Source organism: Sparus aurata, chromosome 22 (assembly GCF_900880675.1).
Source record: "Sparus aurata chromosome 22, fSpaAur1.1, whole genome shotgun sequence".
NCBI classification, from domain to species: domain Eukaryota; kingdom Metazoa; phylum Chordata; class Actinopteri; order Spariformes; family Sparidae; genus Sparus; species Sparus aurata.
Window position 1 is genome coordinate 20,342,464 of NC_044208.1, and position 62,597 is coordinate 20,405,060.

Sequence of the window (62,597 nt, forward strand, 5' to 3'; positions counted from 1 at the left end):
AGACGAGGACATCCCGCAACCCTCCACGCACGAAGAGGAAACACTTTGGACAGTTGCTGAGCTCGTCAGGCCTCTGGAACGTCTGTTGTTCTTTGCAGCCATCTGGCAGCTACGCTGTTGCTGCTCCGAAGGTTGATGCTCAAACTCGAAACCGAACGAACAGCCCGCAGCGCTAGAAGTGGGAGCGAGCCGACCCTCCTCACCGGTTGTTCAGAAAAAAAATAGAAAAGAACAGCAAGGGAGATGTTGAGTGTAGAGGCTGCTGTGCTTTCTGTTAAGCAAACTTTTACTGCATTTTGAATCCAAAGGTGCTGAGAAGATCACACTCCTACTGGACTACTGTGCTGCTCTTTGTGCCAGTATCAGTCAGAGCGCCTTCGACCAAGCAGAGCGCTGCTGCCTGAATTTCAAGAGACACCAGTCCGACTTCTGTCTTGGTCCGTATTGATTTTCAAATCCTTTTCTTCACTTTAAAAAGGGCCTCGCTCTAAATTACATAACTTTTTCAGTGACACCCTACGAGCATTGGTCATTGGTGGCCGGGCCCACAGACTGTCGAGCCGTCTGCCTCCATCATTTCTGCTTCAAATCCCCTTTTTTCTTCATTTCTATCACACGGTAGCGTTTATGATTTTCTTTGAAATATGGTTACAATTTTGCTCTACCTCTCGCTAATTCAATTTTGTCTTCTCATAAAGGTACAACTCAAGACCCAATCCCAATCTCCTGCTGCACGTGCGCATCTGTTTCCTGTCCTTCCTCGCAAAACATCTGTTCTCAGCTTTTTTGAGCCACTGTCTGGAGCTGTTGGAGACGTGATGAAACCACATGCTATGATTGCACCATTTAAGATCGCCCCGCCCGTACTCGGAGGCGGATGTGATTGCCTTTTTTTTCCCACCCTGCTCGCCACAAAGACGCTGACTCACAACCTTTGGATTATTCATGTTTTTAACCCCATTCAAGATAACACAAGGGGTCCGCGATAAGATCAGTTTCCCGGAGCCTCTCTGTCGTTTTCTTTCACCGCGCGTGGAGTTGTGACATGAATATACGCTTGAATAATCCCCACTTTATTTGCCTAATGTATGGTTTCTAGTTTTACTGAAATTCCTCTTATCTATGGACACACATTTTCAAAGTGAATGTCGTTGAGTGTCACAAAAAAAAACCAACAACATCCCCTTGCATATAAATCCTATAGATTAAATTCCACAAACTGCTGTGATAATGTTTCTCTGATTCTGGCCTGCTCCCCCTTGGATTAGTTTTCCTGTTCCGACCGGCTTCTCCAGATTCGACCTTTGCCTCTCTCAGCATCCTGTAAGCCTCTGTACCTTTTTGTGTGAAATAAATCACTGAAATGCACAAGCTTTCCCCTCAGGCATTCTCATTTGGGTCCTATTCCCCCACCCCTTGTTTCTTGTTACCCTGCTTGCACAGCTGTGACAGATATTCACCGGTGCTTATGAGTGTAACCGGATTGCCCGCGGCTACAGTCGTCACTGAAACTCATCATTTTCTAGAGACAAACGTGTCCTGGATTCCGACAGGTCGTGCAGGTGCAACATGTGAGCGGTCACCTCATAGAGAGCTATGACCACACACTCCGAGCGGCGGATAAAACGCCACATCAGTCAGCGATGTAGTGACAGTTCATTTACAGCTCAGCGCCTTAGAGTTTGCTCTTTGACCATATCTTCAAAGGCTTTCGCCAATTAATCAGCGTTATTGGACAAGCACTGTATTTCTTACAACGTTTGCAGCAAGAAATGTGTGGCTTCACAACGTAGAAGTAAACTGCACTATAATAAATAACTGGCACATGATTTAATTTAAATTTCAAAAGCTGAAATCTTCACTGTAGCTGAAGTGACAGGCACAAGCTGAAGCTTCGAGATTGTAAATAGTGTCTTTTCAAATTTATTTGGGATGTCGGGGCCTCTGGAGACTTGGATTACGTTGGACTGTAGGTGTATGAAGCCATTTTATTAGTTTAGGAGAACATTGCAACAATATTTTGGTGTAAAGTTCCAGAAATGATTTGAAAACAACTTTCCGTTTGCATGGGAGGGTGGCTGATTTTTCATTTTTGAGTGAACTTATCCTTTAATAACTTTTATCTTATTCTATGAAGTCTTCACAACACACACGGACATGGGTGTGTACAACCTGGCCGTTGCATGGAGACATACAACTGCATTTATTCTAGCCTGTTGTGTTTTTATCTGTTTATCTGTTTTCTCTGCACCTTGTGACCTTGTTGAAGAGAAGTTCTATTTCGATAAAGGGTATAATTATTCACCAAGTATCGAATCTGAATCTTTTGAACCCCACTCGGCCTCGGTGAAAATAATTTCTGTTTTGGTTCCGCATACAACAAGTCTGGCAGTTCCACTCACAGCTGGTTTTTGTAAAAAAAAAAAAAAAAAAGGCTCAGGGTCGTTAGTCTTCCCTCTCCTCCTGTAGGTAGATAATACCATGAGACAAAGAGAAGGAAATAGCTTTTGAAGTGTGCATACGGAATACATTGTGGAGGGTTCATCTACAATATGTAACTAGTACCGGCGTGTGCGCATTATGAAAGCAGGACGCTTTCAGTTGCCCAGAAACACAAGCTGCAGTTATTGCTTAGCTGCGTGTGTCACGAGCGTCAGGGAGCAAATGCAGGTCAGTCAGCCAGAGTTCAAGGCACCTTTGTTTGTTCGCGGCCTTTGAATCGGCATGCGAAAAAAAACACTGAGACTTCAGCTTCCTACCTCGGCTGTTGTTTTTCACTTCTCACAATCACATTTATGCATTCTTAAAAGAAATGTACTGCTCGCCGTTGCCAAATAACGACAGCTCACTTTTTTTTTTTTCCCCAAACTCGGCGTTGTGGTATTGCAGACGGCGGTGCTGCCAAATGTCGCAGTGCCAGAAATATCACACCTACTGGCGCGAATAAACAGCCCAGAAACAGTGGTCCCCATTTTCAGCAAAAGATCTATTCTTCTTTAATTTTTCCCGTCGGGCTGAGCGTGGTTCTCAAAGCGTTCTCTTCTGGTCCGTTCGCGCACTTACATATGATGACTTCAGTTTCACTGTCTCACTTTGAGATTCAGCGGCACACAAGACAGATTACAGTGACGCCATGTGAGCGGGGGGACACGTGGACTCGCAAGGGTGCAACAGAAAGCAATTAATTTCCAGGTTGTAGAAGACGGAAAATGATCTGCTCGACAGGATTGATGAGCTTTGAGGAGATAAATAGAGACTGGGATATGGAGACCACTTTTATGTGATAGTACCTATATCACGAATGGAGGCTAAAGGACACAATGTATTAAAGAAAATGTCTGGTAACAGTAAGATAAATGTGGATCCTTGTATGTTTTATTGCAAATTCTACAAGGGATTCAGCAGAACGGCCCGATGCACTGTTCAACTCACTCGCTAGGACAAATGATGCCAATGTACCTCCCTGCAAACGATGTATATGTTGAAACTTTACTGTTCTTTATTAGCGAACTTTACACTGGGCTAATGGCTTATTTGTGATTTACGTAAACGCAAAGTGCCAGCAATTCATCCTGATGACTGTCGATCTGTCGACCGGAATGTGCCGATATTTTGACGTCTTCTTCGTAAAACGTCTTCAGCTCCAAGTGCAACGCGTTGCCTGAGTTACATATCAATTTTTGTAGGTTAGTACAGTTTGGTGGGAAGTCATTGCCCAGAAACATCTTTAACAGTAAATCTATAATTGTGTAGCAAGGGCTTGGGTGATATTTCCTCATGTGTCTGTGGCTCTCAACCCAAGGCCAATTCATTCTTATTGTTAACAGGTTGCAGATAAAAAATTTAAATGAATTCCCTTAAATAGCTGTACTGTGAGCTGTATATTTTTTAACGAAATGTTTCTCGAACGAGAAAAAGCAGATTAATCTGAGACTACTTTCAGCTGCAGATGTACAGTAGCGCACAAGCAAGTATGAAGAGCATCAGGACGGTGTGTGTGCGCGGGATTTACTCTGTGTTCATTGTAAGGAAGAGAAATGTGAACGAGTGCAAAAGCTCACTGCCGTATTTTGGTTTCTTTTTTGGATATTATTGCAGGTCTGAGGAATAAGCTGCGCCAGGCTCGGCTTCACTGTACTTGCCAGTAGGATTATTCCGGTCACGGTTTGGGTGTTTTCATGAGATTTGTTGACAATGAATAAATACAGTATCACCAGACATATTCCTTTCAGTTCTGTTATGGGCAGCTGTCAGCAAAACAGTGTCAAGCATGTCAGATAGAAACCTACTCGTCGACTAATTAGATACAGTGAATGGCTGCAGGTAAACACACGGCAGTGGATTATCATTCCCCAATTTCCTCACAGATGGCACCTGGTGTCTCTCAAGATAGTAGACGGTGCACAATAAAACGAGGCAACATCGAGCCGAGCCAATTTCCCTATTCCTGTTTATTATGTGCAGGAGCGACGGGGCACGCTGTATCTGCTGTGACATACATGGCAGGAGAGCGCTGTGATCTAACACCCACGCGTTTCATCTAACTGATGTGTGGCACAGTGACTGTTTGAAGAGAGTGCTTAAAAAAGGCAGCAATAAAAAAAAAGAAAAAAAAAACTGCCTGATGTGCTGCAGCCCGAGTTGAGAATGTGAGGCCCTCTCACGACCTTTTTTGTTTTCGTCTATCTAGTTTTACAGACAACGACGCAAAAAAGAATCACCAGAGTGAATGTTTCTGCAGCCCACAGATGTGATGCAACACTGTGCTTATGGTCTGGCCCCTTTCATGCAAGTTTGTTTTTTTCCAATATATGTTATTTTGAAGGAGTTGTGTAAATGCCCACTGCAGCAAACATCAGGCGTCAATGGTATCATTCTGACTTCTTCGGTATGATTAAGAAATAACTCTTAAATCCTCCTTTTCTCAGAAAACCAGACAGGTAAAAACAATATTTGTCAACTAAATAAGATGCACTAGATGTATGTTTCGCCAGATTTTTTGTGTGCCAAATTGTTGATTTGTGTTGATGTAGGACCCAAAAGCGACACTAACACATGGGGAAAGGATAAAAAGGAATTTATCGAATTGCTCAGGTGAGAAGGTTGCTGATGGTGGCGAGGCTGGTGGTGCAGCTGGGGCTCACGGCACTGGTGGATCCACTGAGGTGTGTCGTCTTGAGGCGGAGGTGGAGGAGGCTGGGCAGCAGCGTGGCTGTGGAGCTGGAGCTCAAAGGTGGCGCTGGCTCTGGAAACGAAGAGGAGGGTTCAGGTGCAAGACAGACGGTTCAAACACAATAACACTGGAGCTAGAAAAGTGGTTTTGCCATAGATACCGCAGCAGAAACAATCCGGCAGCGAGTGGAGAGAAGACCGGTTTTCTTAAGCCGGATCTGATGAGTAGATGAGCTGCAGATGTTAGAGGAACAGGAGCTCCAGTCAAAAACCCTTTATTCCCCTCCAGGCCTCTGTGTCTTCCTGTCTTTTTAGGAATTATTTTATTAGAAACTCTGAGATTACAAATAGCCTGGGCCTACCGCCAGTTCTGACGAAGTAGTTTCACCTGTCTAGTGTTCTAAGAATAAGAGGATTTAACAGTTATTCCAGAGGTACTCTGTGCATCTCACTGTTTTTTCGAATGTATGATGCCAAATCTCAAACTGACAGAGATAATAATCCACTGGAATTGGGCACAAGGCTTTGCAGGTCACAGCTCGGCGGTCGGGACATGGTGTTCAAACTTAAAGCGTCTCTCCTCTCTACGGTCACAGCACATACACAAGTCCTTTCTTTTTCTGAGTCAGCTCTTTTGTCATCCCTTTTCTTTTCTTTGAGTGTTTTTCACAGCTTGGTCTATTTGGTAGTATAAACCTTCATTGGGAGCGCTGGAACTGGTAGCTTCCCCTTGTTGTGTCATTGCCAGTATACAGGGGGATCCTCCACTCTGGGCTTTCCCTGAGCAGACAGAACCGCCTCTTTATGGGGTTCTGTTTCCTGATTGGATGAAGTGGGCGTGCGTGAGCGGTGGAGAGGAGAAACATGGGTTGCTAACCAAACACACAGGGATTACTGTTGGAATAAAGAGCTATTTAACACATATTCCAATAACAAAAAATGATCACTTAAAGCAGCCTGAAATGGTTAGCACAAAAACCACTCACGAAGGGGTGAGGAACGTTTTAGGTTGCCTGGTTCTGACGCCACAAACACAGCTGTGAAATATCCTGACATCCTCTCAGAAACGTAGCTTACAAATGTTCTAACCTCGATTCAATAATGCAACCGCCATGCCTTCCACCTCCTGACATGAAAGTCAGCTTATAAACACGCACAGTGATGTGAACCTGAAATGAGACGTATCGTAGAAATGTGAATATGAAATGTATCACAGGAGCGAAGTCAAACGTATCCGTCGTTTGTTTGCAGAAACATGAAATGAAAACATTTTATTCTGGAGACTTGGCTGCAGAACATCGTGCGACTCTCATTTCCATACAGTGTTTTAACATGCAGATGTGGTGTTTTGTAATCGCAGGCGCGTATGATCTGCACACACACAGGCATACAAAAGCCGTGATCAGAGTGTAGTATGCGTGTCACTGAGACGAGTGTGTTATCCAGCAGATAATGAGCTGTTGGGCCGCTGAGTGCTGAAGGCTCCAAGGGGGAAATGGGTAACCATAAAGTCAACGTGACGGGAGGACAGGGAGGATTTCTATGGGGGCTCTCTTATCAAAGCCCGCCACATAATGATAATGTCTCACGGCAAGAGGTTGTTATGCAAAGTGCAAAACCACAGTCGTACACGCTCAACAATTTCCCCTAAAACACATGATTCTGTCACAATTAAACATTTGCTTTCTGTCTCTGCAGCAGTTTTTCGTCGGAAAAACCAAAAGATATTTTTGTGGTTTGCTGATGTCTTGTTTGAGGTCGTGTCTGCAGGGGGAGGACGTGGTGGGAGTTGGATACGAGAGACAAATTCACACGTATGGATCTCCTCAGTTCGGCTCTCAGACGCATATTGATTGGTCCGTCATTGTCCCTGACCACAGTGTGTCACTGGCCTGTGAAGACAATGGAAGAGCTCAGGCTGGTGTTGAGATAAGCAAAGTGGAGATTCCTTTGTGTGAACGTAAGAGCCGTGTGTGTGTGTCTGTGTGTATGTGTGTGTATAGCCAACCTAAATGATTAACCCAGTGTGGCAGTAGCTACAAAATCTGGAGTAAAAAAAAAATAAAATTATTAAATCCATTCATTCTCTGTCCCAAAGACGCCTTCCTAATTTATGCATCAATCTGCTGCCAAGAGCTGAATTCAAACTGCTAGGAAGGAAGATGTCACTCACAGTCTCACTACACACAGCGCCATCATTCAAAAAATCTCCCCTCATGCGTTGTTTGTGGCTGCTGCCATCCTTCAGTGTGCATGTGTGTGTGTGTGTGTGTGTGTGTGTGTGTGTGTGTGTGTATGTGCGCTCCGTCCCATATGCCTGCGCTTTGCAAACCGCCCTGTCAAACAAACAACCCCCTCGGAGAAGTTCTTTATTTTCTCGGTGACAGGATGTGGCGCTGATCCCATAATAATCTCAGATCCTGCCGAAGGAAGAAAAGAAAGGGCTGGAAAAGAGCAGAGCCACTGGTTACAAAAGGAAGAGTCTATACCGTCTATTATCACCAGGAATAGAACAGCAAATTGATATGGCCGTTCTAGTCATCGTAGAGCTGCGTTTGTGCCTCTTTCTGCAAAAAAAGGTGAAACATGTGGTGCATTCTCAACGAGCTGCACTCTCGCATCTTCATGCTGAGAGAGGTGCAACCCCAACACATACTCCCTGCACCTCACTGAAGCTCAGCGTCTTGTTCATCATAACCCTTTTCACTAAAGAAGCCAAAGTCAGGAATGAATGTGTCCTACTCTGGCCTGTCCACATTGCTTCATTTTGTACATGGTCAGAGAGGACAGTTCCTTCTAGTTAAAGCTGCTGTGAGCGTTTGAGCTGACTTCCTGCCCACTACCCCCTCCCTCCTACTCTACATCATGACAACTGACAGAAGCAAACAGGAGGACCCTCATCATTGGGAAATTCACAAGCAGACAGAATCCTGATTGGATAAAGTGGAAGGGGATACCAGGAAATGTATTTTCTCTTTAACTACACGAGCAGGGGGAGGAGAGACGTGGGTTTCTGACCAAATACTGTTGGAATATAGAGCTATTTAATGTTTATTTTAGTAAGAAAAACCTCACTTACTGCCGCTTTAAAAGTAGTCGCAACTGGTTGATGGTTGGGTGGTATGTATGGAGACAAATGGGGACCAAATGTTTTTGTCATTTTTGGTATTTGGAAGACAGAATCATAAATCTAAAAGCCAACATTAAAATCTGAGAGCTGAAGTTTTGATCTTAAACCCCAACAAATGACAACTAAACCAAACTCCAAACCAAAGGGACATAAACATATTATCTTTCATTATAGTTATTAACAGAGGCGTTCATGGAGACAGGGCAGCCAAGCCGTTTCGGGACAACTGTCAGCCGTGTTTGTGGGGAAAGACCTCATCTATTTTAAGCCAAAACATCTTTTCCTAACCCTAACCAAGTGGTAATTGTGACTTAACCTAACCAAACCATAAGCACAGCCTTGCCGCAATATAAAAGTAAAACAAAAAAACTGAACCAAAAGAAAATAATGCAAGTGAGGGTAGCTGTTAACTCTGGCCGACTTGTCCAGGGTTTATCCCACCCCTGGGATTGCCTCCAGCCCCCTCGACCCTGTAAAAGGATCAGCGGTTACGGATCATGAATGAATAATTCCTTTTTTTCCTTTCATATGAACATCTCCCAGTTTTCTCCAACCAACTTTTTGCCCTCGTGTGGTTGGAGATCAGTTGCGGGGCTTATTGCGTCATGAGTTACTGCAGAACAAGGAAGGCTTGAAGCCTTTATATCCGTCGAGAGCCTGTTCGACTGCTGTGGAAGCCTCGGTGTCATAAAGGACCATATTCCTCAGAACATTAAACATTTGAAGAATATATAAAGACAGACATCTTCTTCGCCATACAATAAACCTTATTATGTTGATTCTGACCTCGTAATGTCTCCACCTCCCACCGCTTCGCTAGTTTGATGAGCAACAGCGATAAAACTTGGAGGCATTACCACAAGCAGCACAGCCGTGGTAACATGTGACACAGCTGAAAGAAATCACGATCCGGAAGTCATTTTCAAGCGACCTCTCAGAATAGGGATTGATTTACAAACACTGTACAGTAGTTTACGAGCCTGGAGCGTGTTCCCCTGTGAGAACAAACACTTATCCTTTTTGGCAGATGAAATGAGATCGTCTGATTTGTTACACTTGAGGAAGCCGGCATCAGTATGATAGCCTCATAACCACATCGTTGCTGCGTGGGATTACACTCATATATCACTTTATTCTGCATGGACTCACCCCAGCGGTTATCTCCTCTCACCAGCTTGCACAGTAAAGTGTGCGTATCAGCTCATTCAGCGTGACCCCTCCATTAATCTTAATTAACCCCCCGCTGGCTGTGGTGCACCTGTGCGACGGAGCGTTATGGGATAGGTGACACCGCCGTCTCAGCGGGTGGTGGAGAATGAAAGGGGACAGAAACACGCGCCAAAGTCTGGATTCTGATGTGACGGAAGGAGGGGAGAGAAAACTTTGAGGGTCACCGGCAAGACAGCCTCCGAACATGTTTCCAGACAATAGGAACCTATCGTACAGGGTGAGAGTAGAATTATCTACATGAGGGAGGTCGGCTTTTTTGTAAAACTCACAACCAGACTAATTTTCCATTCCTCTTGAGGCTCCCAACCAACCAACAGAGTGATCGTGTTGTGCAGGTTTTTTTCCCGAAGAGGCTCGAGATGTTTGTCAGTGAGTGAAAGTGCGTCCTTGACAAACACAGTGCATAGACGGAACAGGAAGTGTCATTGTGGATGTGAAGAGATCGCAGACATTCTCTGCCTGAAGTTTTCTTTAGTGCCTCTTCAACGTCGATGGAGTAACTGAAATTCTTTACTCTGGTAAAAGCACAATTACTGGCATATAAAACGACTGGAGTAAAAGGGAAAATTTAAATTTGAGAATCCAACTCAAGTAAACAAAATGTAATAACTTTTAATCAATAGCGATCATGAAACTAAGGTTGACGTTGAAGCATGCCAATTTAAAAATCGAGATACGAGATAAGATCATGTCACCAGTACAGCGTCTATAGATGAAACATGAAAAATTAAGTAGAAAACAACATTTTTACCCATCCACAGTGATTCCCAAGTGTTGCTCAATCCCTGCCTTTAGAACAGACTAGCTCAAAGTAAATTCGAATAGAGCAGTTCAGTTTTTTAAGAAGGAACATAAAAATGTTCTCTTTCCTTACAGAAACATTCTCACTCGTGTTCTTACAGGCTTTTTCATCCCAGTTTCTCTTTTTATCTTGGCTTTTATTATGTTGCCTGTCTCCCAGTTTAAGAAGTAATTAGTCGGAATCCACATGTACCGAACAAATCCATGTGTGAATGCCCATGTGCATGACTGGGTGTCTTTTTAAAGCTTTTTTAAACCCTTTTCCTGCACACCCATCCCATTTAATTCTATTTCTCAGTTTTTCTCTAACACTGATTCATCCTCATCTACATCCATTTAGACATGACATGAAACTCCCATCCACCTGTACATGTGTATGTGCAGCAGGGAAAGGTAAAAGCCGTCATTTCTAAAATAAAATATTTGATAGAATTACGTGTAATACCATTGACCTTAACCACTTTAACTCGTTCATCTTCTTTGGTAGGCTATTATGTGTGAAAAGGTTTCCCCCCTGATGAATACCAATTCAAGACTGTAATTATTGTTGCAGCGCGAGCCGCTTCAAAAGTGATTTTCCTCCCCTCCTCTTTATACTTCAAAGCACCACGGGCACCAGAGTGAGTTATTCCGTGTGAATTTAACAGGCCTGGCGGAGTTTGCATTTACAGGTGCACGTCACAGTTTATTTTGCTCAGCTGTTCATGATGATTGATTTTTCGCAGGGCTCACTTAAAAGAAAGCAGGCGATGAAAGACCTTCATCCCGTGTGTACTGGATTTCTCTTCTGTCCTTTATCAAGAACCAGCGGCTGGAACAGCCGGACCTCACATTCAACATGCAACACCATGAGGAACCTTCGTAACATCAGTTATTGTTTCCACACCAGTGCTAACTGCGTATGAAACGATGTATCATCTGCACAAACTCCAATCAAAATCCATGAGCTTTGCGACTATAAAAATCGCTCTGGCAAAAAGGCTGCAGTTAACTGGACTTTATTGCATTTGCCTCTGAAACAAGGGTGTGAAACAGCCGAACAGCAGAATAAAATGTTGGCATCAAACTATTCTGCAAATCCCGGATATGTAAAATTTGTAAGTTTTACACATATATCAATATTTCTTACAATGCATGTCAAATAACACTCAGATTACTTGCACACGAGCTGACAGTCATGTTAGTGGGAGGAGGAAGGGAAGGATAGTTGGTCGGCAAGACAGCCGACAAGCGAGACACCGCTGTTTGAGATGGTGTTGGTGGTGAAACCGCTGGATATTTTCACAAGATGACAAGACAGTTTCCAACCACGCATGTGGTGACAGAACCAGGTAAACCACAACATACCAAGAAAGAGAGACCGCTGTTCGAGGTGGCATTCCAACCTTTATCAGCCTGAAACCACTGGATATTTTGACGGGATGACGGAACATTTGAAAGCAACGGTTTTGGGGACAGAACCAGGTAAGGCAAGACTTGCCATGCAGGAGATGACTGTTCGAGATAGTATTTCAACATTTGTAAGCGTGAAACCACTAAATATTTCAACGCATCGTCAGGACATTTTCCAGCCATATTTGCAGGAACAGAACCATCCATCCATCCATTTTTATCCGCTTATCCGGGGCCGGGTCGCGGGGGCAGCTGCCTGAGCAGGGACACCCAGACTTCCCTCTCCCCAGATACTGCCTCCAGCTCTTCGGGGAGGACCCCAAGGCGTTCCCAGGCCAGCTGGGCGACATAGTCACACCAGCGTGTCCTGGGTCTTCCTCGGGGTCTCCTCCCGGAGGGACATGCCAGGAACACCTCCCGAGGGAGGCGTCCCGGGGGCATCCGAAACAGATGCCCGAGCCACCTCAGCTGGCTCCTCTCGATGTGGAGGAGCAGCGGCTCTACTCTGAGCTCCTCCCGGGTGACAGAGCTCTTCACCCTATCTCTAAGGGAGCGCCCTGCCACCCTGCGGAGGAAACTCATTTCGGCCGCTTGTATCCGGGATCTTATTCTTTCGGTCATGACCCAAAGTTCATGGCCATAGGTGAGGGTCAGAACGTAGATTGACTGGTAAATCAAGAGCTTCGCCTTTCGGCTCAGCTCTCTCTTCACCACGACGGACCGATACAAAGACCGCATTACTGCGGCCGCTGCACCGATCCGTCTGTCAATCTCACGCTCCATCCTTCCCTCACTCGTGAACAAGACCCCAAGATACTTAAACTCCTCCACTTGAGGCAGGAACTCTCCTCCCACCTGGAGGGAGCAGGCCACCTTTTTCCGGTCGAGAACCATGGCCTCGGATTTGGAGGTGCTGATTCTCATCCCAGCTGCTTCGCACTCGGCTGCAAACCGCCCCAGGACATGCTGGAGGTCCCGGCTCGAAGGAGCCAACAAGACCACATCATCCGCGAAAAGCAGAGATGAGATCCATTGGCTCCCGAACCAGATCCCCTCCGGCCCGTGGCCATAAAAGTAATGAACAGAACCGGTGACAAAGGGCAGCCCTGCCGGAGTCCAACATGTACTGGGAACAGGTCTGACTTACTGCCGGCAATGCGAACCAAGCTCCTGCTCCGGCAGTACAGGGAGCGTACGGCCCTTAACAGAGGGCCCCCGACCCCGTACTCCCGGAGCACCCCCCACAGTATGCCACGAGGGACACGGTCGAATGCCTTCTCCAAGTCCACAAAACACATGTGGACTGGTTGGGCAAACTCCCATGAACCGTCGAGCACCCTGCGGAGGGTATAGAGCTGGTCCAGTGTTCCACGGCCAGGACGAAAACCGCATTGTTCCTCCTGGATCCGAGGTTCGACTATCGGCCGAATTCTATTCCAGTACCCTGGAATAGACTTTCCCGGGGAGGCTGAGGAGTGTGATCCCCCGATAGTTGGAACACACCCTCCGGTCCCCCTTTTTAAATAGGGGGACCACCACCCCGGTCTGCCAGTCCAGAGGCACTGTCCCCGACTGCCACACGATGCTGCAGAGACGTGTCAGCCAAAACAGCCCCACAACATCCAGAGACTTGAGGTACTCAGGGCGGATCTCATCCACCCCCGGTGCTTTGCCACTGAGGAGCTTACGGACTACATCAGTGACTTCGGCTTGGGTGATGGATGGGTCAACCTCTGAGTCCCCAGCCTCTGCTTCCTCTATGGAAGGCGTGTCAGCGGGATTGAGGAGATCCTCGAAGTATTCCTTCCACCGCCCGACGATGTCCCCAGTTGAGGTCAACAGCTCCCCACCTCCACTGTAAACAGTGTTGGTGGAGGACTGCTTCCCCCTCCTGAGGCGCCGGATGGTTTGCCAGAATTTCTTCGAGGCCGACCGGTAGTCCTCCTCCATGGCCTCCCCGAACTCGTCCCAGACCCGAGTTTTTGCTTCCGAGACTGCCCGTGCTGCCGCACGCTTGGCCTGCCGGTACCCGTCAGCTGCCTCAGGAGTCCCCCGGGCCAGCCAGGCCCGGTAGGACTCCTTCTTCAGCTTGACAGCAACCCTTACTTCCGGGGTCCACCACCGGGTTCGGGGATTGCCGCCGCGACAGGCACCGGAGACCTTACAGCCACAGCTCCGGACAGCCACGTCAACAATGGAGGTGGAGAACATGGTCCATTCGGACTCAATGTCCCCAGCCTCCCTTGGGATCTGGTCAAAGCTCTCCCGGAGGTGGGAGTTAAAGATCTCCCTGGCAGAGGGTTCTGCCAGATGTTCCCAGCAGACCCTCACGATACGTTTGGGTCTGCCAGGTCTGTCCAGCTTCCTCCCCCGCCAGCGGATCCAACTCACCACCAGGTGGTGATCAGTTGACAGCTCAGCCCCTCTCTTCACCCGAGTGTCCAAGACATACGGCCGGAGGTCAGATGACACGACCACAAAGTCGATCATTGATCTCCGGCCTAGGGTGTCCTGGTGCCACGTGCACATATGGACACCCTTATGCTTGAACATGGTGTTTGTTATGGACAAACTGTGACTAGCACAGAAGTCCAGTAACAAAACACCACTCGGGTTCAGATCGGGGAGGCCGTTCCTCCCAACCACACCCCTCCAGGTAACACTGTCATCGCCCACGTGGGCGTTGAAGTCCCCCAGGAGAACGACGGAGTCCCCGGTTGGAGCACTCTCCAGTACCCCTCCCAGGGACTCCAAGAAGGCCGGATACTCTGCACCGCTGTTCGGCCCATAAGCCGAGACAACGGTGAGAGTCCTATCCCCGACCCGAAGGCGCAGGGAAACGACCCTCTCATTCACCGGGGAGAACTCCAACACATGGCGGCTGAGCTGGGGGGCTATAAGCAAGCCCACACCAGCTCGCCGCCTCTCGCCGCGGGCAACTCCAGAGTAGAAGAGAGTCTAGCCTCTCTCAAGGAGTTGGGTTCCAGAGCCCAGGCTGTGCGTGGAGGTGAGCCTGACTATTTCTAGCCGGTACCGCTCAACCTCCCGCACCAGCTCAGGCTCTTTCCCCCCCAGTGAGGTGACATTCCATGTCCCCATGGCTAGAGTCACCATCCGGGGATTGGGCCGCCGGGGCCCCCGCCCACGACCGCCACCCATATCCCTCTGCACCGGCCCCTTCTGAACCCTCCCGCGAGTGGTGAGCCCACGGGAGGGCGGGCCCACGTTGCTCGTTCGGGCTGCGCCCGGCCGGGTCCCGTGGGCAGAGACCCGGCCACCAGGCGCTCGCCTGCGAGCCCCAACCCCAGGCCTGGCTCCAGGGTGGGGCCCCGGTGACGCCGATCCGGGCGACGTGCACGTCCTTGGTCTTCTTGTATTCATCAGGGGCGAGTGAACCGATCTTAGTCTGACCCGTCACCTAGGACCTGTTTGCCTTGGGAGACCCTACCAGGGGCATTAAGCCCCGGACAACATAGCTCCTAGGATCATTCGGGTGCTCAAACCCCTCCACCACGATAAGGTGCCGGTTCAAGGAGGAGGAACAGAACCATGTAAGCCAAAAACAAGTCAAGCTAGAGACCAGTGTTAGAGATGATGTTTCAATATTTTGTAAGTGTGAAACCAAAAGATATGTTGTCACACAGCATTCGGACATTATCAATAATGTTTCTGGTAAGCCAAAACATGTCAAGCAAACATCTCTAAGCCTTTAACCACTCAATTTTTGTATCAATATGATGGGAGATTTTCCATCCATGTTTTGGCAACAGAATGAAGACAAACCAAGCGAGAGACCACTGTTTGAGGTGGCATTTTAACATTAGTTATGATGGTTTGCATTAGCATGAAACCACTGGATATTTTTAACAAGACATTATAACATTTTTCAGCAATGTTTGTGCCGACAGAACCGAGTAAGCCAAAACATGATCTCTTGGGCGCTAGGGAGTTTTGTGCCTGAACGTAAACAGTCCATAAGCACAGTGTTGAAATGTACGTAATTGCAGGAATGTACATTGCTGACATTTTTTTTTCTGTTGACTGGATTGTGTACAATTCTCTGTGTTCTAAGATGTTTTAAAAAGTTTACTGTCTCATTCATGAACCTTGCATTCAATAGGCTGGCCTCTGTAGCTAGCTTTTCATACTTATTCAGAGAAGCTTCCCTTTTTCCTTTTACAAGATTATACGATGAGTGTCAAATCATGCATCAACAATTCATCTGCTTTTTTTTAATCATTTTTAGGTCAATACCTGTTTGGGATACACAGTATCTGTTCATTTGCTCGCAGATGACTCAGATCAATCTAAAGGCAATCGTTATATGTTCAGTTATGGCCCCTGCTGTCGAAACAACTGATGACACACCTCTGCAGTGTGAGGAAAACTGCAACCTCAGTCGAAATGATTCAGGTAGATTCAGCAGGATTTGCTGTAAAGATGTGATTTAGTTGCCTCACCTTGAACGTTCTAATAGTCTACATTGCAAGCGTGCAGGCAGGGTTGTGAAATACACACAGTATGTTTAAACATTAATAAACCCCTTGATAGCTGATGTTGCCGATTGTCTGTTTTCTGTGCATTTTTCCAGCTATTGCTGTTGAAGTTTGACCCCGAATATTGCACTTTTTTTGTATGACTCTGCATTTATAAAAAAGGAGGAAAGGCCCGAGGGCTGGATTGAGAATTAAGGCCTTCATATAGCCTTCTGATCTCCAACCATCTGTTCTTATGATACCTTAAACGTGTTGTAATTTTGTATCACCACCTCATGGAAGGACCCTGATTATCCGCAGTCATTTGGTGCAAAACATTTAAACTGGAGGGTTTCTTTAAGTTAATATGGAAATGTTGCATTCATGGATAAGGGTAAAACCCACAAAGTGTAGAATTTAAATGCTAATTAACACCAGATTCCAGTAAGAAGCTACTTTCTCAGCACCTTTTTTTTTTTCCAAAGGTCACATGTCACTGCAAAACAGCTCACTACACTAGTGTCTGGCATTTTGCTGTAACACAAGGAGAGATTTCTATGGTAATAAGGTTTCATTAATGCAACAATGTCACCCGTAATAAGATTACTGTCATATAACAAAAGCCACATGCCTCCTAATGTCACGGGTGCTGTCCTGTTCGAGGGAAACAATTAGGACGAGAGATGCTGGAGCAGGATGTTATGAGGAGACTATTAATGAGATGACAAAGACACAAATGCACTCATTAAGCCGTTACCTAAATACATAAATGCAGGAAAGATTACTTCACATAAAGCCAGAGACCCATCAGTGTAACTGTGTCGTCTGAATGAGTTAGAACGTCCTGGGACAGCCTCCGTCAGGCTTCATCCCTCATTTCTTCAGAGCAATCATGCTGAGTGACTCTAATTCAATGATGCACTGCTACATTATATCCATTGATAAAAATGCTTTCAAAGTCAATGGAAATTCAGATCATCTACCATAAATTATAGCTATGTATGCACATTACGCTGCAAACATAGCATTCACTCTATTGTGTGTGACAAGGCAGACAAACTTCAGCTGGCAGGCAATTTAGAGATAAGCCTCCTGCGTTGTTATATATCGTATACGACTCGGGCTGTAATAGCTTCTTTAATGGAAGTGGAGGCTTTTGAATAGATTCTTTCCTCCTTTGAATTTGAGAGGTATAATTGTGTTGTCTGACTGCAAATTCCATCAAAGCTCATCAAGAGCAAGAAGAAGAAGAAATGGGAAATGCTTCAAACTTGCGATAGATAACTTTTTTCGCTTTCGCTTGTCATCTTGCACAGTGTAAAGACTGTGGAAAGATGATGTGTACAGGTTGGATTCTTTGAAACCTAGCATTCACAATGCAACTCGGCCAGCTCGACTCTTCCTAGAAAAGTGAAGGTCAAATTCGACACAATCTGCAAATGCGCAACCGAAACGGGAAGAGACATTGTTTTCCCAGGTAGCAATCCTCAGGTGACTTTGGATGACTGGAATAACAGTAGAAACCCTACAGTGAAAACTAAAAAGACGAAGAAGGAGCGTAATAGAAACTGAGGTTAAAAAAAAATAATAAAAGAGAGAGAGAATGGAGTTTGGTGGTGTGACAAAGTTTGTTACCCCGTTGATATGCGTTTCCCCTTACAACTGGGATTTGAGATTCAAAACCGGCACTTTATCGCCTAACAACAAAACCTGCTCACTAATTAATCCAACCGGATATTTTACTTTACCGACTTGTCATCGCACTGAGATTGAGGTTTAAAGTTCAGATTGGGATTCTTATTGTTGTTTTTTTTGCTTTGGACAGTAGCCAGGCTGCTAGCGAAAGCCATATTGCTAATGCTGTCTTTGCGACGGCAGCGGCCGCCAACAGTTATACCACAGGGAACTCTGGGCTATAAAGTTATGGTGCGAGAAAAAGAAATTGCAAAGAGAACATTTCATAATTCAGAATGCTCAGCATCTTTATCTACGGGACTGGTCTAAAAAAAGACTTGACACTCTGAGTGCCAAAAGAAATAGATGAAAACTGCAAAGGAAAAGTTACAAAACAGCCCCAAGGCCACACCGACAAAGTCAGCAAGATTCACAGCCTGTCACATTCTCACACCACGGGCATCACTGAATTGTTGTAGTTCTGCTGGCAGAGCAAAGACAGCAATGGTGGCAGGAGGCCATTTTAAATATATCCCCGCAGCAGAATTTATATTAAATGTATTCTGTATATTCACCTAGCTTGAGCGGTAATGAACCCTACTGTTCCCCGGCCAAGCCGACCTCTTACCCCTTTCGGGAAGCATCAAGAAAATGAACCCTCAGTGGATTAACGGGAGCTCGTAACACTTCTTGCCTGCAGTATTAGAACAATTAGTACGAACTCAAGCCCTGTTCTGCTTTAATGTTTTCGTCTGCTGCTCTCAGACACTTTCCCTTGCTCTCCATCTGGTTGCTTGCACTGTGGCTCACTGCACCAATAACACGCTGCCCTGCAAAGAGAGACGCACGGCTATCTGCTTATTGATGCAAAATGAGCCCCGAACGCGTGTGGAGTTCCCTGCGTTACATCCTGCTGCCAGGGAATCCATCACGACACGATACACTGAAATAATCGAGCTGACACCAGAAGGCTTTGAACGGCTGCAACCAAGAAGTTTATACGCGTATGAAGCCACAGTTTCCACTGCTACACTTAAGAGCAGAACTGTAACGTTAGCAACATAAGCAAATCCAGCGCTCCAACCATTAATCCTCTGAGTCTTTGGCTCATTGAACGAAATGAAAGTTAATATCGGGACAAATTTGCAGCATCCATACACAGGAACTTGAACGTGACTCAGAGACGTTGGATCAGATCTGAAGATTCACTTATATTTCTTACACATGCACAGGTAAAGAATGAAGGAGCACGGACAGAATAAATCAAAGACTTACAAACAGAAATAATTAAGCATTGTTATGTCACGATTGCATCGCACGGCCAACATGAAAAGCCCCCGACACTTTGTGATATTTCAGGCAGGAATGCGTTGTCCACCTCTTGAGCGATGGAGGAAACACTCTAACTAATGAGCCCCAACCATCAAACAGACCGGGAGCATCTGAGACCTTCACTGTCAACACCTCCAACACCAGCAGAGGAGGATGATGATGGAAGACGAGAACATGGCTGACACATATGTTCGACTTCCTATTAATATTAATCTGCTGTTCTTTGAGCTTGTGAGCGCAGTTCGGATACTTCACCAAGAAGAAATATGGGAAAATGAAAACTGCAGCTGGCGATTTTTGTCGGAATGAGCAATTATCTGGACACAACCCACTGGAAGCCTTTTAAGAGTTGGAGCACAATGCATGTGTGAGACCATTTATGGTTTTATTGCTGTCATCCTGCAGACTGCGATATATTTATCTTCCGTTTTCTTTGGCAGGAGAGGCTTTTCTTTTTTCTTTGCAGACTGAGAAGCCAACCAATTATGAGTTACTCTCGCTATAATCTAAGATGAAAACTACTTTTTTGCAGCCCCATTAACACGAAGAGAGGAGCTTTCAGAGTGTGACTGTGTTTGTGTGTGTGTGTGTGTAAGAGAGAACGGCGAAGACAAAACAGCACAGCTGCACAAGTCTCTGCGCAATTCAATTAGCTGTAGTAGCTCATGCAAATCAATATTGTGGACACGTGCACACTTTTTTTTAAGCTAACACACACACATACACACACACACACACACACACACACATCCTCACGAGGGCAGAAAAAAAACATCTGAAGTGCAACTGGAAATCAAATTACTGACAACCCCTGCCAGCCTTGGTTTTGTGTATTCATTGAGCGATCACACCTGCGAGCTAAGCTACATCTGGGACATAAAGCACACGCCGTCACACTAATTCAGATAAATTTAATTAATGCATTGACAGCTGCCCTTCAGGGCATGTACAGCCTGAAGTCTGCTGCCTGCTGATAAGGTGGACGAATGGGAGACCCCGACTCGTGACTAGGATGTCACAGGATTAAAATCAATGGTCAAGGGAGGAAAGAGCTTTGTCTTTTCTCCCTCAAACAGAATTGAAGTGCCCTTGAGGAAGAAACTGAACAAAATAAACCACAGAAGACCTTAATCACACGGTGGCCGTTCTCCTCAGAACGCCACACTCAGGGTGGGGAACTTGAAATCCTGGGATAAAATAACGCTAAGTTAAAATCTGGAAGGACATGGGGCCACATTTCAAAATAAAAAAAACATATTTGGTAACTCGTTAGCCAATGTTCTGACAAACATCAGGGAAGGTGAAGAGAAAAAACAGGACACAAGATTTCATCAGTTGATCTAAATATAAAGCCCAAAAAGCAAGCAAAAAAACCCCAGGGGCAAATACACACACACACACAAAAAAAAACAAAGACAGATACAAAAACAAAATTGAGTACAGCATTAAGGGGAACACTGGTAGGAACGCAAGGAACTCTGGAGACACGGAACGGAGGTGGGGTAGCAAAAACAGGTGACTGACAGAGAGAGAGGGAACAGCACAGGTTTAAATCACAAACTAAACTAACAAGGGGACGAGGTGCAGGCGGTGAAACACCGGGGGCCAGGACGGTGCTAACAGGACGGATGTGAGACAGGTGAGGGCGAACAATCAGGCTTGGGAAGGAGCACCAAGGACGTTATATTACATCTGGACACGGTCATGTAGGTAGAGCTGCTCAGTGGCATTTTGAAACCAAAAAAAGCTTAATCTTCTGCATTGTGTGGTCCATAGAGCATTAGCCGGCTAGCTTCCAGTTCAGCACCCGGCTAACTTGAACGGGGATAAAGTTATTTAATCGCGCGGCGCTCTTCTCGACTTTGTAATTTTATCGGACCGAATGGCTCCAGTCGGTGAAACGAGTCATTTTTGGAGGTGTTGTGACGCTGTTTTTTGAGCGTTCGGTGCATCACGTGACGTTGTAATTACAGGGATTGGCCACTAGGAAAAGTGGGGGCTTGAGGAGCACAGGAACACAGGAGGGGAACCGAATCACTGGGAACACAGGTGAGCAGGAAGTAGAAAGTAAAAACAAAAGACCCAACACAAAGGATGTAACTCCAAAATAAAACGGGAAATCGATAGCCGGAAAAAACGCAAACCGTGACAGTGTTTGCATTCAACAACCTTTAGAGTGTTTCTCCTCTAAGTTCAGACAAACACCTCCAAGACTTCTGTGTTGATCTTTCTGAATTGGAACAGTAAGGTTAGCTGGAACATGGTTTAATGACATTAGCTGTAACAAACCTGTTGTTTTACCTTGAAGTATGGTCTGATGCCCCTCTGGATTAAACTATCCCCTGTCTTTACAGTTGCTAATAAGATGTGAAATAATAATTAGCGTGATGAATCTGTCAGTGTGCTCTTGGACACCTCAATGGCTGGTTTTGCGCATCTAATCTGTGAGTTTGGGGCAGCTTGATATTTTTTTTGTTTGTTTGTTTGTTCATCCATTATTGTGTGTAATTTTGCAGCATGTGGAGCCTGTGGAGTACAGTGAAGTGAAGTGAAGTGAAGTGCAGTAGCTCTCCTCTCTCCTCTCTCCCTCTCCGTCTGTCTTTAGAGCAGGAGCGCACACGCACAGTCCACAGCAGCGCAGCGCGTCCAGAGTCACACCACAGGAGGAGAAGAGCATCCTCCGACTCGCACGCATCCCAAACCTCTGCGTTCCTCCTTTTAGGAGAGCACCGCACCAGGGCACAATGTCTCCGAACACCCGCACGGATCTCACGGAGGCGACGCGCTCCTGTTGCGCTCCGTCTTAGCGCGTCTTGCGGCGGCGGAACGCGATGTCCTGGATGTATTTTCTCCGGAGATTGTGAAGTAAAAAAAGGGGAAGCGCAGCTCGCAGGAACCATGTGGAGAGCGGCCACGTCCCTCTGTGGGAGCACCGGAGGCACACAGCGACAATAAAGAGGGATACAGTATCTTTTATTATTTTTTTTTTTTATTTTTTATTTTTTTGCTTTTGGACAAAGAGATCCGTCGATGAGGAAACAAAGAGAGACGAGATGGTAGAGAAGTAAGTGCGTTAAAGTTCATCTGGATGGTGGAAAGACGGCAAATATTTCTGCATCAGTCTCTGTGAAGTGTGCACCTTCACAGAGAGATGATGGACAGTTGAGTTGGAGGAAAAAAAACGTGCCCAAATTTCTGTCTGTTAATAGTGAATTCCTCCTGGGCCATTTCAGTAAAAATGCAATATTTTTTTTATTTATTTATTTTTTTTTTTAGCATGTAAAGGCTGAGAAATAAATCATCCAAATCAACAGAAATGAATAAAAATGCTCATGCAGTTAAAAAATATAGTGAATAAACTAAACTGATGAATATTAAAGGGGTTGATTTGACATGTTCCAGCTCAATATTGAGAGAGTGATCCTTCCCATAAGTTGTTTACTGTGCAATACTGGGTATGAGGAGCTCATGGGCTGGTTATGTAATTGCATCTACTGTAGCAAGCTGTTTGGGGGACTGGATTGTGACAAAGAGTGTTTTAATTTTTAATAAGCTCCCATTCAGTCCTTGCATTTATTTGTATTGTCGGACCTAAAGGCAGCAGAAATCCTCAGTATTTTGCTTCAGGGAGCCTGTTCTGCTGTTATATCAGAATAACCCCCCTAAATGTGTTATTCAGTAGGTTGTGATTATCTATTTGATTTCACAATATCAATCTCAATATTCCTAATGAGCTCCAGCTCAGAAGAGGAGGCTAAGATGTGGAGGTGCATGTATTTAGGTGCAGTTGCAACTGTAAATATTGTTGTTGGAGATTGACAGGTGGTGTTAGACATGCTGCAGCCGTGCATTTGATGAAAAAAGTGCTCTACCTGCGCCGGATCAAAAATACTGTGGGTTGTGGAGAGACAGGCTTCTTACTGGCTTTATCTTTTGGAGGAGTGGCATTACAGAAATTAGCCTCACAGTGAGGACACAGATACAGGTTCATCCAGTTCCCATGTGTCAAGTAATTCTGTCGAGTCATTGTATTTTAAAGGTGTGGAAATAATAAATGAATATATTTGCAGGTAGATCTGCGCTGGAACACTTTAATGCTCATGACTTACTGACAATAGGGAGGATATTGATATAGCCATTAATAATTAAGTTTATATTAACATCCAGTGATCACCCGACTATATTCAGATGGTTATTGCCTCGCAGTTTATATGAATTAATCCATCTTTTATATAGAGCTGAAAAAGTTATTGAATTAATCAGTCAGTCGAGTGACAGAAAAGTCACTTTTTTGCCGTGAAGTTATCGTTTTAGTCATTTTTAAAGACTCTGAAACTCAAAGCTCGTCCTCAGTAACTCTGTAAGGACACTCCCACACAGAGTTTAAAAGCCTGCCAACTCCCCTCCAGTTAGTAAGGACTGAGGAGGCCTTTTGGATGAAACGTCTTTAAGAAACTGAAACAAGTCCAGTTGCCTACGATACAGCACCAAGAGTTTTGTCAGGAATATATAAAAAAATTCCAAATGGACAAAATTTTAGTTTGAAAGATTCAACATATGAATTGGAATCAACGACTGAATGAAAAGAAGCAACTGTTCAGACATTACGTCAAAGACGTCAATGTACCCAGCTAACCCCAGCCTGCCCTGCCCCTTACCACGATGGTCTAATATCCTCCATTGTTGCTTAAAAACAGCAAGTTTGTTACTTCGTCAACTGAGTAAACCAAATAAACTCACTAGATGTCAAGAAAGGAGGTATTGTTACGACTATTTTCCTTACTGAACAGAAAAATACACCTGTACATTGTCAAGTTTAGTTAAGCTGAGCTCTGTTGACCGTATTGACTCGCCCCATCACCCAAAGGTGCAGTTCAGGCAGACTACCATCAGCTCATAGGGCCACTTGGCTCAATGGTTAAATTAGCTAATTGCTCATGGCAGGTAGTTGCTCCAGCCAAAGACAGGATGTGACTGCTGGGATGCATTCATTACCGGCAGGACAATAAACGGGGGAAAACACAGTGATGTGACAAATGAGTAAGACCAACATGAGTCTACCCAGGCTGAGTCTCTTCTATTGCCGATAAACTGATCCACATTAATCCCTTCCCTCCTCACAGTGGCCGCACCTGACCTTCTTGACCCGAAGTCTGCCGCCCACAACTCCAAGCCACGCCTGTCCTTCTCAGCCAAACCGGTGCTGCTGAACACCCCGAACGACGATGATGATGACTGTGACACCCGCACCACTGTCATGAGGTGGAAAACCGTGTCCGCCATCTTCTTCTTGGTGGTGCTCTACCTCATTATCGGGGCGACAGTGTTCAAAGCGCTGGAGCAGCCGTATGAGAGTTACGAGAAGTTGGTCATCCTCGAAAAAAAGTTGGACTTCTTGGTCATGCACGGCTGCGTGAACTCGTCTGAGCTGGAGGATTTGGTCAAGGTAGGAGGAAGCATCAAGCTTGTATTATTCAAATCTTTTCTAAAACATCTCACACTGTGTGTTTCTATGAATACTGTATTCTACACAGAGGGGAGAGGAGAGGATAATCCATACTGAGGTTAACACTGGAATTTGGCAGCTTTGCCTTGTTTAACATTGGGTCTTGAGGATTGTGGTTAGTTGTGGACACAATGACTGTGAATACTGCCGGAGCATTACCCTCAGGATCTTTTCTCAGCCTGTTGAGCAACTGAAGAACTAGTTTGTTTGCACACATTTATTCTGTGGCTCTGTTATATCTACATATTTCAGACCATTTCAAAAGGCCCATTTTATATATATATCTTTCCTTTTTTGTTCCAAAGATTTCCAATTCCAAATGTGTACCACAACTTTTCTTCAAGTTTTTGAAGGACTTTTTTTAGAAAAGTGGCAGGAATCACATTTGACAAACAAAACGAGAAGAGTAAAACACACACACACACACACACACACACACACACACACACACAAAACACCAGGCTGACATTGCGTTCAGATTATGAGGATATGCTTGGATCATTTCCAGTCTTTTTAATTAGTTAGAGCAAAGTCCAGTCCAGAGGGGTCCACCAAGACCAAGCCTAGTTGCCTTATTTTAATAAATCCCTCAAAATTGTCCCCAGTTTATGTCTCAGCACCTAGTTAGCATCTACATCACATTACATTGGGTTAGAGACTTGGGATTTGTATTTATGACAGTGTTGTTGCACTGAGATCTGTAGGGGGCGCCAACCATACCAAATCGTAACCACAGTGCTGTCACATTATGAAATACATCAGAAGTGTGGTCCTGATGATCGGGGGTCAAATCAGAAAATGCTCCAATGCGTTGTTGTAAAGGGCAGTGAAGAACTGTGTATTTTGAAAGTTTCCCAAAGTTTCCTGCCCCAGAAGATCTACATTAACATCATTCTACACACAATTTATACAAACTACTACGGGGCACTGACTGTATGGAATATTGTAGGAAACCATCAAGGAAACCTGAGGCAGGTTTTATTTCCATAAAGCAACGTCCGTCAGATGTCAAACATCTGGAATGCTTTACCTCCGATGCTTCCTGTAGCCAGAATGAAGTGTGCCGTTGTATTGGAGGAAGAAAAAAACACAATAAATATATAGTTAATATTGTTTTGGACTCAGTCAAGGCAAATAATATTAAAAGATTATTAACATTCACTTCCTGTGAAGGCTCTTGTTAAGGGTCCCTGTGCTTTCTCCTGCTGGATATAAAATCACATCTCGAACTGAACTGCATTTAATTCTTTTTTTAAACAGGAACACTTTCAAAAAATAAATAAATAAAGCTGACTAAAGGAAATTCACCGTTTAGTAATTTCCAATCACACAAATGTCAAATAAAAACATCTATAAATGTCAGTATTGAGTGAGTGTTCTTCTCATAAAGGACATCCACTGACTTCCACGACTCTTCTTTTATGGATAACTGGATCTCACATCACCCACGGTTGATGAAGAGCATTTCCTCTTGGGGAATCTAGCTGGCATATTGCACTTGTCGATGGTGATTACTTCTTTAATGTGCAAGAACTGAAAGGTCTTTCTAAATCCCAGGACACAAACACATTTATCATTATATATAATGTGCATGATTTATCCATACAGGCTAATATTCAGCTGCAGCCCCTGAATTTGTGTGCCGCTGATAATTTTGTCCCCTTTAAAATAGATAAAATCGGAGAGACGTTATTGTCCCCGAGGGGCAATTTGGTTTGCAACACATCATCCTAAAATTCTAAAACGTCTGTCGCACTCACTGCATAAGTAATATGCAAGAAAAACAAAAATGGGTACATATTTATGAAATATATTTCCTACAATAAGTGAAATACTTTTATTATATGCATAAAAATACCAGCAGGTATCTTAACCTTACTTATTTTGCTTGTAGTTCTTGTTCTCCCGCTTAAATTGACCTGTAGATTAACAGTCTAGCTTGAATGTCAGCTGGTTTTTGTTTGTTCCAAAACGTTCTCACTGTACAAACAGCAGGGCAGAACTGCTGCAGTTTCTTAGATAATGAGACAGGAGCCGTTATCAGCAGCCTGGTCAGTGTCCTTAAGCTTCTTAATTTTATGCTGTACTCTCCCCTCTAGCGTCACGTCTTGAAATGGCCCTCTAGAGGATTAGTATCAAAAACAGGAAGAGTCCAATTCAGGAGGTGGTTCAGTGAGTCAGACACAGGACTTTCTTACAGGAGACTGTGGTTTGTCAACAGTGGCGACACTGAATTGTTTTTAAGTTGTGTTGTGTAAGTGGGTGTATGAAGGTAAATTTGCCTATGTAAGTGACGTTTCTGGATGTTATTTCAACACAAAGCAGTTTGTTTTCCTAAACCTAACCAGACACGACCCTTTGAAAACATTTGTAACAGTCTACAATTCATAACAAGTCAGACTATGTGAAATGTTTATGAGCAAGCATTTTTTTGAACGTCGATGTTGCAAGTAGTGTTTTCTGGGTTAGAGTAAGCGTCAACGTTGAATAGTTTTTTAGTGTTTTTTTCACTAAACATAACCAAATTGTTTTGATGCATAAAACAGAACCAAACTGCGACAAATATGTCTTTTATGAAAACTGACTTTCGAAGGGTAAGACGTGTGTGTGACAGTCTGAAGCTTCAGGCCACTGACCAAGCTGCCATGTTTGACGAGTTGGTTGTGAGAACGTGTTGTCGTTATCAACTAAATCGCCTCATTAAAAAGGAAAACTCCTATAGTTAGGTGAGAAAGACCTTGTTAGAGCAAACACCTTTTCTCATAATAATGAGGAAGCCTGAAGTATAGACTATATTTAGTTATATGAGTGTATAAGTGGTTACCTTATATGGCATCTGGGTTCGCAAGATCACATTAGAATCCATCAGGAAATGTTGTGAAGCTATATGTAGATGAATTACATGGTTTAGATGAATCAGCACCCTATGATGAACTACTACAACCATGGTTTTACTGCAGCTGCCAGCGAGACAAATGACTGTCTGTGTTTAGTTCCTTGAGTTGATTGTATGAAGCCAGCCTTTGGTAGATGCTGTTAAGCAAATGGTTTGTCCAATCACCAGACAAGTATTGTCTGAGAGTGCCTAACCTTTACCAAAGAGAAGGTCTTCTCAGAGGTAAAAAGCCTTCGAAAATGTTGCTACACGAGATGCTGGGTTGATGTCACACTACGCTAAATCATGGTGGATGAAAGTAAACACTGGGTTGATATTAAGACACTTTGACCACAGTCACGTATTTGAATAGTCATTGTATCGAGTCCTTTGCGTTTCCTTGTTACTCACTCTGAGCAATAAAATGTGGAACAAATTCTTTTTCTTGGTGTGCTTGTTGCTCCCATCCTTCTTTATGAAGCACATGAACCCCAAGGAAGTGAGGGAACGACTTCCCAAATCTGGAAATGGAACCATCCGGGGAGCGTGTGAATGCAGCAGATGTCCCTCAAATACACTCTTAAGGACTAAAAACACACAATGGTTGCCGTTGTTAGCCGGCACAGCAAAGCGTTGGATTTCCATTCAGTGAGATTTTGTTCTCTTTCCAGTTGAGCCACTTTAATTACACTGACATTGAAGATGTTGCATTATTCCCTATGGCAGAGCATCAGCCCCCAGTGTAGATTCGAGATGAAAAAAGACCTCACTGGAACGAGAAAGAGTTCTTGGTTTAATACCTTCTGGCAATCATGAGGAAACTTTCTAGATATAACACGATACTGTGTGGCTTACTTTTTCTCACTGTTGCATCTCTGGGCCGCAGCATGAATGACAATCTTGGGAGGAATTCAAATGTAGTTCATGCATATTTAACATTATCCGTAATCAAATGTAAATATTCAAGGATATTTCCTGAGGTGTGGATAACGTAGCATGTATTATTTCTAAATTATCTATCAACTTTCCCATCTTCGGAGTTTGATGTGAGAGATATAATAGCTTGAGGGAGCAAGTGCAATATTTAGTTGTTGGTCAGGCTGCTGATTAAATATGTATAATTTGATTTTCAGTCTTTTTTCTAAAGCTGTTGTGGAACTGAAATATCTTTCACCATTTTACCTCAGGAATTGTTGTCCTCTGTGTTGGCATTTACTTACATTTACAGCATAGACCCTCACCATATTAAACTGACCTGGGCCAACAAAGATTTATCAGGCTTGAATAACGCTCAGTGCCTATCTACATTATGTAAATGAAACCGTTTTCGATTAAAATGGGCCGGTAACAGATGGAGAATCAATTGGCTCTGAGATGCTGAGCTAATGCTCAAAGATGGTGTTGATGCTTCTGTCATGACATCATTATCCATCAGATTGACTGATCTCCTGTCAGGAGTCGACTTAATGAATGTGGATCCCTCAACAATCGAAGGCAAGGGGGGCCTTATTTATGATACCATAATTATACACATATAGTGATAACAACAACGAGGCTGCTCTCCCCTTGGAAGCCCATTAGCTGGCATAACGCAGTCACCATAGTTGCCACTGTTGCTTTCACCAGTGGTGAAAGAAGAGAACATTGAGGTTGGAGGCATGATGAAAACAGCAAACAGTAGCAGCAGTTCATTCTCAAATTGAGACAGTATCTTTGTTTACAGCACCACTTTGTGAACAGTAGCACCATAATGGATGGACTGTCATAAAAAAATCTTTGAATCTGTCCATTTAAATGGTCTGTAATGCAGCAGCCTCATGACTGTGATGATCAGCTGAGGTCAAATTCTTAACTTTAAATGGTGGATGGTACAACGGTTGCTGCTGCAAATCAGTTGTACCAAATATTTAGCATTAATTAGCTAATATTAGCTAAACTAAGTTGGTCAAAATTCTATATAGCGTACCTGCTAAACACTAATATGTTAGCTTTGCAATCCTATGCATGTCAACATCAGTATTTAGTTCTAAGTTAACACATCCTCATAACTAAAGTCTTCCTCTAAACAATGTGACCATTGCAGTGTATACGCATCACTTGTACTGGACATTGTTCTTACACTCGCAGTTTGGTTTGGTTTAGATGAGGACACTACTTGGTTAGGTTAAGGAAAACATTGTGGTTTGGCTACAAATAACGATGTCACTTGTTTAACTTCAGTTAAGTCAAGTACCTCTGCTACATAGTATGTAAATTCAGTTATGTAATGTATGTACTTGATGTAACTTTACTACATTAGTAAATAAAAATAATAAAAAAACTTACTACAAACATTTGTTTTAACACTACACAAACACTGGTATCCAGTGCTTGTTAGACCCAACCATCTGTCCTTAATCTTCTCCCTTTGTGGACTTGTCACTCTTTATGTTACTTTGCCTGACTTCATCCTTTGCTATCATAACAATTACAATGGCCACTAGAGGTCAACACTTTACAGGAAATGTAAATATGGATTGTAATAAACTGCTTTCACAGTCAATCTGGAGACAGTGGTAATATTTCTAATGTGGTCGGCACCAAAATGATCTATGAATAAACTCACTATGATAGTAAATTTAACAAACCAAGCACATGTCTCTGAACAAGCCACTGTAAAATGAATGAACAAAATGCCCTGTAATCGCCTGTGATGTGAAGAACGTTGCCAACAACAGTGCCATCTGTGCTGTATGACCTCAAATGTCCCACCTCACTCTCAGTCTCTCTTTGCCCAAAAGTTGGTGCAAACTGTCCTCTCTGTCTTTTCGGCCAGTTAACTGTTTGTTTTCCTTTTGTCGGTGGTGTTTTCACTGAATCAGTGTGTGCTCATTATAGTTTACAAAAAACCAAACTTGTCAGTCTTGGACCAGGCTGCAAATTGAACTGAATTAATTACTGACTCAAGATTGTAAGATCATTAAAACTGGGCCATTTGCCTCTGGAAGGCATTCAAGAGCACTTAATGCTATCAGGTTAATTGTGAGCCAGTAAGCCCAGTTCTAAATATACCAACAAAAATCTTCAAACATATCTTCTAAGTCAGCAGTGTGACCTAACAGCTTTGGCCCACCATCCATCAGAAAGCAGCCCTACGAGCTCAGCATCCTTTCAAGCCTCTCTTTCTCCTCTGATGATTTATTGATAAACAGCTTCAATACAGGTGTCCCCCCCACACTCACTTTTACTTAATTATGTACACACACACGCACACATCCACCTCTGTAAGCTCCCGCTGATCAAAAGCCAGTCAGCAGAGGATTGAGGAGAGACGCGCTCTCAAAGGGAGTAATTAAAAAAGTGAGAGATGTCAAAAAAGAAAAAAAAATCTCTGATGATTCAATCTCTCCTGGCTGTTTGCCTCAGTGTGGAGACAATGCCAGTGTGGTCTCCCGACTATCCTGTCTCATCATTTCCCATGGCCATTGTTAGTATGCATACAGCCGAGTGCCAGTGAAATTATTATGGCTGCCTTGGCGGGGAAACAAAGAGGCTGACAGAGCCAAGCCTGTCTGATTTGTGTCATTGTTAAATGATGATGAGGCACAATTAATGTAGGGTTTCAGATTTTCTATCTTTGAAGCCTCTGCTTTGTTGTATTTGGAAATGGTTAACCATAGGGGAGATGTAAACACTCAACTTTTGCCATGTTGACCTCTGGACAACATATTATTTTGAATACATTTGTTTTGTCATTTGGTCGACTTTTTTAAACTCAGAAGGTAGTGGCTTCTGTCAAATATCAAACGTTTTGCTTTTTGCTTAGATTTTTTGCTTTTTCCTACTAAAGAGCAGCAAAAAAAAAAAAGCAGTACAACAAATCAGCTTATGAAGCTGATGTTGTAAACTTGTTAGCAAACAGCTGCCTATTTGCACATCCAGTAAATGTTAAGCAACATTAGCCTTCAAGAGTCATGTCTATAATACACTCCCTTTTAGCTCTTTTTTTGGTCTTCATCAACTCCTAATAATCTAAAGGGTGCGCTATGTTCACTAGCTAGTTGATAACTTTGTTTGCCTTCTGGTGCTTGGTATGTATAATGTGATAATCAGAAGATATTTAGCTGTGGCTGCAAACCTACTTGATGGCCTTAAACAGTAAAATTGCAGGCTGTACAACCAAAACAATGTGCTGAAAGAGGCTAAAAATGTTACACAGAGCTGAAGGGAACAGAAGAGTTGGATGATTAGAATCTCTGAGTTCCCTCATTACAAGCAACACCTTTCACACTGAGCTAGAATTGGGCTCCTCCAGACTGCACGTATGGAGACATGGTAGCATAACACTTGGAACTGGTGTCATGTTTAGCAAACCACGATGTAGAGAAAACATAGAAAGAAAAAAACAGGACATGGTAATCAGTTTCACCCCAGTAATACTGTAAATAAATCACTACATGCATAAAATAATATGGATTCCTCAAATCTGTCCATTCACAGTATTAAGTTCCTAGAAAAGGAGTTTGTTTCTCTGCTCCGCTCAGTACTATGGTGGAATATACTCTGAAAGAAAGAATCTCGGGATGATGTTGGATCATTCAATCACTATGGTTGACACAGGTCCGCCCTGGGGCAGCTGTGACTCAGGAGGTTGAGCAGACCTTCAGCAATCTGAGGTCTGGTGGTTCGATCGCTGTCCACTTCAGTCTACATGTCAAAGTGTCCTTGAATAATATACTGAACCCCAGATGCTCCCAGTGGCTCTGCCATTGGCGCCTGAGTGCTTATGAATGAATGAGCCTGTTCTGCCAGTGTATGAATACATCTATATGTATGAATATAGATAGGTGACTTGAGTTGTAAGGCACTTTGAGCGCTCACCCGGGCTAGAAAAGCACTATACAAATACCTCCCATTTACCATTTACCTATGCCTTGTTTAGATTTAGGAGATGTGAGAGTCGGCTCTTACTTTGAAGTCCATCTCCACGGTATAATAAATCCTGCTTTAAGCTTCAGGCTGCTGGTGCTCTGAGCTCTTGTAAATATACAAATATTTTCCCACTTCAATGAATTGCTATTCATCCATGCAGGTAGTTTTGATTTTCACTTTACACCAAAGAAATAGTCCCCATGATTAACTATTGACAGTGAGGTCTTTTGATTTTTTCAGCACCTTAAACAAAAATTAGAGTGTAGATGATATCTCAAAACCTAGGTGAATAAAACAATGGTAGATGCCAAACTCGAGTTTCGATACTGAAATAAGGGAATAAAATATATCGATATATTGGATAATACACACACATTTCTTTTGCAATGATCTCTAAAGTGTGGTTTGCAAAAACTGACAAAGACATGTGACAGAGGCCGTGTACTTTAGATTTTACCGAAACATTTATTGTCTACAGTGACACCACTTGATTGAACATATACTCTGATACTGATACATTTGTGATCAGCTAATATCTGCAACGGCCAACCTATAAACTGGTCAGGCTCTCGTAGAGGTAGTGTCACACCAAAACGTTTATATTGGACAATTCTGGATTATGTTTAATGACAACTTCTTTTTCGCATCATATACCAACATTTTCGTCAATTCTCACTTTCTTCAATATCTGCGTATGCCAACTACGTCAGGGAAAGATCATGCTTACGGTTTATAAAATGATGAAGTTTCGTTTCAGGTCTGTGACTGGATGCAAACTCCACACCCTTTTTTTCCACACCATTGTGTAACCAGTGCAGTATTTCCTGCATTAGCACTTTATGGCTGGTTGGCAAGTGTTGAGGTGCAGAATCATCAAATATGCATGTAATTCCCAGGATACCTTGGCTGTGGAGTTGGGAAAATAGGCTTTTTTAGTCATTTGAGTCAACCCAACCCTTTCAGCTGCTGTTTGTGCCTTTGTGTTTGTCAGCCTGTACAGATCGATGTGAGCAACAGGACAACAACGTTATCTGACATCAGCACATATGTTTCCACCTGCTGACCAATCATGTCATGTTAACTCATGCGTCTTTACATGAGTGCTCAGTTTCCGATCCATTATTCATCAACTTCAGCTTTTACACACTTGACCTTTATCGCCTTATCACACTCTAAAGTCGTAGGTTAATGAAAGCTCCCTGTGTCACAAAGGATGGATCAAATTGTTGCAGTTACCCCAAACTGTGTGAGTGCATGTATAGATTGTGACAGTGTGAGTTCAAGAGAGCTGAGTTACATTATTGTAACATTACTATTCTGTTCCTGAAGTGTCATCGGTATGATTCAAATAATGGAGATCATTAAAAAGACCATCTGCCTCACTAGTACAATTCTTTAATTCATTAAACTGCACTGCAGAAACATCGGATTATTTTAACTGCTCCAGATAGGAAACCCACATATACATAAGGGAATTAAAGCTTTAGTCCGGCAAAGTATTCTTCTGCTATTTATTAGTGTTGGCTCCTGTCTCAGTGCCAGCTGTTCCCTCGAGCTCTCAAAGCTTTTCACTTTCATTTGTCTTCGTAATGATTCTCTATCTTCAGAAAACCACTTGGGCCAAGAAACACTTTTTCTTTCTCCCCGCAGTGAACAGCAAGAGTCAATTTCAGATTTCACTTTCCAGCTTTCAGGGGAACTGACCACAGACCCTATAGTTGCTGCAGCTGGATATCTGTCAAGATATCCATTCTTGCCAGTCTTGCAGACTTTCCCATTACATTGAGCTTCTTTTGAGACCCTCTGAGCTATTTTATTTTAAAGAGTGCCCTGTGCCAAAGTGCCTTGTTCAGACCATCAGAGAAAAGGTGAGAATTATATCCAAATATATTATCACAAATTATCCCCATGAATGCTGCTCAGGTTGATTGTAGTCCACAGCTATTCTGCTATAAGCACTATAGTGTCTCTTCTTCTCCTTTTGCACCGTGCATAGGCAGGAAGTCAACAGGCGTGATGTGTTTCATGGTTTGGATTTATTTCCTGTTACATTTTGTAGTTCATATCCTCATGTGTCATGTTTCATGTTCTACTTCGTCTCTTTGTCTTTTCTCTCCTCACCTGTGTTCCATCAGTCAATCACTCCCTGTGTATTTAAGCCTGTGATTTCTCCTCGCTCCTCATTGGTTCGTCTGCTTGACTCACCTGTCCGCCAGCCCTGTGCTCTACCTGTTTCATTTTTTACTTGTTGATTTCTGTTGTGACTGCTTTTTTATTTTTGGACTGCCTTTTGCGTTCCTTTTGTATTTTTGTTTGTATTGGAACATCAGCTTCATTAAAGCTCGCTTTTATTTTCAGTTGCTTTCGGGTCCTCACCATTTTATTACTGACAACGTGCAGGGGCAGGCAGGAGGACGCCACTTGCTGTTTAGTTATAGTGCGTTTATTTGGTTTATTGACGCGCTCGTCAACAAAACCGTGTAAGGTGAGCTGAACCATACATGTGAGCTGAAGCTTTCTCTGGATTGAAACTTTTTTTTAAAGCATGAGAAAGTGGTGCGCTACATTATAAGTGCCATAGCTCTTAAGCCATTCAAATGTTATGAGGATTTATCTGTTTAATCTAATACAGCTAAGTTGTACGGTGCTTTCATATCTGTCAGAGTATAATAAAGAATATGACACCAATGAATCAAGACAAGATTTATTGGGTTGTCACAAAACACTTTCACTTTTAACACCTACATTAGCCTTACAAAGAACGAGAACGAGAGAGCTGCACGAGCCTCACTGTGTTTTAAACTTCAACTTCTGGGACTTAATTTATATGTTAACCTATTACATCATCTAATATCTATAAAAAAAATAATTTCATGCACCTAGTCATCTGCTTTGTAAAATTTCTTACAATTGTTACTCCTGCTTCCCTCATGTCTCATTCTAGCATATACAATTAAAAGTATTGGAAGTAATAGGAGCCACATCCTGAAGCCCTGTATGGGAAATCATTTAATGCCAATGCTATACTGACCTTTCTACAAGGCAATCTTTTTGAATGCCAAGTTGAGTGACATAAACATGTGCATGTCTACTAGAAAGCTTTTTTAGATATCCAAGCCTTACAATTTCACAAAGCAATCCAAGAAAATTGATTCCTCCAAGCAGGCTGAGGCAATCATGGCCATGGCTATTGCTGAACACTGCGCAATCATGACGAGTGACCACATCAGCGAGGCATGCAAATCTGCTTTTTGCAAATACTGCTGCGGCCTTTCAGTTGCAGGGTGAGAATGTCAGGTCAGTGGCCAATGACATGAGGGGTTTTGGCTTTCCTTGAGAAATGTTCCACTGGGAAAAGAAGTTGATAATGCATCTCGGATGAGAGGGGTGTACTATGTGGAAGACCAATTTCTGATCGAGGAGAGTGGCCTCAAAAATCTGGTCCTCATCTGCAGTGTTTTTCAAAGTGAGTTGTGCCTTCGGGTAGAGTATATGCTAAGAGGAACTTACAACCGGTCCCTGTATCTCCAAAGTGCAAAGAGGCATCCGAGGCGATTTATGAGACAATTACCTGCGGTCAGAAGCCTTTGCAGATCACAAAGGCTGCTGGGGCCAAATGTTAGCGGTCAAAAGAGCTCTGCTCTGTCTCGAATCCTGGGTCAATTTGAAGGGCTGAAATTACACTTCAGTCTCACACATTTAAGGCCAAGGTAACAGAGCTGAGCCTCGATGCTAAAAATGAGAGCAGCGTGCGAATGAGATGTGTAGGCAACCATATCGCTGGCAAATGAGCTGAAGGCAAGCCTCCCTGATAACACGGAGACATTTCAGCATACGTATCTCTTTAATCTGGGGGAGACACTGAGGCAGGGCTTGGCAGACATTTTCATAATTACCAGCCTTTTGCGATACTACCCTTTCAACATTGTGAAGGAACAGCACAATGGTATACTGGGATGATATCTGGAGGTGCAGAGATGCAGCTGCTGAGGAATTGGCTTCTCCTGCAGTCTCCATCCTCTCCATCACACACTCAACCGCATGAGTAGAGAGGCTATTCAGTAAGTTTGGTGAAAACCAAACTCAGGAGCCACATGTCACTGCAGACCTTCAGCTCTAGTGTGAATATTGGCTATGAGCTGAAGCTGGCTGGGGATCCATTTACTTCTGTGCCAAAACTCACATTCAGGAACTTGGCAGAAATGATGACAAAGTCCATACGTAATATGAGCAGATTTTTATTCTTGTAAATAGATAGTTCATGGATCTTCAGATTTGAAGAAATGCACACCACCTTATCAAGCGGAGAAATCCAAAGCTTGATCTTTGCATTTACTCTAATATTGGACGATTTCTTTGCAGAGCTTGATGTTACTCCTCACGTCTATGTTTAGTTGACTGTGGGTGTGAGAAGTTGTGCAGCGGTGTTTTCCCTCCAGCTGGTAGCTTCATTCGCCTCACGTCTCCGGTCATCAGAGTACATCCCTGAATAGGAAAACATCTTGCTGGCCTGTTTCCTGTGCAACCGGCTGTTAAGAGGGCTTCTCACCCTCAGCTGAGACTCGTGTCACACTGAAAGTCACCGGGGAAAGACCAATCAGCACAATATTCGGCCAGCTGGTTTCACATCACAGCAACAATCCCCCTGTCGGTAACGCTCAAAATTACCTTTACTATTTAAAAAAAACATGATTCAAAATGTTTTAAAAGAGGAAAAACAAACTGATGAGCGCTCTGCTGGTATCAGATTTTACTGTTAACATGAAGATGCCGCAGTTTTCATGTTGTCACAGGTTTACAGGAGGAGAAAACACTCATTAGGCATGCCAAAATGCCGAAAATACACACTTTTCCTGGCACTTGTAGTGCTATTCATCCATTTCGATTGTTTTGGTGTGAGTTGCTGGGTTTTGGAAATATCGGCTGTGAAGATGTCTGCCTTCTCTCCGATATGATGAAACTAGATGGCACAAAAAAACACATTTTAAAAAATCCACCGCAATGTGTCTCTTTATTTGATCATAACCCAGAATTTGTTGTGAGCAGTTTCGTGTAGGACCTATTTTCTCTCAATAATCACTGCGCAGAAAGAAACATGCATCTGCTCGGGGCCAGCTATCTAAGCTAGTTAAGGTTGCGGCTCAGCCGAAGAGGGCGCCATTAGTGTTTACATACTGTGCCATTACAAGCTTTTGGGGTGAACGTTCCCTTTAAACTCTGATGTCTTGTTTTTCGAGTTCTACGTGTAATACGGCAATACAATTGGGCAGCTGCATTTGGTGTTTCCTTTTACCTTTTAACCTGGTAAAGGATACACTGTTTTTGCTGCAGTATGGGCTATAAAGCCACCTTGGATTTCTTTGTGCACAGCAGTTTCCACGTATCCTTGATCCCCCTGCATGCATTTTTGCCAGCATGGTGAGGCACTCAACACGACTGCCCTCATCCATTTTAAAATGTGTTAAAATGTTCGATCCGGGCTGGGCTCCCTGAAGGCTGGATGTACAGTTTCTGAACACATTTCATGCTTCACAGAGCATTGTGTAAACTGATGCATATTGTATCACATCCTATACTGTAGATGGCAACAGTGTGTGTGTGTGTGTGTGTGTGTGTGTGTTCAAGTTGCGGGTGCTTAATGATGTGTAAATAATGAATGCTTTGTATATAAATCTTTCAGGACCACCTCATTTTAAGCCATAGGAATGTAACTGTGACTCCTTTAAAATGTAAACCCTTCTCGTACATTTTTATTGAGGTGACAGATGCACCTCGCAACTCTTAATTGGTTTTTGGTTGGATGATTATCTTGGCTGTCATCTGTGTCCCCGCAGAAAATTGATTAACACCAATTTTCATATGTTCCTCTGCCCACCTCATACCACACTCCCACCGGGAGACTCTGAATCATGCGTAACTTTTCTTTTTTCCTGTTTTCTTTTCTCTTCCCGCTCCAGCAAGTGGTTTCAGCAGTCCGAAAAGGTGTGAACCCTTCAGGAAACTCAACCAATCAGCAGAGCCTCTGGGACATCAGTTCCTCTTTCTTCTTTGCTGGGACTGTTATCACCACTATTGGTAGGTCGTTTTTCACACTTCAAATGCTCCCTCCGCATTGTCCTTGGAGAAGCTTCTGGCAACACTTCACACTCACTGCATGTTAAGACATAAACTAGTACTTTTCAGGATTTAAACTCATCTATGATTGAATGTCAGAAAGTGCGCAGTCCATTTATTTTTAGTATTAACACTCTAAAACTACTGAAGCACAGTGCAATTTTTATGATCATTTTGGCATGAAATTGTACATGCCGACCAAAAAAACAAGTTTGCATTCGCCTTTTCAGTTGCTTTTCAGTTTCACAAAACAAAGCAGAACAAAATCTGCGGTCAGAACAACAGAAATTATCTCTGTAAGCAAGGAAAGGTTCCTTAACCTAAATGCGTATGACCCTGTGACAAAAACATTGATGAATAGAGCATGGTAGGTTTCATAGTTGTTTGTTTGAATGTTAGGACAGGCTGCTGCCACACTCTTGGACCATAAAAGCTGTGTTTTTTTCAGTCTACGCTGAAATTATTCTCATTAAATTAATCCTCAAGGTTAGGTACTTTCTGCAGCACACTTAGTAAAATAACAGATAAGAAATAACTGAATTAATCCCAAAGAAAATTATTGTGCCAATTCTACCTTTTATTCACATTAACAGACATTAACTGCAATTTAGCCTACAAAATAATAATAATGGCAAGTTGCAATAAACAGTTTAATTAAATTAATGAGCGCCTGGTTGAGATAATGGGGCGTATCTCAATGTGTCTTGATACATCTACTGACTTAGTTCATATGAGTCAATGTTAAAGCAACTTTTTTGCCTTTTGGTTTGGATGGTGGCCTAAAGAGCTTAATGGGATCTGGTGTTACATCAAAAGAATATAGATTTTTTTTATTATTGCTAGAGATGTCAAAAGTTGGTTTGTTGGTTGGTTGGTTTGGTTGGTTGTCAGCAGGATTGGTTGGGTGGTTGGTTTGGTTGGTTGGTTGTTAGCAGGATTCGTTGGTTGGCTGGTTTTTCAGCAGGATTGGTTGGTTGGTTTGGTTGGTTGGTTGGTTGGTTGTTAGCAGGATTAGTTGGTTGGCTGTTTTTTCAGCAGGATTGGTCGGTTGGTTGGTTGGTTGGTTGGTTGTTTTGGTTGGTTGTCAGCAGGATTGGTCGGTTGGTTTGGTTGGTTGGTTGTCAGTAGAATTGGTTGGTTTGGTTGGTTGTCAGCGGGACTGGTTGGTCGGTTTGGTTGGTTGTCAGCAGGATTGGTTGGTCAGTTTGGTTGGTTGTCAGCAGGATTGGTTGGTTGGTTGGTTGTTAGCAGGATTGGTTGGTTGTTTGGTTGGTTGATACTAATACATGCATGGTTGATACAGTTTTAGATACCAGGATAATTTATTTGATATTTGATTCAGCTTGATTGAATTAAAGGGGACCGTTGGCATGCATTCTACTGAGTGCCATCCTAGTTTGTGGTGGGATTGTTCATTTGCATATGTAGTTCAAACGTGGTATTTTACTTACTGTATGGTCTTGAATCCCTTATCGTAATGTCTTGATTTATATTGCATGAACATGTTGCTATGTTTAGACAGTGGAAACGTGCATTACAAGAAGCATATGACTTTAAGGGCTTGTGCTGATTTGTTCTGGGCAGCTGTGTGTAATCGTGGAGCTTCCATCGTGTCGCACTTTCATACAGCCTGAGACTCTGGCACACTTCCCTTTTCCATCATGTTTTTTACATGACGCTCAATAGCTCTTCTCTGTGTCACCTCCAGCTGTAAGAACATACTAATCAGGAAAATGGAACAGCTCACACACACACACATACACACACACACACACACACACACACACACAGCCAGTCCAACAGCTCATCAAGCTCTTCCAAGTGGACCTTGACAGATCGCTGCTTCTGTTCAGTGGGCTGTTGGGCTCCATTTCACCTCTCTCGCATCCTGTTAGAGCTCTTCTCCAAATTCAAACCGCAATATAATACCTTGAGCTGAAATAAACTCATTTTGCTCCCTAGTTGGTATTTTTTTTTAAGGTTGGTTGTTGTGTGTAGAAAAATACAGCCGTGATGACTATTTCCTGCTACACACCCAGATTTTGCTGCACTGCACCAGGCTGGTACGTCTTTCACGGCAAAAATCCATTGGCCACAGTAACAGCACGCATGCACAGCTAGTCTTATCAGTCTCGTCGAGGCAGACCTTAACATTTCAGCTGTTTGATGGGTTGTTGGGCTACCACTTCGCCCCTCCATCTCAGAAAATATTACATCATTGTAATAACTTGATTTTTTTCCTCTGGTTGGAGAATGTTTGTGCTTTTGTAAGAGATTATAGGTAATCACATGTAGGTAGGGAGTAAAATCTCCACTGTGGGGTTTTTTTTCCCCGTCGCTTGGCTTAGAACAAGTATGTTGATTTTCTGCTTTGTTCGTTGCTGCAGAGATTGCTCTTTACAAAAGGCAGGTTTACTGATGTCTGACTTGATCGATAGAAAGACAGAAGGGCTCTGCGATTTTAATTTACTTCTATACACATATTTGTTTTGTTTGAGAGGAAAGGTTGCAAAGTGAACATGCACAGACGAGAAATAGGTACACAGAGTCACAAAGCTTTGACTTTGCTGCAGAAATATGACTCCCAGGTTGTTTTTTTTTGTGTTACCTTTGACACTTGTTAGTGTAAACAGCGCATAATTGCAGTGCTGTCTGGAGGCGATCATTATGATGACCCTGATTGGAACAAAATGTTCTGTTGGCCGTTGCTGCAATACGAAAGGATATTTCAGAGAGGCTTCTCTAAAAATCATTGTTTTATTTTGTCAGTGAACAACCAGATATGAGATACAATAAACTCCAGAGAGGAAAACAATTCCGCCGGCGAGCTGCCTCTTTCCTCTCGCTTTATTTCATTCAGCTAGAAGTGGTTCACATCCAAAGATTGATTTGTTTATGCAGAGATCTTTAATTGGCTGTGCAGCATTGGGGCAAAGCATCTCCACTCTGCTTACTTTCATCTGTATACTTCATCCTGGAAATGAATTGAATAAGTCTCATGACTATACCTCCTGTCCTGCATCTCCTGGGAGTAACAAAGGGGCAATTGCGATTGATCTCGCTGTATATCTTCCCTGTAGGATTCCTTTGCTGAATCTCTCCCCTTTTTATGTTCCAGCTGGATCAAAATAGATCTAGAAGAAAAAGTCATTATTATTCTTTTTCATAAACTTGTCTTCCTGGACTCTATTGTAATGCTGTTTCCAGTGGAGCGCAGGTGTCCTGATTCCTGGTTAGCATGCTAACTTCTGTAGCTTTAACACAATACATAGACATCTGAGACGTTTATGTCAATGCTGTTATTTCCTCACACTCTCTTGATGATGTTTTAAATGAAATTTCTTATGTGTTGCATCTACAAATGGAAAATGCTAGATTGGGAATGAGGCCTAATTCTGAATATCCAAACAGAATGACCTGTATCAAAGTCAGATACAAAGAGCTGTAATCACAGTCATTGTAAACCAAATCAGCTTACGTTAATACCACCTAAAACCCACCATGGCAGGATTTCAATAACTTTTTTTCTCAATGAAATGATCCACCATCCAACAATGACTGTTTCTCTCGCAGAAACTGATAAAGTAACTCAGCCGACTTCTTTTTTTCTTCCTCCCAGCATCACTTAATGAGTTTAGAAGGAAGTCATTAAGCTTTTATTGGCCAAGAGACAACGCAGACTGTGACACGTTACTGCCTGTGATCACTGCATAACCTTGTCAGTGGTGTCGTGAACGCAGCGATTTGTGGCCCATGCTGATAAACGGGTTCGTCCGGTTCAAAGCTTCAGCTCATTACTAAACTTAAAGGTTCATGTATTATTCATAGAGGCAGTGTTGAAGTCATGTATGATACTAATTGGACTTTTTAGTCAAATAAATATCAGATAAATGCCATTTTCTCAATTCTCAATTTTTTAAAAATGTTCAAGTGCTCAAATTGTCTTTTTAAAAGTGCTCAAATAAGCTTGTTTAGACTAATCTTGCCTTTTTCCCCCCCTATTTAAATACAAAGTCGGTCGATTATCTCTTTTAATCCAGTGCATGACACCAACTGAATCTCGCTTTTGACATATATTATTGTAGCATTCAAGAGATGACAATATAAACAATCATTATTCTGTTTGATTCGGTCTAAAAAGCACAGAAGTGAGTGCAGCTTCAAATTAGAGAGCTGCTGTTTTTCGCTCGTTCCGCAGCAGAGGCATCCAGTGGCGTTAAAAACGAATCCAGGCATCCTGTCTCCCACTGAACTAATCATGAAATTAGCGAGACCTGATTGACAACATTTCTCTCACTTACGAGTCCCTCGACTCCAAAGTGACTCTGGGAAGTCGTTAGAAGGCGCCCTGCAGCTCCCATCCTGAGATGCACGACTCCATTAATAAAGGAAAGTGGATGCAGTTCATTATGCAGGCTTCGTATGAGACGTTAAATAATGAAAAGTCGCATGCCGTTGGACGCGCAGAGTCGGGTTTACTTAAGGCACAGGTTTTGAGGCGCTTGTGTTTACGAGTGCACGCACTTCTATCAGCCTCATCAGCTCCTCTTGCTGTACATGATGACAGGTTTTGAGAGAAGATGAAAGGCAGCGAAACACTGATGGACTTTGATGCACGCTCTGCAACTGCATGTCTTTTCATTCTTGGTGTTCATTTTTTTATATATATATATATATATATATATATATATATATATATATATATTTATTTATTTATTTTTTTTTTTTTCCCCTCCGCTTTTTCATTCACATCAGCGTTGCTTGAGGACAGTGGGTGTGAATCATGAACTCTAGTCTGAGTCAAGGCTTTGACACGACTTCCATCTCTAACTCGTAAAAGAATTCTCAGAGCTTTTCTTGCTGCAGTTTCCTCAAAGTCAAAGCTTTGTGAACAATTTTTCTCATCTGCCCAATTTAGTTTGAACTGCTTCTGGCAACGTTGATGAAAATATACAATGACAAGTCCTGGTGAAGTCAAGAACTATCCCTCAGTCATAACTTCTGCTCTTGTGGTGGACAAAGACCACACTTTCTAGGTCTGTTTCCGCAGAGCTTAATTGCAAGACACGAGCATCACATCCCAACATTCCCAGGGTCTTTCAAGCGAAAATGCTGTCTGTTTCCTCCCAGAGAAAAGTAAAAAAAAAAACAAAAGAGCAGCAGAACAGAGCATAACGAGCTCAGAAACATCAATACAATACCGCCTAGCATAAATGAATAACCAAAAGTCGTTCCCTGCAGCAAAGAAAGTCACGCATAAAACCACATGTCTGTAAATGTTCTCTGTGTTGTTTGTTTCAGCGTTACAAAATGTTCCGTATTTCCGACACGATTCCAATAGTCTGCCCTGCACATGACTCAACAGTCTTCTCTTAAAAGTTTCATGCATAAAAGTAAACAAAACTGTACCGTCAAAACATTAAAATATCAGTGAATTCCTCTTAGTCTTGTTGTAAGTAACTTAAAGTCACACATGTAGCAAAAACACTTTTGATAGAGTAAAAAAAAAATCTTTCTAGGGAAAAGTCCAGAAGGAAACTATGAAGAATGGCTTGCAGAAGTGGAACGAATACAGTTCTGAAAAGAAAAACAGCAACTTTACTGTCTGTTAAAATGTAGCTTGACTCACTTGATAAAGACGGTTGTTAAAAGTCTTCCATTCAGCGCCTTTATCAGGCAGCGTTGTCTTCTCTTCTACCTTCTTTGTTGCTGTTTTCAAAATCCCTGGAAAGGAAAGGACAATCTATCCAAACCCTATTTTTCAGGGGCTATAAAGACAAGTTAAAACAGCTAACGTTCCCTTTCTTTAGCGTGCACATGTTCATCTTATAGGAAGTTCCTCGTTATAACAGCGTGCACACTGCTACTCTAAAACCATACCACTGTGGTCTTCCAGATTATTACTCAACATTTGATCTGACTTGAGTCGACCAACTACCTGTTTCTTTTTTTCCGTCAGGTTTCGGGAACATCTCTCCTCACACAGAAGGCGGCAAGATCTTCTGTGTCATTTACGCCCTGCTGGGGATTCCCCTTTTTGGATTCTTACTGGCTGGTGTCGGGGACCAGCTGGGGACCATTTTTGGGAAGGGCATCGCCAGAGTAGAGAAGATGATTGTGGTGAGCTCCTTTTTGTGTTTTATCGTTCAATCATATGCACCTGTCTGTATGTTTACCTGCGTGCAACGAGCCATTTTATTGTCAACATCACGGTCACATTTGATGACCTAATTATCCTGGTAGGCAAAGGCAGCTGTAAAATTATATTGCTGGTGCATAAAGAATTGCAAAGTGTAAAGGTTAAATCTGCAACATAAATATCCCTAAATAGAAAAGCAACATCAGGAAATTGTGTGCGGGATGCAGTTTTGGGGTTGCCATGTCAACTGACTCCTGGAAACCTAATCTAGAAAGCACTTTGTTCCGGTAATGAACGCCCAGATCACTAAATGTTACAGCAAAGAAACAAGTTTTGGTGTTTCTGTCACTGTTTGTGCTGAGCTCACTGGACTGTTTCTGTCTCGTTTCTTGGTTTAAAACAGTGGAATACACTAGCAGCACACAGATCGATACATCACTCCGGAATAACGACGGTGGTCTGATTTACCAAGCCCCAAGTTACACATTGACTTATGTCCGTTCACAGAATGTACGGTATACACATGCACAGGAAAAACACGCGTCACAGCTCCGCCGGAGCAGTTAGAAGGCACCATTAGTCATGTTGGACACAGAGAATATAAATGGACAGTTGGGTTGATGCATGGTCATTAAGTTTTTTATTTTTTTCCTGGAAACTCAATGGCTCTACCTGAAGTAAGGAAGCAATTAAACAGCCACTCAGTTCCTAAGCAAATAAGGAAGATATCGACAACAGAGTCTGCCGACGAGTTTCTCCACCTAAAGCAGATTAGATGCGTCAGACTCTTTTTTTATTTTCTCAAAGCAAAACAAATATCTATGATTTTGGGTTTGTCTTTTTTTTTACCCATCCCTGAACCAGAATCATGTGCTTTTACAGTGTTCGATGAATGGACTGTGCAGCTATTTGATGACTGGATGGACGATAATGAGCCATAATAACTTAATCACACAGATGGGTGCAATACAAAGCGGTTTGCAAAAATAAAAGCAGACAAAGAAAAAGTCTAACTGTAGATGCTACAATGGAATTCAAGGTGTTACTGAAAAAAAACATTTGTGCACTAAATGTGGCTGTTCATCTGATCCCCAAGCTGTTGCCAGTTTGTTGTCGCTAACATCGCTAAATCTAGCAACACTAACGCTAACGTCACTAACGCTAACGTCACTAATGCTAACGCTAATGTGACTAACGCTACTGCCGCTAGCATTTTTTTCAACAAACTGGCAACTACCAAGACCTTGATTTGTTGATGTTTACGAAACACAAATACGCCAACAGAGTTACACTATTGGCTGAAAAACCTTGTTAGAAGCTAGAACCAACCATCAGAATTCTTACACAGAGATAAACAAAACAATAATTTGGGACCCAACAAACATTATAAAATTATGAATTCACAATCATAATAATGTTTCTGCACTTTCTACAAAGTTTCTACAAAGTGTTTGTTTTTTTATAATGATATGTTATGCTTTTTATGGTTTTTATAATGATATATATGCTATTTCAAAGATGCTGATGTATTCTGTTCCAGCGTTATAAACTGAAGTGAGCATGCTAACCAGCCAGCCACAGCTCGCCATTTTTCATAATACCTCTTCCAGCTCGCAATCCAGTCTACTAGCTGCACAGCTAAGTAAGCTAACGACAGCCACAGTTAGCACTCATTTTGGTGAATTGCCGCCATCTTTTTTGAGTTTGAGATATGGCTAATTCTTACATATTGCACCTTTATATAAATACAAATATGAATATAATTAGATGTGAAACAAGTAGTAGACAAGTTTTTGCTTTAATAAAAATTCAATATAAAAATATAAAGTAAATATTGATTGAACAATGTCCATGTCTATTGAATAATAACTCATAGGATTAGTCCCCTGTAAACCTCCCTTTAGATGTGCAATTATTTCTGCCACCATGCACAAAATCTCCTGGGAATATACAGGCCATTTCTCTTTGCTTTCCATTATAATCTATATGTATGAATCAAAGTAAGAGTCAGCAGAACACCAAATTAGCTCGCTGTATGGTTTAAAAAAAAAAAAAACAGCACAGATGATAACACTTACACATCACTTTTCTTCATATAAGTGTGAAGAGCTAATTAGGTGGTGAGAGCCTGTTAACATCCGTGTTCCCCGTAAATCTGGGTGTCAGCGGACTGTGATTGGAGGCATGCACAGTATGTTGGCTGAGGAGTCATAAGAAACAGCTAATATCATGACCCGATGGGAGAATGGGATTAGAGAGTGAAATCCTCTGGGCCTGCAACTAATCTGTCTTTCAATCAGGCAGAAAATGGTGAGGAATGTCCATTGGTGTTTCCCAAAGCTCAAGATGAAGTCCTCAGATGTCTTGTTTTTTGTCCACAGCACAGAGATAATCAGATTACTGTCAAAAATGAGTGAACAGAAACCAGATTATATTCACATTTAAGGAGCTGTAATCAGAGAATTGTCTGGAATCGCTTTTCTAGTGTGGAGCCTCTGTGATTTGAAACAGTTCAGACTGCTGTCGAGTGGTGTTGTTGGTGCTGACACGTATCAAAAGTCAGGCTTTCTGTAGACAGTAGCTGGAGGGGAAGGAGCTGTGTTTCAGCTATTTTGACGTCCCTGATGATGGAGTCCCCAGAGAGGTTACTGTCGGCTGAGTATCAACACAGTGAAAACTGACAAATACGATCCTCATCCTGCTGCATTTTGTTCCCCTATTTGCAAATAACTATGTGTGTTATGCGCAAAGACGCCTCAATGTAGACACACCCTAAGCTGAGGTAGCTTCACAGTAGCAATGGTGGCAAATCCCCCCAAATAATTGGGTCAGAGATCAGAGATCCTTTTTACTGGATGTTCTTTTAATATATTTAATATCTCTCACAGTGGCATGCCGTAAAGAATCCAGGCACGTGGCAGCAACAGGTTAATTACAATTTTGATTCTCTGTGGCCTCCCTCAAGCGGGAGGAGGAGGAGGAGGAGGAGGAGAGAGGCTGTCAGCTGGCTCCTACAAGAAAATAAATGGACTGTAACAGCTGCTGAAGTAGCTGCTGTGCTGTGCAGAGAGCATACTGGCTGAGAAACCACCTCAGCTACATTGGTCCATAATTTAGCCCACCGTAGGTTGCTTTAAACTGTTCACCGCTGTCCTGTGCTTTGTTCGGCACAGCACCCATTAGACGAAGTCAGTGATCTGATGTCTGCCTGCACTTTGCGCTTCTTCCCCCTCTGAGGCTCTGTGCTTTGGGCTTACATAACTGGAAGTGAAAGAAAAAAAAAAAAACATGTACAAGTGGGAACCAGCTGAAAGCAGTCACATCAGGTGGAAAAAGGCAGCGAAGAAAACAGCAGCACGCAGATGATAATCTAATGTTCTGCGACTGTGAGGCAAAAGAGGGACTGCAGGGCTAATGTCAAATTAAAACCCTCAGAGTTACACCTGATAGCACGGGCCGCAACCGCAATTAATCCGTTTTGATATCTGCAACTATGACATGTGCACGTGAGGCATGTCGAGCCTTTTGCCACCTCTCCGCAACTTGAGCGGGCGTGCCATCTGACACTGAAGAGTTATGTCACAAGAGCTCGGCAGGCTGACGTTTGAAATGTTCGAAAACGGCAAATGTATTCCTAGAAGGAGGTTGGAGGAAGTGACTCATCGCAATGTGAACTGGGCAAAAGAAAGAGAAAATCCCAGGGGAATCAGGGAGAGGGAACTGTCCTTTACAGTCACAGTTGGAAACATCTTGGGCTGCAAATAATCACTTCCGTTGGGTAATAAACCACCTCTTATCACTACTACTTCCATTAAAAGCCTCTGCTCTATACAGTTCCCTTTCAGTTCTCTTTCATTAAAAGTTTATTTTCCGAATGTAAAAATCGTGCATTATTTTTTTCTTTTTTTCAATCTCCCTTCCAGAAGTGGAAAGTCAGCCAGACAAAGATCCGCGTCTTCTCCACGCTGCTCTTCATCCTGTTCGGCTGCCTCATCTTTGTGGCCCTGCCGGCCGTCATCTTCAAGCACATCGAGGGATGGAGCACCCTCGACTCCATCTACTTCGTGGTCATCACTCTCACAACGATCGGCTTCGGAGACTTTGTCGCCGGCGAAAAAGGTCACTCGATTTTCCTTTTCTGATTTATAGGCCGTCTTTCATTTTTACGCCCAGTTTAGAATCAGTGTATTTATAGTCGAGTTATTCCTCAGCCAGTCTGACTCAACAGATGTGCACTGCAGCGATAAGTCTTCCCTTTGGCCTGCCGTAACATTTTGTGCTTGACTTTATGATATATTTACTCTGACAGCGCATCTGCATTGTGTTCCTTGCTCACATCTCGTGAAGCACACATCTGTGGTCATTACCGCCAAAGAACTTTTCTGAATGTTTTACTCACAAATCATAAAAGAACGTTAAATTTGACTGCTATTTTTAGCGAAAATAATAAACTCAGGCAAATAATATAATCAATTTGCAGACGTAATCCTTTTGTGTGGAAGGGTCGTCTAACCCTCCCATCTAAAGGGATAGTTCACCATTTTTGGAGCACACACTTTCTTCGCTTGCTTGATGAGAATTGGATGACAACTTTTTAAGTAAAACTGGAGGAAGCAGCTAGTTAGCTTAGTTTAGCATAAAGAGAAAAACAGGTGGAAACCTCTAAGGTTCACTAAGTATTTTATCTTGTTTGCATCAAGTGTGAACAGATGTGTTGAAACTGGCAGCAGAGCTCATTAGCTGTTCACCCAGCACCCAGCGGGCAGCAGTGTTTGGCAGGGTTTTTGGCTAAGGGAGCTAACAGCTAACGAATCTAATAGTTTACTTACTCACTTTAGGATGGATACAATTGTTTTTCATGACGGTACTGTGACTGTGGTGATCCAGCTGCTGCCAGTGAAATAATATAGTTGTGTCAATTTTCTCGTCTCACGTCTTGGCAAGGAATTTAATAAGTGCACTTCCTAAAATGTCAAACTGTTCCTTTAATAACTGATCCTGTAACCATCAACTTGTTAATTTAATGACTCAATTTTGAGTCTTTTCATTCCTACAGTTTTGTCCAAAATAAGGCAGATTACGTAATGTCTAAATCATTGATTGCACATATTATACATAGCGGTAATACAGGATGCACTTGTGTATGTGAAAGACAATGAGCAAGAGAGGAAGTGAGCACATGTGTGCACCTGTAAACATGTGTGAGCAGGTGGTGTCATCTTGATCTGACCTGCCTCATGGATGAAACGGGAGAGGCAGATGTGAGAATCACAAACACTTAGCTGCCAGATTAAATTACCCTTAGCAGGCCCTAATAATTATTGATTAGATAACACCACCAGTAAACTAACCAGGCTGGACTGTGGTTAGTTAAACGGAGGTTATCTGACTGCACAGTGGGCTGTGTGGCGTCACAGCTGATTTATTAATCGCTCGTGCAAAGACATGGTGGGCTAATGGTGGGAGAAAAAAAAAAAACAATCAAATGCACTTAAGGTAATGATTGTATGTGGATTTAAGTTAAGGTCCGTGCATCTGATGAGACTCAGGTGCTCTCAGACATGTCGTATAACCATTTTTAATTATCGAAATCTGTAATCTAAGTCTATTTCTGAGTCACGTATCTAAATATTTAGGTAAGCTTGACCCACGTATGTGTTTTAAGTTAACGTTTATCTCATTTCCTGAGGAATTACATGACACCTCCGTATGTCAAACATCAAAAGTACACAGAGGAACATACAGCTAGAGGAAAAACATTAATCATACCATAAGATTTATTTACATTTACTTGATTTAAAGTTAACATTTGTTTTATCGGCAAACATTTAATTAATCTGTGCACTAAATAGCAGAAGAAGACAGTAAGAAACACCTTTTTCCACAAGTTTAAAGGGGCCATGCAGAGTTTTTATGTTTGTTTGCAGTCAGTGTTTCTCACATAAACATATTGTGTGTATCCCGCCCACGGATAAGTGGAGCTTATTTTCTACATCACTTACAGTAGATGAGCTATAGGGCAAATCTGCTGTATAAATCTACAGTATATCTATATATATTCTATTCTGTATTTTTAGTTATAGTATATGTAAATATTTAACATTATTGCTTTATGAACAGTATCCATTGATCATTATTAGAGGTTGAACCTTTTCTTGCCCTCTTTATTCTCTATATTCTTACAAAATGTCTCCACTGAGGACTGAGGGGCAATTAAAGGCATCGGTGCAGCTGAGAGACGTGACTCCCCTCGAAAATGGAAAGACGAAGGCTCATTAAATGATACAAGTATAAAAGTTAAAGACCCATTTTACTCAGCCGACTGCAATAGGCCAATAAAATCATTCCTCCAGAATGAGTCAGTTAGTTACGCGACCCAGGATAATGAAACAGACTCGTGTGACCAACTCCTTGTGTCTTTGGTTCTGCAGCTGGGTCAGAGAGTCCAGACTATCTGGACTACTACAAGCCCGTGGTGTGGTTCTGGATCATGGTGGGCCTGGCGTACTTTGCCGCTGTGCTCAGCATGATTGGAGACTGGTTTCGGGTCATCTCCAAGAAGACTAAAGAGGAGGTACGTGCTGATGAGCTGTGAGTTATGTCACACTAGAGGTGACACAAGCGGGAGATAAGGAACTTCTCTCTGGTAAAGGAGGGGAAATTCAATTTCACCTCTGAGGCTTTTCTCACAAAGGTGGAAGAGGATGCTGGAAGACCATTTTCAAACTTAAAAATCTGTTATTTTTGTATTTATTAGGACCCTGCTGTCTCTTTTTTTTACCTCCCAAGACAATTATGTCACTCCAGTATTACTATTCTCAGCCTGCCCCATGAGTCACTAAATGTGTCACTGTTAGTGATTAAGAGGGTATAGACTAAAGTCTCACGCAGGCAGTGCCAAGCTTGTGGTTGGCACGGCCCCAACGACAGTAATGCCAAAGCAAATAGATCAAAAGAAAACATACCTTGAATAGTAATCACTGTCGGGTCCCTTCGACATCACACATTTTCAAGGGATATTCAGCAAGTGAGCACAACGGTGACTAGTCTTACTTTAATTGAGGTCATCATATACTATAAGTATTTTTGTATGTTTACAGTATAAAAAGTACAAGTCCTCAAAATTCTGTCAAAGCTAACACCCTTGTACCATCCTGTCACTTTACTTAAAGCTTGCAGAGTCATGCTACAGCATATTATTGACGTTTATAAGACATTATAGCATTTTAGAAACGTACAGTCTGTAATGTGCTGTGGATTCAGATTCTTCTTTCAAAACAGTGGTCTCAAGCATTATGCAAGCTAAACTTAAGGGAGACATATTGTGCGTATTGTAAGTGTTTTATTTTGGTTCTTGTGCATGGAAAAAGGTGTTAAAGTTGTATTATTGATTATGTCCACTATTTATAATACTTCATAAACCTTGTTATTCATTGTCATTAAAGATGAGAAACATTTATTAAGAGTTTTATGGAGCCTTAGTAATGCATTTTAAGATATATGAATATGCTTACCATGCATTACAGACATGAACTTTATCTAAAGGGTAAACAATTAATACAATACAATTAATCAATTAGTCAACATTTTTAAAAGCTGATTGAGCCTGGGGTTTTCAGGGAACTTGTGACTCCAAGGCTTCACGGCCGTTGCACATTCGAAATCCAGCTGAGTGGTTTTGTGTTTGGTCGGACACGAGGAGTTGTGCAAAAATAAAAGATTTATTTTAACAACAGGGGGAATGAGGCAGGTGAGCGGGTCGAGGAGAGAGACTGCCTCGAGTGGTTTGGCACTAAGCAGCTAGCACTGGCAGACTGGGGAGGTTGAAAGTGAAAGTCTGAGCAGGTGAACGCTGGTGAAATCGGCACACGAGGTAGAGAAAAACAGTGTCAAACAAAAGGCTCAAAAACACGAGAGGTAATCACAAGGAGAGTACACTGGAGGCTATGATTCCCCACGCTGGCCTTATTGTGTGGAGAATGAAATAAGGGTGCTTGAGAGAGAAGTTCAAATCCTGCCTTACTTTCACGGCTTTGTACAACTTGAGAATCTCTGCGTAAAGTGGATTATCTGTATCAAAAAGTATGTTACACAATAAGCAACAGAAGTGTGATGTCAGAGGCTCCAAGACTAGAGCACAAGGTTTGTTTCAGTATACTGGGACCTTCTAAGAAGCACTTCAGTCTGTCACACAGTTTGCATTATGCAAGTCTAAAAGAAAATGTGTCAACTTTAGCAGCGAGGTGAACACAACTTTTGTTGAACATGTCGAAGATTTGTCAGATTTGTCAAATATCACAAACACTTGCACAACTCTGTGGTGCATTAGACCACTTCAGGCTGCTGCAGCTGCTCCATGTCGACGCCTACACGCCTCTTCAGCGCCCTAACAAGCCACAAATATAATACTGTAGGTGTGGGGGGGGAGTTTGCAGTAAGTTCACAGGTGCGATCGCATCTGTCTCCCTCTCGTAGTGACAAAGAAATATCTTGCAGTATTTTCCAGTTCACTCCTCAAGGCTTAAATCTGAGGTGATGAATATCCATCCTGACTGTGCCCTGTGGAGAAAACACCGTCTTTACAAGAGTTGGATTAAATATTTGTTGTGCTGCCGCTGAGTAATAAGATGCCTTGCTGTTCCGGCAGTTTCATTATTCACATGTAAAAAGGATGGAGGGAACCACGCATCCATGCACACACACGCGCGCACACACACACAGACACACACATACATGTCAATATTGCCAACAGGGCACTACATTAAGCAACTACCTAAGAGGGGACCTCTGTTTCTGGTCATTTTGAATAGCAAAACTAGAATAGAAAAGCTCTTTAAGGTAATAATATTACATCAAATTTTTTTTTTTTAAATTGTTTTAAATAAATTGCCAAGAGGGGATTTGCGCACACACACAATCCTGCAAAAGCCCCACCTTTCTTTATTTATTCCTCAAACAACACAAAACGGGAAGTAAGTGGCAGTCTGCAGCAGGAATCTTACTCAGGCATAATTAGGAGGGCAGCTGTGGAGGCTGTGAGCTCTACAGAGAAATACATTACTGTGAGAGAAGGTTGTGGTGGGAGGTTGGGGGGTTTGTGGGAGGGGGGTGAGGAAGATCAGGCCGAGAAAGTGAGAAAAGGGAGGAGAAAGCACGTACTCGAGTGACCTAGTGTGTGTGGCTAATGTGAGCACACATGAAACACAGCCCATGAAATGTGACTTAAGCACACAGAAGTCTGCTTTAAACAAGCACACCTCAGAGCCCTAATGAATAACTACACTGCCAAGAGAGAGAGAGGCCTTATAGTTTATGAAGGTGATGTATCCCCCCCGCTTGTCTACCAGATACAGTGCTCTGCTCACAGACAGGCATTTCTTTTTATTGCTGCAGGCTCCTGCAGTCAAGTTTAGATAAAACCAGTGAAGTGATGGATGGTGCAAGCATGTCTTGTCATATCTGTACAACTTCTCAACAGCAATAGCTGCCTGCAACAACAGAATAAAAAAATCCCCACCACATCCATCCTCCTTTAAGCACTGAACAGTCGAGCGTCTGATGAAGGCCAAAGTAATTCCTGAATAGTCACTTGAGAACAGAGCTTGCATACAATGAATAGGTCATTTTCAGGCTTCAGCAGAGCTTGATGATGAGCTGATAATTTGTATCAGGTGTGTTGGAGCAGGGAGCCCCCGAGGAATAGGATTGAAAAAATATGTTTTCACGTTTGTGCAAATAAATCAACCCAGTAGCACACCAAATTATGCAATAGATGCGCCAGTTCACTGTTCAATGTCGTCATTTAGTTCAACACGTTGTCATTCTGTGTTCAAGTTAGCAAAAATAAATATTCAACGCTCGGTTAGGCCTTCAAAATAAAGGCATCAAAATGACTTGCAGCTTTAGGAAAAGATTGTTTAAACAATCACCACTGACTGTTGGCTTCATTCAGAAACCGAACATCGGTCTCCTGGGTGACAGTCCTGTTCCTGACCTCCTCCCAATGTGAACTTTCTGTGTGCTCATTTCATTATCGCCTCTTGCTGGAACGGCACCTCCATGCACTCGTGCACCTTCACACCTGGGTGAGGCACACTTTGACACTCACATGCTATCCTCTAGCAAATTGGCGGTTCCATTAAATGCTTTGGCAGGAGACCGGACTGGATAAATATATCCAAAATATTTGCTTTCCGTGTGAAAGCACTCATGACAAAGACAAATATTCGAAAAACGATACTGGTGCGCAAATTAATCACTTAAAAGAAACCGCCCAAGGGTGTAAAGACCATAACAGGCAGATTTCAGATCGGTATTCAATATCTCATCTAACTCTCAGCTGGAAAGAGAATAAGCCTAATCCCCAAAATGTCAAACTATTGCCTCATGCAATCACTCAGATGCTCAACAGAAGGTAACAAAGACATTTCTAGATTGTACAAAAATATTTTCCCCAGTTTAGCCATTTTACTTCTGAAAATCTAAAACCTCACTTACTCATCTCAATGACAGATAAACCATTCATGCAAATAATAGAAGAAGGTTCTTCATGGGCATCGCTAATTGGCGAGCAGCTAATATATGGGTGAGAAGGCACAAGCTGTAACAGTATGATCAGATTAATGAACATGGCATTTATGTTCACAAGACTAAACTTCAATCATTATTAGTGAGCTGCTCACATTTAGGCGGTCATTTCTATTTACTTATTCTGTCTGACATCAATGAATACATTCAATAATAGGCTCGGGGCTTTTGTGCAAGATTGAAAAGACATTCATTTACCAGTGCTGTCTCATTTCTAATTCAAACACAAACTTTTTTTTAACCACAAATGGTTTTCAGGATTTCGTGGACTCAGTTAAATGTGAGGAAATGAAAACACCAGTGGCAAAACTACTTGCAATATCCAGTTAAGACTTTCAAACTATAACTGGCTGACAAAAAATTTACATATTTAGACATATTATGACTTCTGGACTGTTATTAGTGTATGGACTGATTAGGTTTAGGTACCAAAACTACTTCTGCATTGAGTTAAAATAACGTTCTTTCACATTTTTATATTTTTCAACAGATACTTAGGCATTCCTTAAAAGCGATACCATATTGACACTAGACACAAAACCTGTTATCTAGAGGGGAGTTTCCAGAAATTATGCTGGAGGGGCTACCTACAGCATCACATCTAAAAGCCTAGGCCCACTGACCAGGCTGCTGTATTTTAAGCACTAAGAGAACACACTGAATCATAGCATGTGTAGTTGTTATGATGGACATTACTGTACAAGGAGGAACAGGTTGTTGCGGATCACCTACAGGTATCAATCTTGTTCTCTCTCTCGGCAGGTTGGGGAGTTTCGGGCTCATGCAGCCGAGTGGACAGCCAACGTCTCAGCAGAGTTCAAAGAGACCCGGCGGCGGCTCAGCGTTGACATCTATGACAAGTTCCAGCGAGCTGCATCTATCAAGCGCAAGCTGTCATCTGAGCTGGGTATAAACACGTCCATCAACCAGGAAATGACCCCTGGCAAGAGGACGCTGTCGGTCAACCTGTACGAGGACAGAGAGGCCTGCCACAACTTGACTCTCTCCCTCAGTCCGGTCACGGGCGCACTGACCAGGAATGGCAGCCTCTACCTGAACGGTCTCAGCCCAGACTACGCTGACCGGCGGGAGATCGCCATCATCGAAAATCTAAAATGAGGAAAGCGTGTGCATGAAAATTAGATGAAGGAGGCTGAGCACACACACACTTTTGTGCTTATTGACTCGGCATCTTTGATAAGGTACCGATGCACATTCATTAAGCGGATTGAGCTCCAATCAATGATTCAAAACCTTGAGAGCGACTTAAACACAGATCAATTGTCAAGCTCCATAAATCCATCTGTTTGTTAAACACTCACACAGATACTTATGGTGTGGTTTGCACCCAAGATTCAATTCATTCTACGAAAGGAGTCTGACTTCTTTTCATTTTGTCCGTGCCAACGTGATCGAGGTGATCGAGCCAAATCAGGAGCATGCTCCGGACTGGAACCTATGATTGTATCAGAGGCATGAGTTTAACAAACTCCTCTCATGAGCAGGAAAGGAAATGAAAGCCCATATTGAGGTAGCAGCACACTGGATATCTGTGTCACATATACCTACAAATAAGCCTATAAACACACAGAAATGAATACGTTCATCAGACGTGGAAAGCAATAGATGTATCAGTGCTCATCTCTTGTTGAGGCCCTGAAATCTGCATCAGATGAAGAGGAGCCTCGCTGCTAAAAAAAAACAAACACTCCATAATCAACAATGAACTCTGGCGAGTGTTGTGCCAACACAAAGGAATGTCTCTTTCTCTTTTCGTTTACACTTCTTCCAGTATGAATTTATATTGCCTTGTATTTGCCTGTCAGTCCGCCCTCACTTAAGAGACGAATGTTTGCCCATCTTTGTTCCTCCATGACTGACGTTCAGCTTTTCACCCTAAGGATTAATTCACATGTGCCTTACTGAAAACCACCGGTTTGACATGTGAGGATGGTGATACATGAAAGACTGACACTCTCCGTCCACTCATACTTGTTATCCATGAGCACAGTTGTTATATATATATATATATATATATATATATATATATATATATGTATAGGCAAATAAAAGTATGAAGGAGAGGCAAATGTAAGGAGAAGACATGGACCTTTTTTATTTAAATGATTTCAAGCTGAATCTACAGAATGCATGGCAACTGAGTGGAGAAACGGTTTTCTTGTGATATGATTCATTTCTGTCTGTCAGCCTGAATTAGCCATTTCCTCCCAGTCTCAGAGTGTTGAGATGGATACAGTGCCAGGCTCACTGATCAGACCCTCGTCTCCCCTATATATGCCAAAGTAATGAGTCTGTTTGTCTGACAGAGGAATCAGAGGTATCCAGTCTTATCAAAGGATCTGGAGTGTTTCTGTTATCCCTAATTCCCATCCTACATTTTCCTCGAAATTGAACCCGCCGCAATGTTTTCAAGGAACTGGAAATAGATCTTGGAGGGAAAATAAATCCCTGGCACGTATAGTAACCTGTTGCAATGAAAGCTCCGAGGCTGGGAAGAATACATTATCTTTACTGCTTTTAAAGATGTTGCAGCTGTATGTCACAACCCTCACGTATAAAGTTACAGGGATCATTTCCTGATGCCAACGCTGAATGTAAGCTATTGGAAACTTCTATTTGCTCGATATCACTGCAGGTGTTTAGATCACCAGGTTGGATCACACTGAAATAGAAGCATCGATCTAAGTAAATGTCACTCAAAGGCTGATTTGTTGTTGATTAAATATTAAGGACATGGTAGGAATGTCATGTTGGCACAGTTGATATTTCACCTTGATTCTTAACATTCACATTCACACTTTGATTTCACATTTAAATTCAGCATATTTCCACGAAGGATGTGATTACTTTTCATATCATTGGATTTTTGTTTTTTTTACATTCTGGCGTCCCCAGTTGAATGATCTGGATTGTGTCTTGTGTTACTCAGTGCTTTTTCCCCCTAACAGGATACGCTTATATTCTCAGTAGCATTAACATGCATTTATGATACAGTGTGACTTACAGGACAGTATGTCATATATGGCCAAACAATATACCAAATGTCTATAATTTATGGCTTTTTAGGTGGAGATGAGTATGTTTGTGTTGTTGTTGTTGTTTTGTTTTTTGGTTAAAATGGATTGCTTTTGTTTTGTGTTAAAGCACATTTCAGAACATCCTGTGTAATCTTATTCCTCAACTTAATGGCAGGAACCGGTTGCACCAGCGTTTGATTTAAAGTTTAAAGTTCCCATGAAGTCAAAATCGATGCTCAAGTGTTTTTATCACATAGGTCTTGTTTCCTACAGACTAGTGTCACGCCCAACAATGGCCAAAAAAGTAGTTTTGTAGGGGTTCTTAAGGGTATTGTATAGTTTTAGCTGTTAAAATAGGTGATGACTCATCCTGCACTTCGGGGCGTATACACATTTTTCATCCAATAAACATTCACGAGCCTGCTATGAATGTTAAAATAGAGGGGGGAGCCTCCAGAGCGAGCCTCACTTTTCAACTTTGTCCACTTATTTTGGTAAAACTTGATCATAATTCATGGAGGAAGTATTTTCTCAACTCTGGACAGATTTGTTTTACTTGCTCTTAAAATTACTGCTGGCTACTGCTAACGAGTAGCCTCCCAATGAACACCTCCGAACAGGGGATGTACACAGCCTCTTGGAACAATGATGGACAGATACCTGTAGCATTGTTGCTAAAGTAGCTGGAAGAGGCTAATAAAGCTGCTGTTAGTTGCCTCTCAAAGGCAGAGTTATTCCTTCCCAGTCTGGCCGTGTTCAGTGGGAGCTGCCAGTCTGGATAGAGTTGGTTGACTGCTAGCTTCATGGTAGGGGCCGTCATGCATATTCCGTGCTATTGACTACTTTAAAAGCCAATCAATATCCGTGCTAAATCCTCTCCTAGGCTGCTTGTTCGTACAGGAAACATGTCATACCAAAGCAATTTGCATATCACTAGCTGTTTCATGGGAACTGTAAACTTAGCCTATTTATAACTTAAGTGATCAGATGAAGATTTATGAATAACTAATTTAGATATGTTGCACTAAACAAAGTAGGTCTTACATAGAGATGAGTTCATTTACAATACTTAGTTAAAGCATATAAATGCCCGATGTAACAGATATGTGGCTATCTGAATTCATTTACAAAATCTACATTAGCTTACTAATACATTACCGAAATTAGAATGAAGGTGATGCGATACAGATCCGACCTGATACTTTGCTGTACGTATGTTAATGTCATCATTACCTAAAAAGTGTTGCAATATACCTCAAATATACCTCAACAACTTAAAATATTTTTTTCAAAACTTAGTTTGATTTAATAACTAAATAGGGTTATCTAAGTTATGATTGAATATTTCCCCACTTATTCTGATGTGCATAAATGTACTATTTTCTGATCATTTTTTCCCCCCATTTATACATATATAGATGATACAAACATTCATTATGATGTATTGGTCCAGCTCTAAAACTACCAAGCAGTTACTAGACTTCAATAAAAGTAAAAGTAGTGACAGGTTTACAAATAGCTGGTGCAACCCCGTCTAGGACAGTATTGGTAGGTTACAAGTTTGCTTTCTTTATCTATCAAGAATCTCCTGGTTTTCTTGAAAGCGTAAGCAGGGCCCAACTGACAGTACAGTAAGGTCAGAAGCTGTCATATGTCATAAAATCAAAGAGTACTCACTCCGGCATTGTGAAGAAAATAAGATAAAAGATGCGAAATAGGAGTAGATTGGACTTCTAAAGTTACCATAGTGTTCTTCTTGTTTTTCTAAAAGGTGAACAATACAATTCAAACACCAACTCTGTGTTGTGTTCTACTGGCAATACACTGGGGGTAAAAAAAGACGACTGGCATAATAATGCAAAGCAGAACTGAGCTTCAGTGCAGATGCTCAGCGTGAAACCCCCAAGAGGCGTCAGCAAGTGTGAGTGACAGCTGCTGCGAGATTAGCTGTCAGCGCAGAGGAAAGTCAAGGAGTGCTGCTGAAGGAGTGTTATGTAATATGTCAGGACACACGTGGAAACGTGTGCATGAATGTGTTTACAGTACGTGTTTGTGCCCGAATGAATGTGTGAATGTGCAGTAGGGTTTTCCAGAAAACCAATTTCGTCTCCGCGCACACACGCATTTTCGCACGACAGCCCCCTCGTTCCCCTGGGTGACAGTTTTTTAATTAAGTCTTCGGCTGCATCTGAATCCCAGTTCAAGCATGTTGAATGTATCTATCCATTCATGACGGCAGAGATTAGCCTCATTAAGAATGTAAGCACATGATTCGACATTGTGATTTATGTATGCAGAGAGCGGAGATGCTGTGAAGATAACTACAGGCTTTTTAAGGCCACGTGCCCTCATACATGATGGCATTGAAAACGTGATTATGTACCAATCATAGTCATCATTATCATGATAGTAGGTGACAGAAAAGCATTCTAAAAATGTGCATCAGTGAAATCAAGAATCATTTCCCATTTTAGTTTAGATTTGGTCAACTTTTTAAAATGTATGCATGAAAACCTTTTTAAATGAGAACCATTAAAGAAAATGAACTGTTTATTTTGTTGTTTTTAAACGCCTGATGAGCTCATCTGTAAAAAAAATAAATAAATAAATAAAATGCCAATATACATGGGGGGGGGGGGGGGGTCATGTACACACATGCACATTTTAAAAAGTCAACATGATTTCAACAAGTGTTGCATGCTATGTAAATGTTTTCTTCCAGTGTTTATAGATCAGATGTGTCTGTAACCACAGGCTTTGCTAGGATTTTAATAACAGTACGGCGACCGTGTGTTCCAGTATGTTAATATGTTTATGTGGGTATGTCACCTCAGATCATGACAAACTTTTCAGAAGGTTTAGAATTAAATATTTTGTATGCAAAAAAACACTGAAAGTCGCTGTTTGCATTGTTTTATTTCATTCTATTCTCATTCCATATTTTTCGTGTTATACGTGCGACAGTCGTTCTCATGACATCTTCTGCTTCGCAACGACAGATGGTCACAGATTGGTCACAAATACATAGTGTGTAGTTTTGAAACAATTAATTCTCTCAGTATGCTGGGTGCTGTAGTTCTAATCAAATGTGACTCAGACAGGAGGAAACAGTGTATTCGTTGGGGACTACTTTCAGCGGTGGATTAACACACTTTTCGTGCTCTCATGAGTACCGTTGGCAGCAGGATGGTGTAACAGGGACTGACTCAAGACTGCAGTGCCCAGGTTCATGGTAATGAAGGAACATGTAACCTGCCGTAATGACATGCAGCTTTAATAACAGAGGAATAACTTAAAACATGCTTTAGCCACACATGCGATGCTTGTTGTTTTTTGGCTTTTGATCAGTTTTGTTCACAGTTTTTCACACTGGACAAAAAACAACTAACACCTGCTTACAACTAGCTTTGTTTTCAGTGTGAATCTGTATAAGCGGCATTTTCTTCTCCGCATCAAATTACCCTCCAGTAGTCAGTGGTGTTTATCCGCTGCAGCTCCAACTGGCTGTGACTGAAAACACAGCACAACATATTCGCCCCCCTTGTCAGGTGCCATGTTATGCGATTGTGAAGTCAAGGCCCGCTGGCTTGTAATTATTTTCAAATCCGTCTTTGTTCAAGCAGCGCTCGAACATTGCTCAGCCGGTGCTGTGTTTGAAAGAGAGACTAAAGTAAGAGATACTTCAAAAGTAGGCGCAGAGAAATTGTAAGTGGCTTTCGTGTCACTACCAGCCGCCTGATGGAACTTGGCTGTGCAGCTCTCAGAGATGAAAAGCTCTCACTCCTTACATACTTTCATCATTAGCTCTGGAAAAATAAAAAAAAACTTTGCGTCTAATTCCAAATGTCTTCTGGATGTAGTCTAATGAGGTGTGTGATCTGCGGCTTTCTAAGGTTCCCTGTTTTTCCGGCTCATTAGTAATGACAAATGTGACACAAAGTAAGAAAGTCAATATCACTAGCTCTGTCTTTGATGGATCAGTCGTAGAGAAAACATCAGCACAGTGTGTCTCAACTAACTTGGTAACACATTATAGTAACCATCATTTATGAATGCTACATTTTTGCTTAATTAAACTTTTTAGTAGTTATTTAATTGTTAACAGACTACAGAAAAAACAACATGAAATTGTATTGTAGTGAAATTGCAATTGATGTTTATAATATGGTTTTAAAAAATGGTTGATAAATAATTTGTAGTTAATCTCAAAACTTGACTATG

General features: G+C 42.4%; 1 protein-coding gene across 1 annotated transcript; it reads left to right on the top strand.

Annotated features, from left to right (window-relative positions):
• Positions 1-21,782: 21,782 nt before the first annotated feature.
• LOC115574635 (potassium channel subfamily K member 2-like) lies at positions 21,783-57,371 on the top strand. Its single transcript, XM_030406291.1, has 7 exons — positions 21,783-22,270; positions 24,330-24,652; positions 38,456-38,573; positions 44,572-44,732; positions 48,675-48,870; positions 51,183-51,325; positions 56,101-57,371. Coding segments are annotated over exons 1-7 (1,299 nt in total). The 5' UTR covers positions 21,783-22,269; the 3' UTR covers positions 56,458-57,371.
• The last annotated feature ends 5,226 nt before the right edge of the window (positions 57,372-62,597 follow it).

Bases quoted from the DNA above. Each gene is read 5' to 3' on its own strand.
- LOC115574635 (XM_030406291.1), top strand. The intron at 24,653-38,455 runs GTAGGAGGAAGC...TTCCCGCTCCAG, and splicing joins AGCTGGAGGATTTGGTCAAG to CAAGTGGTTTCAGCAGTCCG. The intron at 44,733-48,674 runs GTGAGCTCCTTT...TCTCCCTTCCAG, and splicing joins GAGTAGAGAAGATGATTGTG to AAGTGGAAAGTCAGCCAGAC.